Consider the following 71,641-nt stretch of genomic DNA (forward strand, 5'->3'; position numbering starts at 1 on the left):
TGTGCCACATTCCATCTTTTTCTCCTCAGTGGGTATTTTTGTGGGGAACACAAATGACAGAAGCAGAGGTGGGGAAACATAGAAGGATTACAAGCGGAAGATGATGTAATCTGGACCCCCTGCAAAATTCTGTGAATAACGCAGGGTGATTGCCCCATAAAAGCCTTGTCTGAATGCACCCTGGATTGCCAATTATGTTTTTGTACCTCATATATTTCAACAGTGTATTTCCCATATAATATCATTCACAGATTCTTTGGCATCCCTCCCTCCTTCCCTCTCTCTCTCTCTCTGAGTTCATGTTAATGATTCATTCACTTTGTGAATGGCCAAGTTACTTCAGGTTTTGTCCTTGCTGGTAATTTCACTGAGCAAAAGGAACATAGAAAAGAACTATTTGGATAGTAATAAAGTGCTTTCTAGGGAGACCAGTTATGCCTTGCTAAAAAAGAGGGCATGCACCACTGGAAAAGAGGGCAAAAGAGGACACCAATTGTATTAATCTGGAGGCTTGATCTATTCAGGGCCTAGTCAAAGCAGATTTTTTGGATTACCAGTATGAAACTAGACCAACTTGTGAAAGGAATGACAGTTTAGAGAATAGATGCAGAATACAACTACAAAGAAAGCTCATACATCTCTTTAGCCGATGAAGCTGGCACCTTCCCCACAGCTGGCATATGCCGGGGGCCCCAATCAACAGCATATTAGAGATCATTCCTAGGACCCAAGATTCTCCAGGCTGGTTGTGCACTTTCCCGCATGGAGTGAGGCCAAATCAGTTAGGCCTCAGCCCAGTCTTTTATACTCTTTTCTGACATTCTAGTATGTGCCCAAAGCATGCAGACAGCAATGGTTAACATGCGGAGTGGTGCCTGCTTGGTACCACTCTCTGCAAGAGAAGCCTACAGAGAAGCTGCCCAATATTCAATACTAAACAGGTCTGTATACATTTAATAAACAGCATATATGACACTTGTGCCCCTTCATGGATCACTGCCTTGTTGTTTTTGTTGTTGCTGTTATTATTATTATTATTAAATTTATTAATCGCCCATCTGGCTGGTCACCCAGCCACTCTGGGCGATGTACAGCGTACAATAAAACAGTTTAAAACAATAAAATTCTAAAGTAAAAACATTTTCTAAAATACCCTTTCGTTGGGGCGAAGGGGCTTGCGTAACTCAGTGAAGCCATAAGCTATGCCGTGCAGGGCCACCCAAGAAGGACAGGTCATGGTGGAGAGTTCTGACAAAATGTGGTCCACTGGAGAAGGAAATGGCAACCCACTCCAGTATTCTTGCCAAGAAAACCCCATGGAATGTATCACAAGGCTAAAAGAGATGATGCTGGAAGATGAGCCCCTCAGGTCGGAAGGTGTCCAATATACTACTGGGGAAGAGCACAGGGCATTTCCAAGTAGCGCCAGAAAGAGTGAAGAGGCTGGGCCAAAGCCAAAAGGACACTAAGCTGTGGATGTGTCTGGTGGTGAAAAGAAAGTCTGATGCTGTAAAGAACAATATTGTTTAGGAACCTGGAATGTAAGATCAATGAATCAAGGTCAACTGGAGGTGGTCAAACATGAGATGGCAAGATTGAACATCCACATCTTGGGAATCAGCAAACTAAAATGGACAGGCATGGGCGAATTTAATTCAGGTGACCATTATATCTACTACTGTGGGCAAGAATCCCTTAGAAGAAATGGAGTAGCACTCATAGTCAACAAAAGGGTGGGAAAAGCAGTACTGGCGTACAGTCTCAAAAACGATAGAATGATCTCAGTACGAATCCAAGGCAAACCATTCAGCATCACAATAATTCAAGTCTATGCCCCAGCCACTGAGGCAGAAGAAACTGATCGGTTCTATGAAGACCTACAACACCTTCTAGAACTAACACCAAAAAAAGATGTCCTTTTCATCATAGGGGATTGGAATGCTAAAGTAGGAAGTCAAGACATAACCGGGATAACAGGCAAGCATGGCCTTGGCGTACACAATGAAGCAGGGCAAGGCTAACAGAGTTTTGCCAAGAGAACACACTGATCATAGCAAACACTGTTTTCCAACAGCACAAGAGGCGACGCTACACATGGACATCACCAGATGGTCAATATCGAAATCAGATTGATTATGTCCTTTGCAGCCAAAGATGGAGAAGCAATATACAGTCAGTAAAAACAAGACCTGGAGCTGACTGTGGCTCAGATCATGAGCTTCTTATTGAAAAATTTCGGCTGAAATTGAAGAACGTAGGGAAAACCACTAAACCATTCAGGTATGACCTCAATCATATCCCTTATGAATATACAGTGGAGGTGATTAATAGATTTAAGGGATTAGACCTGAGAGACAGAGTGCCTGAGGAACTATGGAGGGAGGTCCATAACATTGTACAGGAGGGATGTACGAAAGTCACTTACCTTGAACGAAATTTGATTCGCGGTGGGGGGGAGGCGCTCCATCCCTCCCCCCGAAATTCTGGCCGGGGGGGAGGCGCTCTGTCCCTCCCCCCCCAAATCCTGGCTGGCCGGGCCACAAATGGCGGCGGCCATAGTCGCCGCCGTTTGCGTCCCTGCAGTCAGCCGTGATAGGCTACGTAAATGTTTACGCGACGCTATTTGCGTTCCCCTTATTTTCGCCGTAGTCTACGTAAATGTTTACGTAGACTAGATGTGCCAAAATAAGGAACTCAAATGGCAGCGCCCATGGGCGCCGCCATTTACATACGAGCGGTTTTTGTTTTTGGTTTTTTTTACTCAGCTGTGATAGGCTATGTAAACATTTACATAGCCTATCACAGTATTTTTTAAAAATCTAGCCGTGATAGGCTACGTAAATCTTTACGTAGCCTATTACTTTTGTTGTTGTTGTTTTTCTTACTGAAAATGGCGACGGCAGCAGCCGGTCTGAAGACCGGCCGCCACCGCCGCTGCCGAACCGCCGCCGAACCGCCGCCGGAGCCACCGCTGCCAGGAGGATTCGCCCAAGGTAAGTCCCGTCCTGGGGGGGGGGGGGGCAGACCATTTTGCCACCAATTTCGGGGGGCCGAATGCGCTGCCATTTGGCCTCCCTGAGATGAGTGGTGAAATTCTCTAACATCCCTATTCAGGAGGCAGCAACTCAATCCATCCCAAAGAAAAAGAAATGCAAGAAAGCAAAGTGGCTGTCTGATGAGGCTTTACAAGTAGCTGAGGAAAGAAGGGAAGCGAAAAGCAAGGGAGAAAGGGGAAGATATATCCAACTGAATGCAGAGTTCCAGAGAATAGCAAGGAGAGACAAGAAGGCCTTCTTAAATGAACAATGCAAAGAAATCGAGGAGAACAATAGAATGGGAAAGACTAGAGATCTCTTCAAGAAAATCGGAGATCTCAAGGGAACGTTTTGTGCAAAGACGGGCATGACAAAGAAGGCAGGGACCTAACAGAAGCAGATGAGATTAAGAAGAGGTGGAAAGAATACACAGAAGAACTTATACAGGAAAGATCTTAATGTCCCTGATAGCCATGATAGTGCGGTCACTGAACTTGAGCCGGACATCCTAGAGAGTGAAGTCAAGTGGGCCTTAGGAAGCATTACTAACAACAAAGCTAGCGGAGATGACAGTATTCCAGCTCAGCTATTTAAGATCCTAAAAGATGATGCTGTTAAAGTGCTGCACTCAATATGCCAAGAAATTTGGAACACTCAACAGTGGCCACAAGACTGGAAGAGGTCAGTTTACATTCCAATTCCAAAGAAGGGCAATGCCAAAGAGTGTTCAACCTACCGCACAATTGCGCTCATCTCACATGCCAGCAAGGTGACGCTCAAAATTCTACAAGCTAGGCTTCAGCAGTATGTGAACTGAGAACTACCGGAAGTACAAGCTGGGTTTCGAACAGGCAGAGGAACTAGAGATCAAATCACCAACATTTGCTGGATCATGAGAAAGCAAGAGAATTTCAGAAGAACGTGTATTTCTTCTACATTGACTATGCTAAAGACTTTGATTGTGTGGATCACAACAAACTGTGGCAAATTCTGAAAGAGATGGGAGTATCAAACCACCTTACCTGTCTCCTGAGAAACCTGTACAAGGGTCAAGAAGCAACAGTAAGAACGGGACATAGAACAACCGATTGGTTCAAAATTGGGAAAGGAGTACGACAAGGCTGTATATTGTCGCCCTGCTAATTTAACTTATATGTAGAGCACATCATGAGAAACGTCGGGTTGGATGAATCACAGATCGGAATTAAGATTGCCAGGAGAATTGTCAACAACCTCCGATATGCAGACGATACCACCCTAATGGCAGAAAGCGAAGAAGATCTAAAGAGCCTCTTGTTGAGCGTGAAAGTGGAGAGTGCAAAAGCTGATTTGAAACTCAATATTAAAAAAACGAAGATCATGGCATCTGACCCCATCACTTCCTGGCATATAGAAGGGGAAGAAATGGAAGCAGTGACAGATTTTATTTTCTTGGGCTCCAAGATCACCGCAGACGGTGACTGTAGCCATGAAATTAAAAGATGTTTGCTCCTTGGGAGGAAAGCTATGGCAAACCTAGACAGCATAGTAAGAAGCAGAGACATCACCTTGCCGACAAAGGTTCATATAACCAAAGCTATGGTTTTCCCAGTAGTAACATATGGCTGTGACAGCTGGACTGTAAGGAAGGCTGAGCGCCGAAGAATCGATGCTTTCGAACTGTGGTGCTGGAGAAGACTCTTACAAGTCACCTGGACTGCAAGGAGGTCAAATCAGTCCATCCTAAAGGAAATCAACCCTGACTGCTCATTGGAAGGACAGACACTGAAGCTCAAATATTTTGGCCACCTAATGAGAAGAGAAAAGTCCCTGGAAAAGACCCTGATGCTGGGAAAGATTGAAGGCAAAAGGAGGAGGGGAAGGCAGAGGGTGAGATGGCCAGATAGCATCACCGGTGCAATGAATATGAACTTGAGCACACTCCGGGAGAGAGCAGAGGACATTGGCGTGCTATGGTCCATGGGGTCACAAAGAGTCGGACACGATTTAACGACTGAACAACAAAACACGACACTTCTGTAAGTTCAACGTCTGACCCAACTCCTCAACATTCTTCTTTTGGTGTCAAACTCACTATGCCAATTTGCATAGAATTTGCATGTTCCAGTTTATATGTTTACATGAACACTAGGGGGAAATTGCTAGGATTTTGGGGAAATTGCTAGGATTTAAATTTCACAGAAGGGAAATCAATTAATTTCCCATCCAAATCACCCCATTAATTCTTAAATTAATTGCCTCCCACCCAGTTCACCCATATCAGTTCCCTTATTCAATTAATTAACCCCCAGAAAATACAGATCGGCTCCAATATGAATTTCCCTTCGATAAGTTATCCCCATTCCGTCCATCCATTCACATCATTACCCCCCACCCACCCAAATGCAAGTTAAATTCATGCTCAAAAGGGTCTACATTGCATTTTCCTAGGAAGTGGCAGTGCTGGGATGCTTACTTTGAGATGAGGGCACCATTCAAGAATTTGCCACAGTTTGTTGTGATCCACACAATCAAAGGCTTTCGCGTAGTCAATGAAGCAGAAATAGACGTTTTTCTGGAATTCTCTTGCTTCCTCCATGATCCAGCGAATGTTGGTGATTTGATCACTATTTCCTCTGCCTCTTCGAAACCCAGCTTGTACTTCCGGTAGTTCTCGGTTCACATACTGCTGAAGCCTAGCTTGTAGGATTTTGAGCATAACCTTGCTGGCATGTGAAATGAGCGCAATTGTACAGTAGTTCGAACACTCTTTGGCATTGCCCTTCTTTGGAATTCGAATGTAAACTGACCTTTTCCAGTCTTGTGGCCATTGTTGAATGTTCCAAATTTGTTGGCATATTGAATGCAGCACTTTAACAGCATCAACTTTTAGGATTTTAAATAGCTGAGCTGGAATACTGTCATCTCTGCTAGCTTTGTTGTTAGTAATGCTTCCTAAGGCCCATTTGACTTCACTCTCTAGGATGTCCGGCTCAAGTTCAGTGACCGCACTATCATGGCTATCAGGGACATTAAGATCTTTCCTGTATAGTTCCTCTGTGTATTCTTTCCACCTCTTCTTAATCTCATCTGCTTCTGTTAGGTCCCTGCCTTCTTTGTTCTTTATCATGCCCGTCTTTGCACAAAACGTTCCCTTGAGATCTCTGATTTTCTTGAAGAGATCTCTAGTCATTCCCATTCTATTGTTTTCTTCGATTTCTTTGCATTGTTCATTTAAGAAGGCCTTCTTGTCTCTCCTTGCTATTCTCTGGAACTCTGCATTCAGTTGGATATATCTTCCCCTTTCTCCCTTGCTTTTTGCTTCCCTTCTTTCCTCAGCTACTTGTAAAGCCTCATCAGACAGCCACTTTGCTTTCTTGCATTTCTTTTTCTTTGGGATGGATTTCGTTGCTGCCTCCTGAACAATGTTACGGACCTCCGTCCATAGTTCCTCAGGCACTCTGTCTATCAGGTCTAATAGCTTAAATCTATTCCTCACGTCCAGTGTATATTCATAAGGGATATGACTGAGGTCATACCTGAATGGTTTAGTGGTTTTCCCTACGTTCTTCAATTTAAGCCAAAATTTTGCAAGGAGCAACTCATGATCTGAGCCACAGTCAGCTCCAGGTCTTGTTTTCACTGACTGTATAGAGCTTCTCCATCTTTGGCTGCAAAGTACATAATCAATCTGATTTTGATATTGACCATCTGGTGATGTCCATGTGTAGCGTCGCCTCTTGTGCTGTTGGAAAAGAGTGTTTGCTATGATCAGTGTGTTCTCTTGGTAAAACTCTATTAGCCTTTGTCCTGCTTCATTTTGTACACCAAGCCCATGCTTGCCTGTTATCCCAGTGATTTCTTGACTTCCTACTTTAGCATTCCAATGCCCTATGATGAAGAGGACATCTTTTTTGGTGTTAGTTCTAGAAGGTGTTGTAGGTCTTCATAGAACCGATCAACCTCAGCTTCTTCGGCATCAGTGGTTGGGGCATAGACTTGAATTACTGTGATGTTGAATGGTTTGCCTTGGATTCGTACTGAGTTCATAGAATCATAGAATAGTAGGGTTGGAAGGGGTGTACAAGGCCATCAAGTCCAACCCCCTGCTCAATGCAGGAATCCAAGTCAGAGCATCCCTGACAGATGGATGTCCAGCCTTGTCTTGAACGCCTCCAGTGTGGGAGAGCCCACCACCTCCCCAGGTAATTGGTTCCATTGTCGTATTGCTCTAACAGTCAGGAAGTTTTTCCTGATGTTCAGTCGGAATCTGGCTTCCTGTAACTTGAGCCCATTATTCCGTGTCCTGCACTCTGGGATGATCAAGAAGAGATCCTGGCTTTCTTCTCTGTGACAACCTTTCAAGTACTTGAAGAGTGCTATCATATCTCCCCTCAGTCTTCTCTTCTCAAGGCTAAACATGCCCAGTTCTTTCAGTCTCTCTTCACAGGGCTTTGTTTCCAGTCCCCTGATCATCTTTGTTGCCCTCCTCTGAACCCTCTCCAGTTTGTCTGCGTCCTTCTTAAAGTGTGGTGCCCAGAACTGGACACAGTACTCCAGATGAGGCCTAACCAGTGCTGAGTAGAGGGGAACTAGTACTTCCTGGGATTTGGAAGCTATGCTTCTATTAATGCAGCCCAAAGGAGCATTTGCCTTTTTTGCAGCCACATCAAATTGTTGGCTCATATTCAGCTTATGATCGACAACAATTCCAAGATCTTTCTCGCTTGTAGTGCTGTTGAGCCACGTATCCCCCATCTTGTAACTGTGCATTTGGTTTCTTTTTCCTAGGTGCAGAACTTGGCATTTATCCCTATTAAATGTCATTCTGTTGTTTTCTGCCCAGCGCTCCAGTCTGTCCAGATCACTTTGAATTTTGTTTCTGTCTTCCAAAGTATTAGCTATCCCGCCCAATTTTGTGTCATCTGCAAATGTGATCAGCATTCCCTGCACCTCCTCCTCCAAGTCATTAATACAAACGTTGAAGAGCACTGGGCCCAGGACTGAGCCCTGCGGTACCCCACTCGTTACCTCTCCCCAGTTTGAGAAGGTCCCATTGATAAGCACTCTTTGAGTCCGATTCTGTAGCCAACTGTGGATCCACCGGATCGTTGTTTCATCTAGCCCACTTTGAGCTAGTTTGCTCATCAGGATATCATGGGGCACTTTGTCGAAAGCTTTGCTGAAGTCGAGGTATATGATGTCTACAGCATTCCCACGGTCCACAAGGGAGGTTACTTGATCAAAAGATGAGATCAGAATTGTCTGGCAGGACTTGTTTTTGACAAATCCATGTTTGCTTCGAGTAATCACGGCATTGTTTTCAAGGTGGTTCCAGATGGATTGCTTTATCATCTGCTCCAGAATTTTCCCTGGGATTGATGTCGGAATGACTGGTCTGTAGTTCCCAGGTTCCTCCTTTTTACCCTTTTTGAAGATAGGGACAACATTAGCCCTCCTCCAGTCATCTGGCACTTCCCCCGTCCTCCATGATTTTTCAAAGAGAATAGACAGTGGTTCTGAGAGTTCTTCTGCCAGTTCCTTTATTACTCTAGGATGCAGTTCATCTGGCCCTGGAGATTTGAACTCATTCAAAGTAATTAGGTGTTCCTTGACCATATGCCTATCGATCTCAAGCTGCAATCCTGCCCCTTCAGCCTGCACTTCGCCTTTGCCAGGGGGGTCATAGACCCTCTTTTGGGAGAAGACTGAAGATCATTCTATCGTTTTTTGAGATTGTACCCCAGTACTGCTTTCCCCACCCTTTTGTTGACTATGAGTGCTACTCCATTTCTTCTAAGGGATTCTTGCCCACAGTAGTAGATAAAATGGTCACCTGAATTAAATTTGCCCACGCCTGTCCATTTTAGTTCGCTGATTCCCAAGATGTCTATATTCAGTCTTGCCATCTCATGTTTGACTACCTCCAGCTTACCTTGATTCATTGATCTTACATTCCAGGTTCCTAAACAATATTGTTGTTTACAGCATCGGACTTTCTTTTCACCACCAGACACATCCATAGCTGAGTGTCCTTTTGGCTTTGGCCCAGCCGCTTCACTCTTTCTGGCGCTACTTGGAAATTCCCTCTGCTCTTCCCCAGTAGTATATTGGACACCTTCCGACCTGAGGGGCTCCTCTTCTGGCGTCATCTCTTTTAGCCTTGTCACACATTCCATGGGGTTTTCTTGGCAAGAATATTGGAGTGGGTTGCCATTTCCTTCTCCGGTGGACCACATTTTGTCAGAACTCTCCGCCATGACCTGTCCGTCTTGGGTGACCCTGCACGGCATAGCTTATGGCTTCACTGAGTTACACAAGCCCTTTCGCCACAACAAGGCAGTTATTTCTAAATTTGCACCTACACATATAAATGTGCATGTGCAAATATTATGCAAAATCGGTGTCTTCTTTTTTGGTGTTGCAATTCTTCTCTTTGGCGATGCATAAGTAGCCACCCTTCCCACTCTATTGTGTACTAAAGGTAAGAGTTAGATCTGTAACTCTGCCTACTTTGGGCTCTGGCCACAACCACTGCTGAAAAGCAGATCCCGACAGATTTCGACCAAGGTAACATAGATCTCAAGAGGGAAAAGCTTCCCCACCCTTGAATTAAAGGGTGGATTTTTTCCCCAAGAGTAAGGCCTTCTTCACCTCCTTTAAGGAATCTGCCAAACTTACAATGAGCAGCAAAAAGAAAAAGAAAAAAATTGTTCCCTCTTCAAGTTTACCCCAGGGATAATCTTTAACAGCAACTGTATGTCTTTGACATTTTTAGGTGTTTGTAAGTCATTTTGTATTTCACTTCATTTTCATATAGCCTGTATAACCTCATCCATTGTATAAACTCATCCATAAACCTGTCCTTTATTTTAAAAGGCAACTATTTGCTTATAAATAGGTAGCATGTGGTTAAACAGGCCCTCTTTAAGGTTTTGACAGGCCCAGGGGATAAGCATCCCTCCATCCTTTGCTTTCAGTCCATGTTTATTGTTGGCCAGTGTTGATGTGGCCCCATCTATGGGGACCAGAGCAATCCTCCCTACTCTACCCTCCGCGAATAGCCTATGGTTAGAAATTGCAGCAGATACATCTGCACTGGGCAAGAGGTAGCCTTTAGACAGGCTGAAATATCTTTTCTATTTTCTCTTTTATTATGACTGATAAAAGATCTATGTTCATGGCCTCTCTTCTGGTTTTCTTTCAGCAAAGGTACAAAAGAGGGTTGCCTTCTGTCTCCACTGTTACTAGCTCTCTAGCCAGAACCACTTGCTTCTTGGAGCAATAAATGTAGTAAACACATATCAATACCATACATAATTACTGTGAGCATGGCAGATTGCTTATTTCAACTCTGAAATCTTTGTGCTAAAAGTAAATGAAAGAATAAAGTGTGCTTGTATTCCAATAATAACGGGTTGGATCTGGGATCCGCTTTCTGTGGACAGAAGGGCTCCTCTGCTCATGGAAGGTGCCTCTACCCGAGTTTTGAGGATCTGCTTGCACCAGAGCTCGCCCCATTCAGCAGGACTCCCCCCCCCCCAGCATATTCAGGGGGCTGGAGGAGGGGACATGGAAGGCTGCTTTTGTTAGCCTGGTTGTATGCACCTAAATCTGGATCTAACTCAGTGTCAAAAACAACTGCAACTTTACCACTGTGAAAAAGAGCACCCTTTTGAGCAATCTCTGGATATCTGAATAAATTGAAGCTGGGGGACACAACTTGTGTCCCCATCCAAGGGTACCCTAGCCCCCCACCAAAATCTTCACACAGATCACCCTTTCCCTGCCACTGCTAACAGAGATGAAAAAGCAATCTGTATCAAGAACACTATGGGTGGGTGTGTTTGTGTGAATACATGCATGTGACCCCCAGTCCCTAAGCCAACATCACATGCAGCCCTCACGGCCAAAAGGCTTGTGCTCCCTGTTTTAAGCCAATGGGAATAACTATATTAAATACAGTTGAATATAAAATTAAAAATAAACTCTCTTGAAAAGTATCAGATAATTGAGGTTTTGTTCTAATCCTAGCAATATGTTTGTTAAAAGAGCATTATGTTAGTCATGAAGAAAGTTTGAGATATCTTGGCAAGTTCTCCAATAATGCTTTCATTTTTTGGCCAAGGTGTGATAATTAAAATGCAAATGATCCTCAAGTTATTATTTATTTATATCACCATCAGTGTATATGGTGCTCAACATAATGTCTTACTCCAGATGCTTCCAGTCTACCCAGCTGGAATAGCTCTGTCTTTGACAAAAGGTCTGAGATTTTGTTTGTTTGAGGGATGGGCAAATCTGTTCCCAGTTTGTATCACCTTTGCATTTTTAACCCATAATTCTGCTCTATTTCACATTAAACTGCAATTAAAAATACATTCCTCTCAAAATACACATTTAAAGATGTATTTAAATGTATATTTTCTCTCAAAATACATATTAAAATGTATATTTTGGTATACTTAAAACTACCCAGAACTTCATTACAACAGCCAGAGAAGTGTGAAATCTGATGAATGGCTAATTTCCAATCCATACATTAACTGAAGGAGCAGATCCTCTCCTGATGTAATTTAGCATAAGAATTTGCTAAGATTGAATTCCTCATGCATCCCAAATTTTATTTTCCCCCCTAAATGCAATAACCCAGAATTAAGCTAGCTACATTCCTCAATAAACATGCAAGTGTTCTTCCCAGTATCATATTGACACAGCTCGCAGTAGTTATACGGGGGTAGTTTAACCCTCAAATAACGCACAGTGGCTGGGTTTGCACAACACAGCAGCCCCCCAATCAGGAGTTGCATATTCAAAATGTTGCCCAGACTGTGCTCATCGTGGCTTATGTTAAAGGACTGGTATGTTATTGAGCAAAGTGCTACATCAGATGCTGGGAATAAAAAAGTGTCGACAATACTGGGATAGATGGACCAATGGACTCAGTATAAGGCAGCTTCCTATGTTCCTAAATAAAATGCAAAATTTTATTTCTGCACAAATTAGCAGAAAGAGAAGAAACAGACAGTGATCACCACTATCTTTCTACTAGTAGATCTGCTATGTAGCTTTTATAGTTCTAATATTGCATTTTTCAAACAGTACTCATTTTAAAAACTTTATTTTGTAAAGTTAACACAGAACTTTAAAAACAAACACAATGAATATGTAACATGCATAAGCCAACAAAAAATATATCCTAGCAGCAAATTTAAAGATGAAACAGTATAAAGGGATAGCAAGATTATCCATACAAAGTGTATCTCTATAAATAAATGGTAATCATTAGCACATTATAATTGTGTTCCTAATTTCACACAAGAAAAAAAGTTTTCATGGAGACACAAAATCAATTTAAGTGCAACAGACTAAATTAAAAAAAAAATCCTTTGGATGTTAGGAATTTTTGAGTAGCTTAAGAACATCCCCTGGCTGGAAGAAATTAGCTTTGCTTTCTGTTGTAAACTGGACTGGTTGGGTCAAATGTTGTTTCAATCCATTATCACAATAAAGGTGAAAATCAGCAGTTCATAAAAATGACATGTTAACATCTAACATTCTGATTATTAATGTTGCTGCAGTAAATGTAAGCTCTCAGTTCCAAACATGATGCATGTCTGTCTCTCTCTCACAGACATACTTTAGCATTAATAAAGCTTAGAAAGATTTCTGTCTCACAAACACGAAGTCTTGTGCTCAATGGAATAGACAATAATGATGACTTTCAAGGTTCTGATCTTTACCAATTAACTGCATCCGTGAAGACCGATCCTATGTTTTTTTTACTTGGGAAGTAAATCTCGGATAATTCAACACATCTTACTTTCAAGTACGCATGTACCTGAAAAGCCAAGTTATGTTTAAGCAAGACCAATCAGTAAAACATTAAATACTACTACTTTGACTAAGTAGCATCTACGTATTTATTTCAGTGCTAACGTTACATGCACAATGAAAATAAAGTGGGTGAAGTTAAATGATCCACTGTATGCTTAACGAAGTCTGGCTTTCAACAACTATTCAATTTTATACAGTCCAAATCGTGATTAATTTTTTAAAAAATATATCAAGTACGGTTCACAGACATTGCTTCTTTTCATGATTTATATCAATACCTAAATCAATGGTATCACCTTGCAGTTTCCTTTCTTCTAGGCAGCACAGCTGCACATGCTCTTAGTCTTTTCACACTTATGGAGTAATGTGCCATATAGTAACATGCTAATCTCTTTTCTGGTGAGATGTGCAAGTCTCAGAAGCATAGGGAGGCCACCACAAGAATCATCACTCTGCACATTAACTAGAAGTGTGAAAAGAAAATGTGCAGTCATACACATGCCTTCTCCTTGTTAGCACATGAGGCTGCCCTGTGAATCCAAGTAGCAAAGGAGTACAAGGAAATAACCCCATGAAATACAGCACATGCATTTCCCATTGCCTTGCACAGAGGGCATCCACTCCATTACTAGACATCATACAGAACAAGCTTATGAATGAGGAAGACAGGAAGTACACATGTACTGATGGGACTGCATTATGGTCACCTATTTAAACTAACACACAAGAGTTAGTAGATAAACAGAAATAACTATAAAAATGAAACAACAGGTTTTTAGGAAACTACTCACTTGCTCTACCCATTTCTATCTACCAAGGCAGATTGCTGAGTAATGTTTCTTTTTAAAAATAAAGTAAGGTATCTGCAAAAAAAGAAGAAAAAAGCCTAGTACTCTTTAGATAGTACTTTAGATAGGAAGCAGGGCATTTCTCTAAAACTAATGTATTATCATGAGCTTTCTTGAAAGTAAGAAAGAGGCACTCATGTAAGCTTAAAACTTCACATTGGCATGTCTGCCTATGAAGCGGATGTGCCACTGCTGCGATCCCAATACAGCGACACGCACCACATTTTCTAAAAAATGTTGCACTGGAGTAGTGCATTTTAATAGTTGAAAACTAATGTGTGGCAAGTCCAGAATATGCTTGCTGTGTGCCAATAGCTATATTTTGCTCTAGAAGTGATTACTAAGGCTGTGATCCTTTGTCCAGCTACAAGTAATTATGCTCAGGGTTAAAAATGTTCAAACAAAGAAAAACAACCCCAAGCTATAGATGAAAAGCTATGAGCAATATTTGAGGTTTTGCAAAATTTGGCAAGAACTGCAGTGTGGCATGAGGAAAAAGAAAGGCAGCTTCAGGAAGGAGGAGGACTCAGATGTTCCTCCTCCAATCACTGGAAACAATGGATTGGATCCAGAATTAAGACCAAGAGGAGACCCACTGAAATCAATGCGACATAGTCATTACTTGTATGGGTCTACTCTAAATATGACTAACTCGGGATCCAAACCCTAGAATAGATGTTGCTTATACATTTCCATACAAAAATGAGAGCTAAAATGCTTTGAAGATGGAAGCTACAGTTTTTAGCAAGCCAAGCAGACTCCATGTCCTGGGCTGCATTCACTAGTGCCAAGCCTTACTGTAATGGAATATTTGAAGGGTATGGCAGCCTAAGTTAAAATCTTGCATTTGCCTTAAACTGCTTATACTGCTCTATCACTTTTACTCCAAAAAAAGAGGAACATGTGTAGGGAAAGGAATAAATCCATGATCTAACTCAGGCCAGACTTCTATAGTGGTTTCACATTCTTTTTCTTCTGACTTGACTGGGCCGTGCATTTTAAGAACAGGCCAGAAGTAGGAAGTACCCTGCTTCCTTTGCAATTCCATTGAGAAAGAGTAAAATATCTGGGGCGTGATTGAGCCTATTTCAACAGGGAAGACTTATACTAATGGTTAATTCTACCATTCAAATCAATGGGACTCAAATCTGCTTAATTTTGGGAGGATCGTGCGTTGCTGCTAGTTAATGCGTTAAGGGCACAATCCTACACACATTTAGCCAGAGAAAAGTCCAACTCCCAAAATTCTGGGAATAGTAGGGCTCTTTTTCCTGTCAAAACATGCATAGGATTGTTCCTTAAGAATATTTTAATTAGAAATATTTAATCAGGAATTATGCATTCCCAAGAATGCTGTTCTCCCTGGAAAGAATTTCAAACAAGAATAGGTAATATATATTGAAGCAAAAGGAAACTCTGTTTCACTCCAGGAAATCATATTACATAGGCCCAAAGTTCAGAAACATTAGATATTCAAATAGAAAAAAAAATCCAGTTACCTGAGACAGCTTTGAAGTTGAACTTAAGGAGAAAAAGAAACGGCAAACTCCCCATAGAAACATTATTTCAAAGCAATGCCATCTGTAGGCAGATGACTATATAACTTTACTTTCAGAGTCCTGCAACTTTCCTCTGATGAACTACAATATTATTAGGGATATGTGAAACCTTTTCCTTGATGGAGTGTCTCAAATATTCTTGCTTTCAGGAACTGTAGGTGTGAATGTGATGCTGACTGGAATGAGCATCCAAATGCAGATGCTACACTTTGCTTACATTGGGATGTGCATCTGCATTCTTGAACTCCCCACGAGCCATGCAAGGGTTTGTGTATCCAGACAGCAATAAAAAGAAAATTATCCAACAGAAAATAAATTACACAGAATCAGGCAGAGAGTGGGTTCAGGATAATTGTCTGCACCAGCAGAACTACAACAACTGTATTGGAAATCAAACCTGCAGGATTATCTTGGCATCCTTAAGTATACTGGAGATAAATTTATGCTGAGGATTCAGGCCCAATAAATAGGACATATATGCATACATATTTAGGATTAAAGCCAGAAATTAGACCCTTGAGTCTGACCATATCTAGTTTGTTCATTTGCAAGTATCAGGTAATGTGGGAGGAGGAGAGGGTATTAGAGGAAGTTTTCTAAACTATTCATTTAGCACTGGGCAATATTTAGCAATTCAGCAATATGGCACCTTCCTGCCATCTCCCCGCCCCCAGGAGTTCAACAACTTTTTAGATCCAAACTCTTATAATACTAGAGTCAGCCACTGTTTGTTGTACTTCATTGCATTCTGCAATAGATTGTCATTTTACAATACAAAAACCATTACATAACATTGCATGTGCATGAATATAAAAATAAACCACATCACTGCTATGCAATTGTAATACTCCACACCTAGAACCAAGTGGCCTCCTTCTCAGTGGTCTTCAGATTTGATAAGCTGATGGGTAAACCCATCAGGCAAGTAAGCTTTCCTTAGCTGGTCTGCCTTGGGTATGGAGTTCCCATTCTTCACATGGCGAGAGAGAAAAGCACGCACAGCTGGATGGTCAGCCTTCTCAAGGGGAATGCTAGCTTCCAGAAACATTTTTACAAAGTCCTGGATGACACCGGGCTTCTCTGTCTGGGCTGCACTGTTGCACTGCAGAGAGGCAGTCAGAGTCCGTGGCTTCTTCCTGACGCTTTGCTCTTCAAACTCCCCCTTGCGCTTGGTGTGAGTTTTGGATTTGAGATGGTCATTGATTGCAGACTTGCGAACATGATTCAGAACCACATTACAAAAACTGCAATACAGTTTTCCCCCATCTTCATACAGTTCGCTGCCAAACTCAGTTACACGATCCTGAGGAGTCACATACAAAGCGGTTTTGGAACGGCTCCGGGAGGGAGGTGGCTTCACGTCAAATCGCTCCATTGCCGTCTTCTTTAAAAAGGAAGCAAGAGAGATGTATTACATTTCCCCCTGTACAGTCTCAAATATATAGTTGAATAAGTTACCTAAGTTTTCAGTGCTGTGTTAATTGCAAAGCAAATTCTTCAATACACCACTAAGAATACATGAATACTAGAATGCTCAACTACAAATTCCGGAACATTCCTACACCAAAAGTTCTGATAATACACAGAAAAATGATTTTCCTAACATGGAACACAACAAAATATGCTAATTAGCTCTGCAGGCAAAAATGGGGCATTCCACACAAGTTGGCATACCACACTATGGCATTTGAAACAACAGCAAAATAAGGTAGGTTGTTTTTAAAGATATTAGAGTGGATACAGAGAGGTTTTTTCTATTGGTTAGAGAGGACCAAAATCAAGCAGAGCCTCCTGGAAGGGGGCGGAGCAGCGGTTTGGGAACCATATGGTAGATTCCTCCTTCTCCCTGCACTTACTGTTCTGGAGGGCCTCCAGAGCAGATTTTGCGGGGAGCAAGGAGTTACGGGGGGAGGGGGAATAATGGCCTTCTTTCTTCCATCTGTAGGTCCATCCAGTTTGTAGAACTTCACTCCAGACAACTGTGAATCCATCCCATTGTTTAGAATAAAGGGAGCCATATGTGATCCGCACATGGCCCCCTAGACACTGATGCATGACCCATGGGCTCTTGTCAAAATCTAGTTTTTAAGGTGGGGGTTAACAGGCTAGGAGAACTAGCACATCAATAATATGCTTAAGTTGCACTGATACTAACTTAAGTGTGCTAAGTTGCAGCCTTGGTTTCTAGACAGTACAAAAAAATTGTATGATGCTAAATGGAAAATACAGAATGATGCGAGAGAGAGAAAGAGGCGAGTTATTAAAAATGAATTTAAAATTCATTTTGATTTCTGCCTTTCATTATCAATTCCAAAGATCTTCCTAAATTGACTGACCCCTACCTATTTCTGATAAATATACTGTAGTGTACAATAATTTGTAACTATCTTGATTATGAATGTTGCATATTTAATTATCCCCTTCATGGATCACTGCCTTGTTGTGGCGAAGGGGCTTGCGTAACATGATTCGCTGGATCATAGAGAAAGCAAGGGAATTCCAGAAAAACGTGTATTTCTGCTTCATTGACTACGCTAAAGCCTTTGATTGTGTGGATCACAACCAACTGTGGCAAATTCTTAAAGAGATGGGAGTACCAGACCACCTTACCTGTCTCCTGAGAAACCTGTACAACGGTCAAGAAGCAACAGTAAGAACCGGACATGGAACAAATGATTGGCTCAAAATTGGGAAAAGAATACGACAAGGCTGTATATTGTCGCCCTGCTTATTTAACTTATATGCAGAGTATATCATGAGAAACACCAGGTTGGATGAATCACAGGTCGGAATTAAGATTGCCGGGAGAATTATCAACAACCTCAGATACACAGACGATACCACCCTAATGGCAGAAAGCGAAGAGGCTCTAAAGAGCCTCTTGTTGAGGGTGAAAGTGGAGAGTGCAAAAGCTGATTTGAAACTCAACATTAAAAAAAATGAAGATCATGGCATCTGGCCCCATCACTTCCTAGCATATAGAAGGGGAAGAAATGGAAGCAGTGACAGATTTTACTTTCTTGGGCTCCAAGATCACCGCAAACGGTGACTGTAGCCATGAAATTAAAAGACACCTGCTCCTTGGGAGGAAAGCTATGGCAAACCTAGACAGCATAGTAAGAAGCAGAGACATCACCTTGCCAACAAAGGTCCATATAATTGAAGCTATGGTTTTCCCAGTAGTAATGTATGGCTGTGGGAGCTGGACTATAAGGAAGGCTGAGCGCCGAAGAATTGATGCTTTCGAACTGTGGTGCTGGAGAAGACTCTTACGAGTGCCCTGGACTGCAAGGAGGTCAAATCAGTCCATCCTAAAGGAAATCAATCCTGAGTGCTCATTGGAAGGACAGATACCGAAGCTGAAGCTCAAATATTTTGGCCACCTAATGCGAAGAGAAAACTCCCTGGAAAAGACGCTGATGCTGGGAAAGATTGAAGGCAAAAGGAGAAGGGGACAGCAGAGGATGAGATGGCTAGATAGCATCACCGAGGCAATGAATATGAACTTGAGCACACTCTGGGAGAGAGAGGAGGACAGGAAGGCTTGGCGTGCTATGGTCCATGGGGTCACGAAGAGTTGGATACGACTTAACAAAAAATATTTAATTATCTGTATCTACAGTTATGAACACTAACTGCAGTCCTTCGAGCAAAATATACTACTTCCATGTGGTTGCCACTGCTATGTCGGGTACCCCACTTCCACACCCCTGGCTCAGGTTTGCTATGGCAAGGCTTCCAGAGAATTTTAACTCTGAACCTTAGCTCCTGTTTCTATTTGCAGTTGAGAATTCAAGGGCATCTCACTGCACTTTTAAACATTTGAACTGACAAAGCATTTTACTTCAACAGCAGTACACTTTCTGACATTTCAGAACACATAGGGCTTTATTGGATGTGATAGCAGACCTGTGCTTTTAAACCGGAACTGCTCCAAGCATGTAGAAAGCAGGATGGGGGTGGTATGTATGTATGTATGTATGTATTTATTTATTTACTGTATTTCTATACTGCCTAACAGTATACAAAGCTCTCTGGGTGGTTCACAAATACCAGGGTTAAAACAAATTTAGAAGTCCACAGAATAAAACCAAAGTTGAAACAGCAGAAGAGGCTTATGGACAGAAGTCCAAACTAATGCTTTCCCTCTCTTTATTTTTCTGGAGTCCATTCACCCAGGAACTTTTCTCTCAGTTCCTCCAGTATCGGGACTGATTGGAGGTGGAGGAGGAACACAGGCAACAGGCTGCAGATAAATAAATCATGAGATGTGTGTGTGTGTGTGTGTTTCTACAGTCTCTGCCCATACATTCCCTCCCTCCCCTCCCCTCCCCTCCCTATCTATGATTGGAACAGATTGGGTTTAAACACATAGCTCATCTGCTGCCATCTCACCTAATTTGACCCTCAAGGAAAGGAAAATGTGGGAATGCTTCACATTGATAAATCTTCTGAGGAAAAGCGTAGTTATTGTGAACAGTGACAAAACATCAAAAGTTCTACTGCAGCATTACATTCAGAAAAGTAATAAGAGGGATGTCTTTGTTTCAGCTGGACCAAAAATCAGCTTTACAGCAACATATATTAGGGAGTAATCCTACAGCTGCTAGACAGCAGCTAGATGGCCATAGGATATGTTGTTTTCTGGAAACCGACCTCGGAGCCCACGCTCTGAGGTCGGTTCCTAGAGAACCGACCTCCCCACGCTTCCACGCTGCTTCTGAGGCAGCGAGGAACAGCCCCGTCCTCCGCGCTCGCAAAAGGGGCATGGAGTGGCTGGAAAGGGATATGGCTGGGGGTTTCTGGGACAGGGAGCGCGTAACTGCCTGTACAACATCCTATGTGTCATACAGCAGCCTCCTTCCTCGCTCCATGCTCCCGTGGCTAGACAGCTGCAATTGGCTGTCTAGCCGAAAAAGCAGGGCAGGAGAAGCACGGAAGGAATGATCCGCTCCATGCTTCTCCTGCCCTGCTTTGGATAGGTGGTTGCCTCTTGAGTTCAGAGGCGGCTGCCGATCTAGATAGGATTGCTCCCTTAGGAGGCGCTTTAGATGGCTCTGAGAACCCAACCTGCTTTCTGTTTGTTTTGGAAAACCAGTACTTCTCCTAGGCAGAAACACACTTCTCCAGCATTGAATAATCACTAGAAGTTTATTGCAAGATACAAATTATGATCTATTATGCAACTGCAGGCTTGGATTTATGTTATCACAGTCAGTATTGATTTAGCAAACAATGCACACCACAAAATGTTCTTCCAACACCAACCCATAAGTAGCGTAAGTTACCTTTGAGTAGTTTCCTAATTGTGACCCTCTCTTAACCCCACAAAAGCAAAAAAGCAAAAATAATAATCCTGATTTGATTTTGAAAGCTTCCAAATCATGATTTAGAAGTAAAATTGTAGTATCAAAAATGCTACAATAAAACGCTAAGCATTTTATTGAGCTAATGAAGCAGTATTGGGAGAATGGATGAAATGATATTGCTCGCTGTAAAGCGTGATAAACAAATTTTTAAAAACCCGAGCTAAAGGGGGCAAAGGAAGTCTATGCTTTTTTGAACGGTAAAGTGTGACCCGCAGTGGCCTATTCTGAGTCCAGCATTAGCAGTTGTACAAATCCTACTTGTTACACATGAGTAGCAAGTGGGATTTTTGGCAGTCATTATATTATAAGGAAAAGAAAGCTAGGTTGAAGATGATTACCCGCTCTGACCTCTGGCCTGTCAACAGCACTACTGAAGTACTCTGCTTCTGAGTACTCTGCCTAGGATTACGAAATCTCTCCAAAATATAATTAGATTTATTTATTTAACATTCTTATAGCCAGCCCTTCCTCCAGAAGCAGCACGGAGCAGATTACAATATGTATAAAACCAATACCAATAAAACAACCATAAAACCATTCTTTCACATTAAAACACAACTAAATTTAACACAATTAAAATTTAATACACAACAATAAAAATCTAATCTAAAAACACCAAAACCAACAAGTCAGGAGCCAAATGTTTGTATAAATAAAAATGTATTTAACTTACCATTAAAAATTGTCACAGCAGGGGGTGGGAAGGATTGCACCTAACCATCTACTTTAATACACTCTTTAAGGCACTAAGGGAGCAATCCTATGGCCACTAGACACTGTCTAGAGGGCCATAGGATATGCTCTTTTCCAGGAACCGACCTCAGAGCCCACACTCCGAGGTCGGTTCCCGGAAAACCGACCTCCCCCCACGTCCGCACTGCCTTGGAGGCAGTGCAGAGAAGCCCAGTCCTCTGCACTCAGAAGAGGAGTGTGGAGCGACTGAAAAGGGGCGAAGCTGGGGGCGTTCCAGGGTGGGGAGAGCAGAGCTGCATGTACATCCTATGTGTCGTACACGCAGCCTCCTCTCCTGGTCAGCCCCCTGTGGCTAGACAGCCGAAAACGGCTGTCTAGCGGAAAATGGCAGGGCAGGAGAGGTGTGGAGGGAACAATCCCCCCCCATGCCTCTCCTGCCTTGCTTAGGATAGGTGGTCACCTCCAAGTTCGGTGGCAGCCGCCTATCTTGATAGGATTGTGCCCTAAAGGTGCTTTAGGACACAATCTTATGCATGTTTAGACAGAAAAAAGCTCTATAACTCCCAGCATTCTTCAGCCAGGCATGGGAAATGGTGGCTGAGGAATGCTGGGAGTTGTAGGACACTTTTTTCTATCTAAACATGCATAGGATTTTATCCTAAAGCACATCTCAAGCTATTGTCATACAGGTAGCAGAAGGGACAAGTTTTCTTTATCTCAGGTTCACAACCTGGGCAGCTTAATTTGTATATAAAAGGAGCCAAACAACACCAAGAAAGGTAAATAGAGATTCAAGAGGTATTTCAGACCTCCTCCCCACACACTCCACTAACAAACTTGTAGCATTTTTAGATCCTTCTCTGTTTTAAACTTTTCAAACATTTCTATACCTGTCTCATATTCATCACTGCACTGTTGTATTAGCCAGATGATCATGGGTACCATCCTTCTTATGCATGATCTACCTTGCCAGATTGGTGAATCATAAAAGGATAATGGAATCTACTTGAAGAACATCTATCCACAACTTGATCCAAGAACTTGCATTTTGAAAACACTCCACTCCATTATTCCTGGTATTTAACTCCCTTGTATCTATAAGAGTACAACCTGTTTATTGGCACCACCTTCATCCCTGTATACATCTATCAGGGAGATGTCAGCAACATGCCTTCTTCAGCAAATCCTAAGTTACTAGGCATTTGTCTTGTCACCTCTAAACCAACATCTGGGGATGCACTCGGACCTCCACCACATTGTCCCAAGTCCAGGTCCTAGTTGGCATTGCCCCAATACAGATTATCTCACTTATGATGCTCCACATTAATGCGGAATTGTGTAGGTACCAATACACACATTCCCTCCTGGAAGAATCATGCGTAATCTGCAGCCACACGATCAGTCATCAATGTAGAGCATTCATTTGATATGTGAAGTCATCAGGATAGAGCAAGGGAAAGGGTGAGGTCCACCGCTCCCGTACCTGAACAGGAGCATCGCTGTTACAACAGTAGATTAACAATTTCCCCATTGAAACTATCAATACATACTTTAAAGAAACTGACACAGAGGGAGGACAGTACTTGGGTCAGAGGGAACACCCTAAACAGCAGACCCCTCTCAAGCTGCACATGAACTCTCTGAACTTTCCTCTCATTTCCAGAAGAGCACAGAAGCAGCGCACAGCAGACCACCACATCAGTTGCTTGTGCATTCTCTTAGCACAGCTACTCAAGATCACATAATACAAATTAACTGTTCCTCAATGCACCTGAACTATGCTTTCATGATCAGTGGCTGCAGAGGATTGTTTCACCTCTTTCACAGTGTGCTTATGGGCAAAGTGGGAATCTGAATCTCTTTTAATACCACACTGGATAATTACACTGGATGAATTAATCCAAAGGGTATGATTTTGGGTAGATAACTCACATCCTTAAAATAATCAGCCAGATGGGCATGGATAGATATGAGAGAATGGTGCCCTCCCCCTCACCCCCCAAAGCAGGAAATGGAATAAGAGCACAATCCTATGCATATTTCGATAGAAAAACGTTCTACAACTCCCAGCATGCTGGCTGGTGAATTCTGGGAGCTGTGGGATGTTTTTTTCTATCTAAATATGCATAGGATTTCATAATATGTTATCTAGTGAGGAACAGTAGTCTAGTCATTTTTGTCCTGCGTGCCCAGAGCATGATACCCGCCCCTCGATCCAAAGCAAAAGTCACAGAATGTCCTTGTCCTCACTCTTTGCCAAGGCATATTCTTTCCTGATTAGGGTCTATATTGGTAAAGTGGATCCTCTTCATACCAGCCTGACAACCATACTTTCTAATTTGGAAGCCCTGTCCTAGTTCCCAGGTATTTGGAGGAGAGTGTAGTTACCCAACAGTGAGGGCAGATCAGTCTGTCTGCGGTCTAAAGCTCACCTGTATATTCTGCAACTGAACCTTGCATCTCAGCTCAAAACTTTTGCACCACAGTAATACGGTAAACGTGGGACAGAATCTTTTTATGCTGCAGTCTGTGGGTACAGATGTGAATTGTGACAGGACAGTGGATTTGGGGTATCTTCCTATAAAAACTGTGAGGTCCTCTGATGATCCATGCCTTGGCTTTATATTTTCTGTGTCATGGAGTGCTACAAGATGCTGGATCTGTGCTTTTTACATTGCGGTCTGTGGGCACAGATATGAGCTGCAACAAGGAAGTGTATTTTTGTAGTCACTGGGTAAAAACCACAAAGAGCTGTGTAGATTCAACTTTTTCCCTATAGGCCAAGCTTTGCTTTTACTCGCCAAGACAGTGAAAGGGTGAATGAAATAAATAATTTTTGTTTTTTACTAAGTACAACACAATTCACACATTTTCCTAAAATTATGAGAATTATAAGCTTTTGAAAACAAAAATGCAAAATCTGGGTGAAATGATGGCTTACCTATGTACCAAGTAGAAAGCCTAGAACCATGGTAGTATTTAGGTCTCCATGTATATATTTATTACATTTCTATACCACCCAACAGCCAAAATAGTTGGCTCTAGTTGGTTCACAAAACAAAACTTGAAACCACAAAATGCAGCAACATAGTAAAACATAAATATAAAATCTTTATGTTTAAAACAGAATAAGGCAATGCTATATGGGAATCAATATAATAAAGGGCAGCTTTGGCAAATCACTTATATTCCACACTAACCTACCTCAGAGTGATGCTGTGAGAATAAAATAGTACCACAAACTCTTGGAAGAATGGGATATTTCCAGTACAACCATCTACATTTTTACTCAGAAGTAAGTCCCACTGAGTTCAGTGTAGCTTATACCCAGGTACGTGTATATCAAGCTGCAGCCATAGAGCCCAAGCCTAGGCATGTTTACTCAAAAGTAAGTTCCACTCTGTTCAATGAGTCTACAATCCTGTGCATTCTTAGCTAGGAGTAAGCTACACTGAACAGGACCCACTTGCATAGGGCTGCACTATTAAACATTAAGGGTGCAATCTTATCAATTGCTCCCTCAGTGAATGGAAGCCCCTGAACATGGAGGCATCTGATCATCCAATGCAAGGTGGAAGGAGCGGCTGAAGTGATCTTTGCCTCTCCATCCTCCCGCCCTGCAGATTTTGCTAGATGGGCTTTTTAGCCCATCTAGAGAGCACGCTTCAGAGGGGGAGGCTGGAAAAGACTCAAGGTAACTCGTATCCTGGCCTCTCTGGTCCCTTCTCCTCTCCCTTGAATGCCCCCCCTTTCCCCGTCTCTGAGATAGTTTCCAACCTTGGAGAGCTGGCACAGGTCTTTCTGCACTATGAGGGGTCCAGGGTCGTATCTCTGACCTACCTTCTGAAGTCAGAGCACTGTCTCCAACCTTGAAGAGGTTTTACGAGCCATCCTATGGTCCTGGACCGTTCTCCCAGGGACCACGGGATTGCTCTCTAAACAATGCTGCAGGTTAGCACCTCATCCGAACGTTCTGCAAGTCATATCTGCCAACAGACTCTTCATACTATACACTTCAAGAAAATGTGCATCTTTCATTTTTTAAGAAAACAAGTTTTAGTAAGCAAATGCCAAACTCGCTCTCCCTCTCCGCCAATAACAATTTCTTGGGAAATTCTTAAGGAGATTTATATTTCTCTGTGACTGGGAAATCCTCATTATTTTCACTGCAAGTTTTCTTCACCAGACATTACATTTACGCTCTATATGCCGCTACACAGGCTGCTCTGAGGAAGATGAGAGGGGGAAGCGGGGCCGTTCCACCAACCCTGCCGCAGACCACCCCATGAAGGCTCCTCCTCCTCAACTGTCACCACCACCAGCCACTAAAGCAGGCTGTGCTGAGGGGTACGAGAAGGGAAAGAGGGCCACTCCACCAGCTCCGCTAAAAGAATTAATCTGTTGCCCCCCTCTTCCCTCCTCGCCCCTCTTTCCTCGCGTGTCCTGTCTTCTTAGATTGTGCGCCTACGGGCAGAGACTCTTGCTCTGCTAAGCCGCTCCGGGAGGTTTTTTCTTTTGGCTGAGGAGCGGGATGAAAACACTTCAGAATAAATAAATGCTAAACACATCTTACCAATGAGCTCCGGAGCGTGTCCCCAACTCGCCTCCCCCCGGGCCCTCCTTTAACTCTGCCTCCCGGGTCTCGGGCGCTCTTTCTCCCGCTCCACCAGACTCCCCTCCGCGTCCCCTCCCCTGCCTTCATCTAACGCCGCCTCCCCATCTTAGCCCCTCTCCCCTCAGCCTCCTTCCACACCACCTAGTGTCATTCTTCCGCCCCTCTCCTTTCCGTCGCCACCCAAGGGTGGGGAGGCAGAGGAGGGCAGGCAGCGGTAGAGGCGCTCCCGACGAAACCTCGCCCCTCGCCCCATCCTTACGGCTCCGGACGACGCAGCGCTCTGTCCCCGCGACGGCCAGGACGCAGCTCCGACCCAACTCCGCGCTCAGCCTCCAGCCGCCGCGAAGGCGCGGAGCAGACTCGGCGGAGCCGCCTGCCAGACAGACGGACCGGGGGGCGGCGGGGGGTGGCTGAACGGAGTTGTTTCCGCCCTCCGGCTAGTCAAGGAGGGCGGGACGTCGGCCCTAGCAACACCACCGCCAATCAAGGCGTTGGTAAGAGCGAGAAGGCCTGTGCGAGAGGACGAAAAGCGAACGCCGTTGTCTGTGGCTGACAGTGAGGAGAGTGACAAGGGTTTCCACCAGTCGCTGAAGGGAAGGGACGGAAGTCGTCTGGATGCCGCGGCCCACTCGCAAGGAGAGGGCGGAGATGTTTACTTTGAAGGATGAAATGTGGGCCCAATCGCTGAGGGGAGAGGTGGGGCTTAGTGATTTTGATCGATCCGACTTCTCACCAATGAAAAAGTGGCTCTGAAAGTTCAGCGACGAATGGGGACACGCATTCTCCAATCGGAGGCCAAAGAACCGGAGCTGTGCTGAAATGAAGGCGCTGGGAGGGTCAGAGGTTGGGGGACAGGCGGTCGACGGGCATTCGAGCTCGCCAGTAGCAACGCGTCGTGGGGGTGGTGCCGGAAGTGAGGGACGCGGCCGGAGGGGCGGGCCATCCGGCCGATCAGGGCGGGGGAGAGAGCTGGAGCTCGGTACGCGCAGGGCGGCCGGAGCAGCATGGCGGAAGACGAGAGCGATCAGGAGTCGGAGAGGCTCGGCGAGGAACTCGAGGCCATTGCGGGGCCGCGCCTTCCCGCCGGCTTGTCTCCCGCCCTGAGCAGCCAGTATTACTGCTACCGCTTCTGCCAGGTGAGCGGCTGGCCCCGCCCCCTTTAGGCTGACATCTGGGGGGTGGGGGGAGAAGGCAGGAGGGAGGCGGCCGAGAGGAGACCTGCGAGGGGATCTTCCGGGGGCGGAACGCCGGCGGCTCCCCCGCTGCTGCGGAGCGGGGACGGACCAACTGCCGGGGGGGGAGCCGAGGGACGAGCCCACGGGAGTGGTGGCGGGGGGGGGGTCTTGCCTTCACGTCCACGAATCCTTCCCCACCCCCGCCGCCCTGAAGAGCGGGCAAGAGCGCTGGAGGGAAGCTCGCCCGTCCTCCCTTGCCCGGGGGCGGAGGGAGGGAGCTGCGCTCTCTGACGGCAGTTTTCCCCTGGTGAATCTCTCCCGGGTTTGCCGCCGTCGTCTTATTCGGGGAGGGCTGCAAACCGTGGAGCTGAGCCTGACCATGACCTTAATTTTCCTCTCGGCTGACTGCGCCTCACGTCGCTGCCGGGTCGGGGGGCTGTTGTTGCGCTGGGAGAGGGAGAAGGGGGCTCTTTGCCCGCCGGCTCTCCCCCGCCCCCAGCTCGGTGGTCGCGCAGTTGCCCCGCTGGAGCAGGGTGGGTGGGTGTCTGCCCGCCCGGCTGTGAGGGCAGGGCTTGGTGTTCCTGTCAGGGAAGGAGCAGGGAACTGTCTGCGGATGCTGAGGCCACTGGCAAAGCTGTCGCGGCCTTTCCCCTTTGTTTTAACCCTTGTCGCCTCGTCCTTTTGGGTTGCCGTGACAGAAAAATGAGGTCCAAAGAGGCCCGTGACAACGAATTAGCGTTCGTTACATGAACACGGTGTCGTTGCTGCTGGTTAAGCTCCCAGTTTGGGAACTTGTGGCGGACAGCTCTTCGTGAAGGCTTGGTTTTCAGCGAGTTCGGAGGGGACACCTCGGTGTTGTTCATTCACAGGGAATGGGTGCTTGGTTCTAACTATCTGGCATGTTACTGGGCTGGTGTTGGTGTCTTATGGCTCTTAAGTCCCGACCGATGCATGTTTGGAAGCAAGTCCCACTGTATTCAGTGAAACTTACTTCCAGGTAAATGTGTCTTTGTATTTCAGAACAGTGAAGTATGTCTTTAAAACGCTTACCCTGAGCAAAGAATGAAGTGTATGCTAATTGGAAACAATCAGGTTGCTTTATTTCTGAGTAGTTTGATTAATTATTTGTTTAAATTTGATACGTTTGCTATCGTAACATTTACCAAGCTCATAATTTGTGTGAACATATTCCCAGTTCTTTGTGCACTTTTGCTTCTAATGCTTAATCATTAAGGAGGCGATATAAATGCTGATCTACTTTATAATAAGGCTTGTAGTAGGGATTACTGAGATAAGGGATGTAAAGTAATCTGAAGATGCAGTATGACTGCTAAATGTTGCTGTATAATTTGCGTATTTGTATCTTGCTTCATTTGTAACTAGATGACAATATGAAGTCAATATTTTGCATAAAACTGGGGATCTGAGTTTTCAAAAAAGATGCTGTGCTCCTTCAGTTGTGCTTTGCTATCCTTGTGCATCCTTTAAATTATTTAGGCTGCAATCCTGTGCCCAGCTAAGATACAGTAAACACAACTGGACTTACTTCTGAGTAGACATGTTTAGGACTGTGCTACACTGCTTAGTCATTCGTACAAAGTTAACCAGAATTAACCTGAACTTCACATTGACTGTCCATTTAATATTGTTAGCATGTTAAATGTCTGATTTGTAGATTGATGTAAACTGTAATCTTGTAACTTGTCATATGTTTTGATAGTGGTATAGTAACATGGTTGGGTAGAAACTCTCCACTGAGGTCATATGTTGAGTGCTTCTCGCCAGTTTTCCCAATAACGTACAGATACAAATCTGCAAAAGGCTATGCCTGGAGCAAGACCTTTAATAGAAATTGACTTGAGAAAATCTAGTTTAAAATATAGTAACACTTGAAATGTAATATAAAGAGAGCCTCTTTCCTTGCTTAATATTAAATCACACTTAAATAGGACTGAGAAAAGATTGGGTCACTGTAGCAGTCTTTCTTTCTCTCTCCTTCCCCACCTTTTCAACCCCCAGAATTCTACATACTATGAAATGTCACATATTCCACTCTGAGGCTGCAATCCTATAAACAGTTACCTGAGAGTAAGTCCTATTAAACTCATTGAGGCTTGGTTGTGACTAAATATGTATAGGATTGCACTTCATGAGGCTGCAATGAATAGGAAAAAATTGAATCTGAATGCTAAAAGTTGAAATTGTAAGCAAACTTCATTGATAACATTTAGACGTTCTTCCAAGTCCCTGTGTTTAGGATTTGGGTAGAAATCGGTTTATGGTGCAAACCTAGACAGAAAAAAGTAATACAACTCCCAGCATTCCCCAGCCAGCCATGCTGGCTGGGGAATCCTGGGAGTTGTAGGACTTTCTTCTGTCTAAACAGGCCTAGAATTGCACCTTTAGCCGCCTTTTCTAATCTTTCTTTACCTAATCCATCTTTACTGCATATTCCCTATTTTCTGTTTAGTCTAGCAGCGGCGTGCCCCTTTCTAATCGCAGTGGTCTTTCACTGTTTTTTCTCATCCAGGACCTGTTTTCTTTAGAAAATGGAAAATAATAGTTTTTCTTTTCTACTGATCTTTTATGAGGAAGCATCTGTATGGAAGAACTTCCTAACTGTTTTGCCCAGACGCTGTTGCAAGTTTACTTAGTTTCTGTGCACTCATTGTTTATAATCCTATGAATTTGTTTGTAGCCGGTTTTGAGTGGTTTAAAATTGAAATATAGAGATACTGAATTGAAAGATGTGTCACTATTTTTTTCATTTTGTAAACCGGGTAAAGTGATGGGTATAAAAGGGTACACTTGCTATATTGCAATAGCACATATGTAGGTGTATGCTTGATACAGAAAGGGGTGTGGTTAGGAACATGTTTGAGTGAAGACTGAATGTCATATACATGTATTGACATGCAGTGGCTTGCGGTCAAGTTAAAAAATATCCTTAACATAGTGGTGCCTTAAATTGGAGGGGGGAGATGGTGTTGGTGTAGTAAAGCAATATTGAAATAGAAGGTCATGTTCTGTGCATGGCTGTAATTCCTTTTTTTCCCTGTGACTTGTGATTTTAGTTGTGTCTTGCTTACAGTTTAAGCAACTCACGTTCCAAGCTTTGATGCTGATTTTGGAATTGGATGTTGTGTGATAAACCTACAATGTTTGTAGGCAAAGGATATTCAGTCCCTGCAGGATTGACGTTAGAAACTGGTTTTGCAGTCTCGGGACACTTCAGTTATATGATCATACATCTGATTATATCTGTAAACGTTTCTCCCATTTAATTATATATAGTGTAACTGGTTGACATTTTCTACTACCACCAACAGATCTTTGTTCTCAGGTATAGTTATCAGTTCACAATAACCTCATATTCATCACACTTTCTCTACAAAATATAAATAGATGCAATTTCTCATATACAGAAGAGCAAGTTTTAATTGATACATATGCAACATGTGTATCTAGTGTTTCCTAGGCTGAATTACTAGGAACCTGGAAAAACTCCAAGTTTCTTCAGTGTATTACATTATAAGTGTCACAGGATAGTCTTCAGTGCCTTGTGGCTTGGTAAACCCATGGTCCATAAGGACTCTTTTAAGGTGTAGTGTTAGAGAAGCCAAGATGATGATGTAATTTTGTAGCACATGGAGAATAAGCTGGTTTGGGGGGTCTGAAGCTGTCCTTGAGTAATGGGATGTGCTAAAATAAAACTGCCAGTTATTTAGAGTTGCATGTATTTAAGGTCAGCTGAATCATACCTGATAGTTTACTATCTATCACCTCAGAATTGCTCCTCTTCGATCTCACTTCCTAAGACTGATATTGTTGGGATGGGAAGTGTGTAATTCAACCATTTCTGCTGATCGCGACTCCTGCAGGCAGTATGACCATGTCAAAAATGTCTATGAATTACTGAGGAATTGCTGTTTCTGGAAAAAACATATCTCATGTCTGTCTGCTATTTATGTTAAGACTATAAATAAGTTTCACTAACTAGTTTGGACAAAGCTAATGCTGTCCAGAAAAGAGTCTCCAGGAGAAAATGGAAACAAGATATAAATCAGCCTCTGTCCACCATGTGAAGCTCAAGCCATAGCAGTCTTAATTTGATTGAAAAGAAGAGTTCTTCATATAGCCAAAAATAACTGAATTTGGGCTTCCTTGCTACTATTATACTAGCGCTAACCCTACTCGCTGGTAATTGCTATGTAGTTTCTAGGCAAAGGCCACATAACTCCACAGGTTTCTTCTTGCCCAGCACTTGCTCGAATGGATGACAGCACCCTCCAACCCCTGGAGTAGATACTTCTTCAAGAAGGGAATGAGTACGCATCAGTGCTTGAACGATGGTGCACATGGAAAGGTGGGAGGGGCGGTTTGAAGAAGTACATGGGGCGCACACTCTTCCTGATATCAGGCAGCTGAAATCTAATTTACTGGTTATAGTCACCTGTCCACTGCAGTTTCCAACGGAGAGGCTCTCCTGAAACATTAAAAGCTGCCTTATACCAACTCAGACCATTGGTCATTGTAGCTCAGTATTGTTTACACTGCCTGGCAGAGGCTCTCCAGGACAGGCATCTTTCTCAACCCTACCTTGAACATGCCAGAGATTGAACCTGGGACCTTTTGCATGCAAAGTAGATGCTCTGTTACTAAGGTGTGACCCTTCCTCTTGAGTGTCACCTGAATACAGCGCTTAACATCTTGACTTTGGCAAGGCTGGCATGTGGAGTCCCAGGGTCTTTGACCCATCCCACAGCAGCTTGCCTTGGAAAACAGTTTTTTGAATGACAGATTGTTCCCTAGGCAAGGCAAGTGCACACAGTCACCCATGGGGCACACAGTGGACTGTTCATCCTACAGTGTAGACCCACCTGCATATCAGAAATATTGTTTGAAGGTCAGAGAAAAGGTGGTGTGTGTGTGTGTATACACATACACGTGTGCACACAGATGGGGATAAAGTAAGGGACCCGAAAGAAGTAGGCAAGAAATAAGTCATGTATGTCCTGGATTCAATTGCTTTGTCCCCGTTGTAATCTCTGGCCAAATACAGATTCTGCCCCTTTGAAGAAATGCTGCTCTCAAGATGTTGCTTATCCCTGTGCAACAGCTGATGATGGGTTACAACTGCAAAGCACATCCAATGAAGTCATTTAAATACTATTTTAAATGTTACCTGAAAGAGTTTGTTCAGCTTCCACAGTTCACACTTGATAGTGAATCAATCTCCCACACACATTAGACCTTGGAGTGTAGCTTTGAACAGAAGGGGGCAGGGATTGCTTTGTGAAATCAAGGCACACATGGCCATTTCATGTAGGTGACTTCTGGCTGTCCATCTCCATCTGTCCCATCCCCCAAACCATCCTCTTTATGGGGAATGACTGGAATAAGTGCTTGTTACTAAATGCCTGCTGGCATCTTTGTTCCCTTTCTCTGGCAAGGCCACAGATCAACTTGCTTAAAACAAGGGGCCCAAAATAAGTATTCCTTTCCTAAAACTTGTAGGAATTAGTATTATCCATGCTAACAGGTAAATTGAGATTTTTAAGCAAAATTTTCAAAAGACATTTTGTTAATAAAGTAGCTGATCAGTGTGGAAATCCTTTCACATTTTAAACACACCAAGTACTGGAGCTCACGTACTTTCATTATTTATTATTTAATTTATAAATAAGAGCTTTGGCTATTGGGTGGCATAGAAATGTATAGATACTGTATTTTTATCCTGCTTTTCAGAGTATTGTCTCCCAAAACAGCTCACATAAATCAAAAAGAGAGACAGGCTCTACCGTCAGGCTTACAAGCTAAAAAGACAAGACAAGGAAAGGGGAGTGGAGGGAAAGGAAGAGGAGGGAAGTCAGTTTTTCACAGCTAATACAAGGTGATGAGCAATAAGAGACTACTCAAATGCACTTCAGGCAAGGTTGATCTTCCCTTTGTGATGGTCTTGCTTGAAATGATAGCTATTTGGCTGGTTGATGGGGCCAGAATGTTCTTTCCATTTACTTCTGCAGTCCCAGGGCTTCAAGCAGTTGAGCAGAGCATTCTTTCTGGCAGGGAGGAGGAAGTGAGCTCCCTGTAACAGCTTCTTCTCTGGCAGATGGATGGGCCAGGTTGATCTCGCTTCTCACTCTCTCTCCTCTTCCTTTTGCTCCCCACACCTTCCTTCTATACTGACTGCCCTTAATTTCCCCTTTTTTTGATATACATTTCTTGAAAGTTGTGGATAAGGCGGGTGAGATGGGGTGGTGCGTTTATATTGTATACGTCTAAGAAAAAATGTAGTAAAAATATTTTTTATAATCAAAGAATTCCAACTTACCACTGCTGGGTATTGAAATTTCATAAACGTCCAAAAGCCAATTTTTGTTGGCTCCAGAACACCAGTAGCATTTATATGTGACGTTAGGGATGGGGGAGAATTTCTCCCCGAAACTTCGGGGGGCTGAGTGCCAACGCATTCGGTCCTCCAAAGGTTGTTCGGGGAGAAATTCTCCGCCCCCCCCCCCCCCGGATGGGACTTACCTTTCACGAATGTCCCTCCCGGCGGCGGGTCCCGGCGGCAGTTCGGCAGGTCTTTGTCAGGGGCGGGGGCGGCAGCCGGTCTTTTGACTGGCTGCCGCCGCCGCCGCTACAAGAAAAGTAAAAAAAAAAAAACACGCCCCTGTGATAGGCTACGTAACGATTAACGTAGCCTATCACGGCTAGATTTGCAAAGTCAGCCGTGATAGGCTACGTTAATCGTCACGTAGCCTATCACGGGTGACTTTAAAAAAAAAAGCGCGTACGGCTAATGGCGGCCCCCATAGGGAGCCGCCATTCGCGTTCCTTATTTGGTCCCTGTAGTCTATGTAAAGATTTACGTAGACTACGGCGAAAATAAGGACAACGCAAATAGCGTTGCCCTTATTTTCTCTGTAGTCTACGTAAATCTTTACGTAGACTACAGGGATCAAATAAGGAACGCGAGTGGCGGCTCCCTATGGGGGCCGCCATTTGCGTACGTGCTTTTTTTTTTCCAAAGTCACCCGTGATAGGGTACGTGACGATTAACGTAGCCAGCTGACTTTGCAGATCTAGCCGTGATAGGCTACGTTAATCGTTACGTAGCCTATCACGGGGCTTTTTGTTTTTTGTTTTTACTTTTGAAGTTCGCGGCCGGGGAGATGGGGCGCTTCTCCCCAGCCTGAATTTCGGCCGGCGAGGTGGGAAGCCTCCCCCCCGGCCTGAATTTCGGGGGGAGCAGCGAAGCGCCTCCCCCCCACCGCGAAGCAAGCTGCGAGACCAGGTAAGTGACTTTCGTGCATCCCTAGTGACGGTGTTGGTGGTCTTCAAACTAAGGACTAAGCTAGATCTAGCCCTCATCTGCCAGTGTGCCTGTTTTGCCTTGGATGGCTGTAAGCTGTGCTGGTGATTTTATTGTCCCTGGCAGTGGACTCCTTACCTACTTAACACTGTTACTAAGAAGATTCTCATGGCTGTACAACTTGTTGAGATTCCTCTATTCCTGCTCATGCGCTACTTTTGACCAAATTTAATTTGTACTCTTTTTTTTCCCCCTACCCCCCAACAGGTTGTTGAAGACTATGCTGGAAGATGGCAGGTTCCTCTGCCACAGCTTCAGGTGCTTCAGACAGCGCTGTGTTGTTTCACGTCGGCATGTGTATCATTCCCAGCTGAATGTGAGCATGTACAGTATGTGTTGAGTAGCCTAGCCTTGTAAGTAAATCTCTGCTTCTCCTGTTAACTAAGATTTCTGTGCTTGCTTTCTGGGTAACTCATGACCACTTCAGAAATTCATCTTCAAGGACAGTTCTACACTTTTCTGAATTTTTTAAAGCAATAAGGGCACAATCCTATGGGGGTGCGCCCTGGGTACTCTCAAGCCTCCAAATTTGGGGGCTTACAAGTATCCTATGCAGAGTGGGAGGCACCTTGTGCCTCCCGCGCTGTATTTAAGCTAGACAGACGATTTTACCCATCTAGCGGAGGCTTTGGGGAGGGGGAGGGAAGGAGGCTGGGGTGGCGATAGGAAAAGGCATAAGCCAGCTGCCCTGGTCTCCTCCCCTCCCTGCCCCCAGGAAGGCCCCCTTTCCCCCATCTCTGCAGTCCGTTTGCCGAATGTGGAGAGATAGCCAGCACAGTTCTCTCCATGCCAGCTACAAGGCAGGGAGGAGGGGAGCACAGTTTCCTGTCTCCAACTTCGTATCCAGGAAACTAAAGAATCCTATGTCCCCCAGACGCTATTTAGGAGGCATGGGATTGCTCCCTAAGAAACTTCTATAATTGCTTTTCAAACACGTGAAAAGCTTATTTGATATAACAACCATTCCACAGGTAGCAGTTTGTAACTATATGCTCCTGAGTGTTCGCATGTAATATTTGGATGGGCATATGACATTTCTTAGCATCTTCCAGCTGTTAATGTAGTTTTGTGATGGATTCAAACAAGTCATGAAGCATGGCTGAACATTTTCTAGAAAAACTAGTTTTAGATGGGACAGGGATAAGTACTATTTTTTGAGGGAGAAAACTAAATTGTTAATATATTTTTAATTAATAAACATGTTCAAGCACTTAAAGCTGTGTTCTAGGACAACAAAAGCATCTTCACATTGAAATACCCTTTACTTTTAATGCCTTGTCTATCCCAAGTCTGCCTCCAGCGCAGAAAATAGTTGTGTTCAGTTTGATTTGTGAGCTACAAGTTCCACTACAGACACTGTTTTGAAATATTGGAAGCTCAGTTTTGTGCGTCGTGGATACCTATCAGCCAGTATTAATGATCAGTGCAGAATATGTGCTTGGGGTTGGAGTGATTAGAGGCAGGCTCACCTTTGCTGGTGAAGGCTTGTAGGGGAAGCTTGTTTAGTTGTTGACTGGGATCACCAGACTCAGGCAGGGCAAACTAAAAGCTTCTTGTCTGCACTTGGTCAAATCTTGATGTAGCTTCCCTAGGTCTTGTCCATTATCCAGCTTTCCCCGTTATTGAAATAATCAGGCTTCAACATTTATTTTATTTATAAAATGTATTACCTCCTTTCCATTACAAAATGAGTGTGGTGAGGGTGGCGCCACCCTCTGGCAAGCCAGCTTTCCTCCAAACTTTGAAGCTACAGAGGCGGGGAGGAGATTGTCCTGGCAGTGGTGCAGTGATACCTGACACCTCCCCAGGTACACAATTGGGGGAAAAACTGAGGGTTCTTGGGCAGTTACACAGCCAAGATGCCTAAAGAGCCTTCACTACATAGAGCCAAACTGGCAACCCCTAGTCTTTCCTTCTCTGGAGTGGGGGGAGTTGGATACCCCGGCTGGAAGGCACTCTGTGCACCTTCAAGGAGTGGCACCCCCAGGAAAGGCTGTGGGTGGGGGTTTACCCATAGAGGAAGGGGTTTGGGTGCTGGCAACTACAATGTTTGGCTTATCCACTGAGAAATTGTAGATTCCTGGAGATAAAAACAAGTTTAGAACTTCATGCTCACAGTATAATGGCTTTCTTGGTATACAAATATGCTCAAGACTCTGAGATTACTCTTAGACTTTGGCTGGCTATTTTTGCCTGGAAATCAGTGGATATTAAAATTTGTACTTTGGGTTGAGATGCTATTGGCAGCATGATTTGTAAAACTGTTCAAGAAGTTATTTGCATTCCTGGGAGGAAGGCCACAAAGAATAGTGAAATGTTTATTATTTATTTATTTATGTATTGCATTTATATCCCGCCTTTTTTCCTCTTGCAAGGAACCCAAGGCGGCTTACATTATCCTCCTCTCCGTTTTATCCTCACAACAACAACCCTGTGAGGTAGGTTGGGCTGAGAGTCTGTGACTGGCCCAAAGTCACCCAGTGAGCTTCCATGGCCAAGTGGGGACTAGAACCAGGATCTCCCAGCTCCCAGTCCGTCACTCTCACCACTACACTACACTGGCTCTCAGTGTTATCTCTTTGGAACCTTTGCAGATTCTAAGGGTCCCTTCCATCCCATTCGTGTGTGGTTTGGGTCATAGTGCTAGATTAGGTATGTAGAACCTCAGGTTTAGTGGTTTCCTGATTTTTTGTGCAGTTTACTGGTTTCCTGGCTTTTGTACAGTTTTCACCCAATTTTAAAAGGTTCAAATGTCTCTCCTAAGGCTTAGTTAGAGACAGTAAGAGCTTTACGCTCAAGTCTGCTGGTATTTGAGCTCTGCCCCTCTTGCTGTCAGCCCCGCTTAGCACTTGAATGTGGCCCCTGAAAGCTTCTCCAAAATGGAATTTGGCCCTCAGGACAAAATAGGTTATACACCCCTGGGCTAGATTATTGTGAGATTTGGAGTTCAGTGACATTGGCTTCTCTCTCTCTCTTTTATCTGACCCAAGTCTTGCAGACCTGGGGCTTATCCATTGTGTGTTTATAATGAGAAGCTGACTGCAGGTGAACTGACCCTATGTTGAATCTTGACAAGACTGAATTAATGCTGACTGACAGCCCCTGTTCTCTGCAAGGGACGGAGGTGGGGGGGGGTAGATGGGGGCACTGACTATTGATGATATAGCAGCTTTACAGTAGGTATTATAGCATTACTTCATCACTTAGGGTTCAGCTTTAGGATTCTCCTGGATTAACCACTGCACTTGAAATTTTAAGTTGCAATAATGGCTAGGAATGCATTGCAGTAACTCCATCTAGTGAGACCTTTGTATTTTGTAATTTTGAGGTTAGTCAGTAATGCGCAATGCTTGAAGTCAGGAAACCAGCCGGTGCAGAATATAGCAGCCCACATCTTTATTGGGTGCTTCAGTGAGAACATATGCCAGTGCTCTAGTATCTGCGCTGGCTTCTGGTTGTGATCTGGTACAATTAAAAGTGTTTGTTTGATACAAAGCCCACAGGTGCCTGGGCCACATTAATGCTTCACGTACAAATCTGCTCTTAAAACCTATGAAATAATATGCTGTAATGATTTGCTTGGGTTTTGATTCCTAGTTGCCTTTTTTTAGGAGTTTTTTTGAATTGCTGCTGTTCTTTGGGAAGGATGAGTTCTATGAAGATCCTTTAAAAGACATTCTGGGTTCAATCCAGGTAATTTGTTATACATATGTTTGGGAAGTAGCAATTGTCATTTGGCACTTGTGTGATAACGAAAAAGTAGCCTCCTGCTTACAAAGAGCTTAAAATATAAGCATGAATATACTGATGTATGCTAGGATTTATATATAAATAGTATAATTAGTTTTTAATACTTAAGATCCTCAAGGACCGGGATGGCAGTTTTTTTTTCAATCTGTGATTTTGCAGCTACGTCTCTGGTTCCTTCTACTGTCACTGCCCCCTCCCCCTCCCCCCCCCACACACTTCATGCAGAGTGAAAGCAGCCGTCCAGTGCTAAATTAGAAGGTGCTGATACTGCTGATTTAGTTAGGAAGTAAGTGTCAGGGTGGACACTGAGCCCATAGAATCCCAGAGTAGTTCTGATTCTGAGGAAGAGCAGTCGCTCCTGGGAGAGGAGCGCGCTCCTCTCCCAGGAGCGACTGCTCTTCCTCAGAATCAGAACTACTCTGGGATTCTATGGGCTCAGTGTCCACCCTGACAGTAAGCCTGAGAGTCTCATACTTTGTTTGCCTCTGTTGGACTTCCTCTCCGCAGCCATCTTCCCTGCTGATAAATTTTCAGAACATTTTCCTATGCTTTGTTTTTTTCTTAAGTTCATTAGTAGCGATAAATGCATGTCAATAGCGAATACAATATTAGGCAAGCTTGACAGTTTCAAAGTTGTAATTGATGTTTTTCAGGTAATAATCCCTAGCAAGTATGTGGGATAATACATACATTGGATTGAAGTACATGTATATCTCAGTGTGAAATGGAACTAATAAGTAGTAATGGTGAAACTGAAGGTGCCCCAACAACCTTAGTGGAAGAGAGTTGAACTCTGTTGAAACAGATGAGTGGTTGCCAGCATATCATGCAGTTCTTTGGGTTGCTGAAATTAATTAGTGTGTCAACAGTTTTCAGTACCTTTGTCTTTTCTTAAACTTAAACGATATTAAGAGAAGTACATGCTATTGTCTTTGAATTTTTACAAGTATTCCCCCCCCCCCCCAAAAAAAAAATTTCTACGTAATTTTTGTCCTCAAAAATTTCAGGTCAAATATTTGTGGTGTCTTGGGACAAAAAATTACATGGGGCACATTTTTAGCATTGTTTACTAAATACAAGTAAAATAAACATGCTAAATTACACCTCTCTAGGGCAGGGGTGGGCAACTTGTGGTCCTGCAGATGATTTGGCTTATGGCTCCCATCAGCTCTAGCCAGCATAGCTGGTGGTGAGGTATGATGGGAGTTGTAGGGCAAAACATCTGGAGGGCCGCAGGTTGCCCAGCCCTGCTCTAGGGCATCAGTACATTTTCCAATGCAAACTGACAATTTTCCTATGCAAATTAATGTAATTTGCATTGGCAGTTTTCCGGAAAAATTTCCAGTTCAAAAATTTTTGAAAAATGCACATTACTGCTAAGAACACTGCTGTCCTTGCCACTTCTGCTGCCACCACCACCATCCTGTGAGAGGCTGTTGCAGAATTCTCTGTGGTTTCTTACTGTGCTGCTGTGGAATGATGCTTGAGAGAAGCAGTGAAGGAGTACTGAGAAGTCCAACATGAGAGCAGAGCTGGCCAGCACTTTGACTGCCCTCCCATCGGGCTACTATCTCCTTTAGTTGAAGTATAGTGGGATCAATAGACCTTCAGTTGCCCATCATTACAGTGAGTGTCTTGAGTGCCATTTTTTGGCAGAAAGGTAGGCTAGAAATAAAATAAATATAAATTACTAGGGTATATTTTTTTCAGCATGATTCTCTCATGCTTTTTCATTCAAACCTTATGCTTGATGTATTCATTCACTGGGGGCTGCGCCATCCACTTTATTTTAATTTATAAAAATACAAACAAAACAATGAGAAAATAAACAAGTTAGCACATAAAATAGACAAGAATTAAATGTTTAAATGTATATTCGCTAAAGTATAAAAGTGTACAATTCTCCTGAAGTGTAGAGTTTTTAATTTTTGAAAATACTAACATAAAGCTCAATCCTCTTTAAGTGGTTTAATACTCACTTTGTTTTTAGGAATGTCAGAACCTCTTGAGCAGATATGGAAATGTTAACTTGGAGTTGGTGACTCGTATTATCAGAGATGGAGGACCTTGGGAGGATCATGTATTACAAGCTGTTCTTAAAGCGAAGCCCGTTTCTCAGGAGTTAGGTACTAATCCTTCACTATAAATATTGCAGATAGTACCACAGTGAATTGTCCTGTTGTGATACCCGTACATGATTTCTTATAGCCTCTCTTGGAGGTTATCTGCTACTGGTTTTAGACTGGAGATAGCAATGTGGAATTAGCATTTATAGTTTTATTTATGTAGGAATGTTGTGCCCCACCTTTCAGTATCATTACTCCCAGGCAGCTATCATGTAAAAGCAGAATAAAAATCACAAACAATAAGAACAGCAAAATAAACCAATTCAATCAGAATTTCAAAAACCGTGGATGGAAATAAAAGGTCAATGTATCATGTTTTTCTGATATAAATACAATACTCTTGGTCTAGTGGTTGCTTATGCATGTGAAGATTTCTCTTTGTATGTATTATTTCTGACGTGAGCAAAAGTTTAAAAAAACAGGTCCATATGCATTCCCCATTATGTTTATGATCTTTCGCCAAGTGAAGTCTTTGCTTGCATGGGGGTTTGGAATGCAAACACACTGAATAATAAATATCACAGTAACTTTACCTAAAGGGCTTACAGGTTTTTTTCCGATAGTCTGGGGTTAAGGTTATGTAAGGGTCTTGTGGCAGTGGAGGTGAATGTTATTTCCTGTTGCTGTAGAAATCTGTATACTGGCATCTGAAAAAGTTGGTATAAAATCCTCTGTCTCGAAACTGACCACATTTATTATCTATACAAAAATAAGCTTTCTGTAGATTTTCTTAGTGTAGTTTCTTTTAACTTTAACAGGAACTCTTCCCATGCCGCTTTATAAAACTGAACTTGCGTTTAACCTACTTCATAATTTTATGTTTTGGTGATCTAATCATTTGTCTTTTTGTTTTACCAGTAAACAAATATTTAAGCTCTGAAAATCCACTGTTCTTTGAATTACGTGCCAGATACCTTATTGCCTGTGAACGCATCCCAGAGGCAATGGCTCTTATCAAATCTTGTATGAATCATCCTGATATTAGCAAAGACCTTTACTTCCATCAAGCATTTTTCATGTGTCTTTATATGTCACCACTGGAAGATCAGCTATTCCAAGAGGTACTGTTTGTCAGTATATTTTTGTCTTGTTCAGCAATGCAGCTTTATCCTCTGTGTTGATACAGGAGAGTACATATGTTTTTATTCATATTACAGCAAAATAGACAAATGGCCAAACCCACATCTTTTAAAGAACGCTTGCACTAAATATCACAGTTGTGTACAGGATAATTTCTGAAGATCAAAGGGAGCTATTTTTTCCCTATTTGCTAGCATAGCTTTAACGCTGTTCCAGGATTGGTACTTAAAAATTTAGGGTAGGGTACTTACAGAAAGTGGAGAGATGAAATTGGTGGGACCAAATTCCAAGCAACTTTTAGTCACAACCAATTTTTTTCTCTTAAGGGAAACTTTAAAAAGAGATCATGATGATGTATTAAATGTATTAGATGGCTCTCTCTAAAACTGACTCAAGGCATCTAACAGCAAAAATTAAAATATACAAAAATTAAAACCATTTAAAACAGATCAACACAATTTAAAATGCCAAGACCTAGTAAAACAATGGAGGGAGCAATCCTATGGCCGCCTGTCAGCAGCTAGATGGCCATAGGATACCTGGTTTTCTGGGAGCTGACCTCGGAGCTCGTGTTCCGAGGTCGGTTCCTGGAGAACCAACCCTCACAAGAGGAATGCGGAGCGGCCAAAACGGGGCATTCCAGGGTGGGGAGGGCGGAAATGCCGGTACGACACATCCTATGTGTCGTCCGGCTGCCTCCTTCCCCGCTCTGCCCTCCTGCAGCTAGACAGCTAAAATCGGCTGTCCAGCCGCAAATGCAGGGCAGGAGAAGTGCGGAGGGAACGATCCCCTCCGTGCTTCTCCCGCCCTGCATTGGATAGGCGGTCACTTCTGAGTTCGAAGGCGGCTGCCTATCTGCATAGGATTGCACCCTAAATGAATAAGCTCCATCATATGCTGTTAAATGACTGGGAACAAAGTCTCCGCCTAGCACCAAAAAGATGACAATGTTGGTACCAGGTAGACCTCACAATCTGTGTGTGTATGTGTGTGTGTGTGAGAGAGAGAGAGAGAGAGAGAGAGCGCACATGCCAGAGACTTGCAACGTATATGTGGATAAATGTTCATAATTTTTTAAATCCTAAAACAGTTCCGAAGCTATCCAGGCTGAGATGGTGCTGTCTTAATAGGTTGTTGTGAGATTTGCACTTGTCTGCTGCAACAGTGCTAGTCCTGGTGCTTGAACTTAGTTTCTTCTTTTGAAGTGCTATTAAAAACCTCCAAAAATAGTTTGACCAGAAACCTGGCTGAGACAGAAAAATATGAAGTACACACCACAGACAGTGATGGTTGTACAAAACTGCTTCCAACTCTCTAAAAAACTGTTGTCTGTACATGCATGAATTACCTTAATTTTCTGGAAATGTACATTACATGTCATGCCATGAACTTTTGCATTCAGTTATTAAATTGTTTGGGTAGCAATTTTTAGTGAATAGGTAGCTCTTCTGTAGGACTGGATAAAAAGACACACATTTAGAGTAAGTTTCAGTTTAATGCCTTGAGTCTTGTCCATGTTGATGGCTTCTGTCACTTATGAGTTGTAGTATTATGTTTTTTTAATCCCTCATACATTGTTATTGAGTGTATTTGGGGTGTATTTTGTTGAAATCAAGTTTCAGGTTGCCAATCAAGCTGTATAGAAACTTCCTTGTTATACTTGCTACTGTAAATATATAACACTCCCAGTCCTTCCCTGCCCCCTCCCCCCCCAAATTTGGCCTTTACATTTAACAACATTAGCCCTAATAGCAGCTGAGAATTCCAATTACTGTTAAGTGGTTAGCTTTCCTGTTACTAGACTTGCCTAAATTTATCTCATTTTGATTGTATAGCACTTGCTGAGGACTGATTGCAAGAATGGCATTGAAATCATCTGCAACGTTGCAAAAGAAGGGAAGACTGCCTTAGCTTTGTACCTTTGTGAATCGTTTCTTATTCCACAACTCAAAAAAGGAGAGATGTATTGCATCTGGTAAATGCTTTCTTTCTAGTAATATTACTTTCTAGTAATACCTACAAATTGCAGATTCATATTGCTACAGTGGACTGGTAGAAGTATATTTTTTTCTGTAATCATTGTCAGCCTTTCCATTTTCTCACCAATGACTGATGTATTTCACTTCTCTTTTCTGGTTACCTGTGTATTGAAGATGGACCTACAGTGTAGGCCTATACTGCAGTTTCACTGACTTCAAAATCCACAGCTTCGAAGTATTAATAGAAGTCAGGTTTGGGAAATATTCTGCTTTTCTGCAAATAATTAAAAACAGCAGGTTCCTTTTTCTTCTGGTACCAGGAAATATTTGCTTTCAAGTATTTAGTTGGCATCTACAATCAACTTCATTCTGGAAGCAGGAACTGAAACAATTTATTTAGGAGATCCAACTTTAAAAACATATTTTCCAGGTAGTGGGTAGTTCACATTCAATTATATTTGAATGTGTTAAAACTTATTCTAAATTCCTGAATTAATACATCTTTAGTCTAGGAAAGCTGTACACATCAGTATTCAGAGCAGGTTTCCTCAACATGGTGCCCGTCAGATTTTTGAACTTTATTAATTTTATTTATTTATTACATTTCTATTCCGCCCCATAGCCGAAGCTCTCTGGGTGGCTTACAAAAGTTAAAATATTAAAATACAATATACAGTGTTTAAAAACCATTTACATAAAAGCATATGGACAGTATATACAAACATAAGTAAAAACAACTTTGGACTAAAATGTTTTTTAAAAAACCAAAAATAAAACAACACAGCTTAAAAACAGTATACAAAAGTCAGCAAAAGGAACAAGAGTTCTAAAAAGAGAAGGTCTGCTGGAATAATAGAGTCTTTAATGTCTGCTTAAAAACCTTCAAAGAGGTCAGCAGGTGCAATTCAACTGGCAGGTCATTCCACAACTGAGGGGCAGCAAAGGAAAAGGTCCCCTTGTGTGTGGCTGCCAATTTCACATTAGGCAGCCACAGCAGATAGCCCTCAGAGGACCTTAGGTGGCAGACTGGGATGTAGGGGAGAAGGCGTTCCCTAAGGTACCTTGGACCTAGACCAAGGAAGGCTTTAAAGGTAAGAACCAGCACTTTATATTTTGCTCGGAAACAAATTGTTAGGCAGTGAAAAGATTTTAAAACTGGTGTAATATGGTCTCCACGGGATGTCCCAGAGACCAACCTGGCTGCCATATTTTGTACCAGTTGAAGTTCCCAAACTAAATATACAGGCAGCCCCAGGTACCGTGCATTACAGAAATCAAGCCTAGAGGTTACCTGCACGTGCATCACTGTTACCAGGTCCATGTGTTCCAGGAATGGGTGTAGCTGGTGTATCAGCTGAAATTGATAACAGGTACTTCTCACTGTTGCCTCCACCTGGGGTGTACCTGGGGAACTTCACTCCCATCAGCTCAAGCCAGCATGGCCAATGGTCAGGAATGCTAGAAGTTGTAGTCCAAAATATTTAGAGGGCCCCAGGATGGAGAAGGCTGATTTAGAGTTTGGTTATAAAAGGGGAAAGATGTTTCACTGGCTTTTAAATTGAAAGGAAGGCAGCCTGTTTTTTCAGCATTCTAGGTTAGTTTTTCAGTTTTTTTTATAACGGTATATTACATAGGCAAAACTGCTATAATTATGCCGCTTTCAGAAAAATCTTGGAAGAATAGGAAGTTGATAGTTTACCAAATTTGCAGGAGCATTAGAAATCTTGTTCACCCCCAGCCATTTTTTCATCTCAGAACCAGAAAGGAAGCAGGGATAGGAGGTTACTCCTCTTTGACCCAATAATGATGATAGACTGAAAAGCTATTTGAACCATACACCTCTTTGACCCAGTAAAAGCAGACTGAAGGGCCATTTGAGCCAATCTTTCAGCCTGTAAGTAGGACATTCCTCCAACCCAGTACTGAAAGTTTGAGTGGTGCTCTGGTGACTGGAGATTGAGCTGGCCTGTGGTAATATCTGAAAGAAATGGGTCATGGAATGCACATCTCCCTGTTCTGGTAGAGCAAGTAATGAATATGGAGATAAATTCTGGTCTTTGCTTTCTCATAGACCAGTGTTGTCAAGCTGTAGAAGGAAACAGATCATGAGAGTATCGTTCACAGGGAACTAAGTTGTGGTTTTATTTTGGGGGGCTTTCAGTATCTCCCACAAAATATATAGACTTATTTATTAAGACTATGTAAACATTTTCAGAGTATCTACCTCAAGAATCTGGCCATCAAGCAGTGAGTGCTTTCAGACACCTAAATTGACTCCATTAAGACCTACCTCTAGTAAGAATCCCAGTTGTTTCAAATAATATGCTTCCTTTATTGTAACATACTTTAGAAATTGCATTGTATTTAGTTGATGACACCTAATCACATGCATACGTTCTACAAATGCATATGTACTTACAAAAAAATTAAAGCTTGATTACTTATTCTTAAATGTTAATTTGCCATGGTCTTCAGGGATAGAATGGGTTTAAGTGCAAATAATTATTGAAATTTAGTAGAATCTGTTTTCAAGAGAATATGGAACACCAAACACCCCTCCCTTCCATATTGTACTATGGGGACAATTCCAAGAAAGCATGCTTAAGATTGCAGCCCCAGTCATGTAAAAATCCTTGGGAGGTGTTTTCACTTTCTTCTCAGAAGTGAAGTAGAGTTTTTTCTATCTAGATTCTGCTGGCAGTTGTGTGGAGTTCTTTGACCTAGAAATGCTGTTTTTATTTCTTCCAAATCTCTCTACAGAATAGTACAGCATAGTACAAGCAGAGTCACAATATCTGCGTTATTCGGGTTTGTTTTATAACCCTGCATTACGTATTATATATTCTAGTAGCATTATTCATTCGATCATGTATGCTTACAAAGTACTCTGTTTAAATTGTATACTAACAAGCCACCTTATCTCTATATAGGGAGTTGATCTTTATTTGGAGTAAACTACAGCTTAAATCTAATCCATCAAAGCAAGTATTTGTAGATCAATGCTACCACCTTCTAAGGATAGCTACAAACATAAGGGTTATTTTCCCTTTCATGAAAGTTATTAAAGATGAAGTAAGTAATGGTATTTTATTTCTTTACGCATGTTTTTAAATACCCAAGAACCTTACTTCTGCAATTAATACTTTATTGTATAAGGAGTACAGATGCATAATTGAACATTTAATTTAAATTTCAGGAAACAATATATAGACATTATTTATCCAAATCACCTTTAGCTGTGCGCATCTGACACTGTTTGAACCAGTGCAAACATAATGCTTAACCATGGTTAGTGCTAACCACTGTTTGTTGACTTAATCCTTATTAAGTCCAAAACATACTGTTAAATCATGTTTTAGTTTGCAAAGCTATGCCCTGCTCCCAGAGAGGCTTGCCAGCTTGCACGTAGAGAGGCTAGGAAACTGTCTTGACCATGGTTAAGCATTGGGGCTGTTCACATGACATATCAGTCCACCATGGGTTAACTCACAGAGAAGTGGGTGTTTTTTTTGCCATTTTGAATATGCAACCCCCACTTGGGGGTTGTGTTGTGCAAACCCAGCAAGCGTGCATTATGCGAATGATAAACAACCCTCACATAACCCACGCTCTCTGGGCTTGCACAACATGACAACCCCCAAGCAGGGTTTGCATATTTAATTTGGTGCCTGTGGGTGCTGAAACTCGTTGTGGGCTAAATAACCTATGACAAACTACAGTATCTGCAGGTGCTAGGTTGGCTATGCAACCCCCACTCATGGGTTGTCATGTCATTAAATAACCCACGATAAACTGCGGCATGTTGTCCGAACCCAGTCATTATGGCTACACTGAGCAAACCATGGTTAATGCAAGCTGGTTTATAAATCTACTTCAAATCATTGTTTCATATCCTGTTTAGTAGTCAATTCTTAACTGTGGTTCTGGTATTCAGATGTTTTCCTTAACTTTAATTAAGCCTTAACCATGGTTTGTTGTACTTACGTCTGCATAGGGCCATAAGGGAAAATCAGGTTTTAGAAGCATCTTTGAAGCTGCTTTTACTGCATCCAGTGATTCTATCTGAACGCTGCCTCTGCGATTAAAAGAGCTCCTTCCGTCCATGGAAGGCCTTTATCCAGTAAAGCAGCTTGTGGCCCTCCATTTGTTTTGGCCTACAACACCTCTCAGCCCTAGCCAGCATTGCCTCAGTAAAGAGACTCATCAGAAAAGAGATCCTGTTGATGGAAGGAGGGGAGGTGACTTTGTTGATTCTCCCCTCCCCCTTCAGCCCTCAGCACTACTTCCCACACTGATCTGGAGGGTCTCTTAACCCTCTTGGATCAGAGGACATAAGGGGCTGAAGAGGGCATCAGCAAAAGTCACCTCCCCCTTTCACCAGCAGGAGTGAAGTCTAGATCTACGCTAACATGTTTACTTTTTTGTATGTATATACATTGCATTAATTAGTGATGAATACATATTTTAAACAACTTTTTCCTGCAGTGTTTGTCAGATTGCAGTAAAGCATTACTTGAAAAAATAGAAGCTTATTCCCTGTTTGAATGCACCATAATGTGAGGATCCCCTCAGTAAGGTGCATAAACTATATTTGCATCTGAAGATGGAGCATTCCGCTGTGGAGGAGACTTCTCTGCCTTCTCCCCCCCCCCCAATTCATTACTATGGAAGTACAAAGAGAAAGTTTGACTTTTCCAAAACATACAGAGCCCCTCTTTTTAGATGGACAAAGATGAAATTACAGGAACAGCCAACTTGGCACTTTCATATTCATCTTTATCATCATTGTATATATAGGAAGAGGGGTTATACAAAGTCAGCCCATTGATCTGTCATGCTCAGTATTGTCTGCAATGCCTGGCAGCCATCTCTCCACGGTTTCGAACAGGAGTTTTTTCAAGCCCTACCTGGAGATGCCAGGGATTGAACCTGGGAATTTTTAAATGTAAAGGATGTGTTTGGAATTGACCTATAACCCTTCTCCAGGTGTCTAGTGACTGATTAAGGAAGAGTTGCAGGAGGATCTCAGTAAATTGAATTGTCTTTAAGTTTTGGATTTAAAAATGTATTGGCAGGATATACCGTGTCACTACTTTCTTTCCCATAGGTTGGCAAGGAAGGTCTGCAGATTTGTGTTGAGATATGTGGAAGTGCTCTCCAGCTGGATCTCCGTGATGATCCAAAAATGAAGTGTCTGATTTACAAAACCATTGCTCATTTTTTGCCAAATGACTTGGAGATTGTCAGAACATGTGCTCTTTCTACCTTTTTTCTTGAGCGCACCTTGGAGTCCTATCACACTGTTGAACATTTATATAAATGTGCAGATGAGGAATACAATGAACAAACCAGTTCTGTTCAGAATCGTGTTCGTTTTGAGTTGCTTCCGATTTTGAAAAAGGGGTTATTTTTTGATCCTGAGTTCTGGAATTTCTTGATGATCAAGCAGAACTGTTTAGCTCTGCTAAGAGACAAAGCATCAGTTGACTTGCGTGAAAGTACACTAGAGCATTCTTCTGCAAATACTCCGAAGACACGTCGAGCATTGCGTGGTGATCAAGCCTGTGTATCTGATGTAAACAATGGAGAACTAGACCATGAAGATCCTTCTGGAGCACAGTTGAAATGTCATGGTAATTCCAAAAAGAACCATGTAGTTCTTGGTTCATCTAAAGTTGATCACAGTGTCCCAAGACATCGTTGTGTGTTGTGTAACAGGGAATTCCTTGGTGGTCACATTGTGAGGCATGCACAGGCTCATCAGAAAAAGGGTAGTTTTTCATGTGTAATGTGTCGCAGAAAATTCAGGCAAAAAGGAATAATGCTTAAGCACTTAAAGAATCACATCAAGAAGATGACAAGGCATCACCTTGCTGCTGCTTGTCATGATCAGGAAACCCCTGATGTAAATGAAATAAATTGTTCTGGTGCAGATGTCTCTCTTGAAAATGGGAACGTGGAGACCTCTAAAGAAAACGAAGTAGAGGTAGTCATTCCAAGTACTGATGAGGAGATGCAGACTTCTGAACTCACATTGGATGTGACTGAAAATCACGTTAGTTACCAAGATAACGTTATTGAAAATGGTAGTTGTGGCAACTGTTCCAATAACACGCCCGAACCAGACATTACAGAAAGATTGCCAGAAAGTGATAGCAGCTTGAATAAAGAGGTACTTCATAAAGTAAATGGTGTGTTATGCCCTCAAAATGACTTGGACATTATGGACCAAGCAGGCAACTTCAAGTGTCCTGCTAATGGCTGTATTCGAGTCTTTAAAAAGATACGGTTTCTGAATAAACATGCGAGGAAAGCTCATCCCACTGATCTGAAGGTGCAAGAGCACATAATGAAGTGGAACAAAGGAAAATGTCGGTTTTGTCAGAGAAAATTTTTAGATTCTCAACATTTTATTGATCATCTAAAGCAACATGTTTATCCAAATGTATATTTTTGTTTACATTTTAACTGTAACCAGAAATTTAAGCTATCCACTGAGCTTGCAGAACATATAAAAAGTCACAGTGAGTTTAAAGCTCAGTGTAACTTTACGGAGTGCTGCAAGCTTTTTGACGACCTTTCAGTGCTGTATGACCATGAGGCTCAACATTATTCAAACAAAATGGATTCTCCTGAAGAAGTCAGTGAAAATAATTCTTCAGATACTGTTTTGGAATCCCAGTGTAGCATCCAAGAAAAAGGAAGTAGTAGCAGTGAAAAGGAGACTGCAATAGATTTGCCAATTCCAACTTGGAAAGCGAGGAAAGATTCTACAGAACCAAAGACTTACATCCAGAGTGAGAAAAAAACAAATAGTCTAATTCAGAATGGGAATGAAAATGCATGTGAAGGTGCTGATACGGTTGTGAACTTGATAGACCAAAAGATACCTGCGGTAGAGCCAAATTCAGAGAACTGTAAAGTTAGTGACCAACTAGTCAATGGGCATGGTGAACTGGAACAGACTTCTTCAGCTTTACTAGATGCTGATTTGGAAAGAGTGACTGACAGTACAAGGACAGAAAATGGATCCATTCTACCTGTTTTACAGAACTGTACTGATATATCACCAAACAGTCATGCTACAATCTCTCAGTCACCTTCCAAACCAAATCAGATCACAGAAAATACGTCATATGGCTTAATTTTAACCAAGCCTTATGTTAGACCATTGCCTCCAAGTTACCTTGATGAACGATACATTAGCATGCCAAAACGAAGAAAAACTTTGACTGACAAAGTAGATACCCATTCAGAGCAAGATAAAACCTGTAGCAAATCAGAGAGATTAAGATGCAGCAAATGCTTGACCACCTACTGTAATTCAGAAGCACTTCAGCTTCACCTTACACAAAAGAAGTGTCGGACACTCTTTGGATTCGATTCAGATGATGAAAGTAAGTCTTGTAATATTACTAGGTTCGTGCACATATTTTAAAGATATTAGACAAGAGATCATCCAAATAGTCTACTGTCAGACAAAGGTTGTCTGTCAGACAAATACAGCAAATACATTCAAGGGCAAAAGTATCCAAAAGGGCAGGGTAGACCAATGCAATAAAGATCTAATATGTGGAATGGTACTGAATTGTTGCTTGTCAGTTTGCTTCAGGAATGACACTTGAGGCTTGGCACAGAACTAAGTGTACACTTTAATATAGCTTTGAACTATTATTGCCACCATGGACTGTGAAATGTTGGAGAAATTATTGTGTGACCAGGCAGATTTAGAAGCCACTCTCCAGTGGTTCCATTCCTCCAGAGAAGAATGGCTAACTGACAGTCTTCAATTTGAGATATTCCATACAGCAGGAGTGGGCAACTTGTGGGTCAAAGCATCTGGAGGTCCACAACTCTCATCAGCCCTATCCAGTGTAGCCAGTGGTAAGGGCTGATGGGAATTGTAGGCCAAATCATCTGGAGCGTCACAAGCTGCCCATCCTTGCCATGCAGGGTGATTTGCAGAGGCCTATATTTTTTAATTGTTTGCACTTCATTCTGGATTTTCTGTCTATAATTGATTAAAACTGAACTATCATATGACTGAAGTAATGGTGGCTGGCTGGCCGGCCAGCTGGCCTTATGACCTAGAAAGATTGCACTCATTTGCTGAGTTCTGCCAACTTAGAAACCCAAGCGTGCAATCTTGGAAGTTGCTTTTCAGTCTTGTACTGTGCCTGAATAATCAAGCATCTGTGAAGGCTAAGACCACTTCCTACAAATATCATGTAAGGTTAGAACACTTCAGATTTAGTTCTAATAAGTATTATTCATGCCTTTAACTGTGAGTCTTCAGTATTGTGCACAGGGGTATCCTGCTGTACCCATTTGAAGCAATAGTTGGTACAGAATGCGTTGCCCCTTCTCCTGGCAAGTTCATGACTGCAAATATATTGTATCAGGGCTTCAGCATTGGCTGCCTTGAGGACACAGGCTACCTCAGTTCAAAATGATGGTTTTATCTGTACAAAATTCAACAGATTGGGGCTACATTCCTTCTTTTCTATGTCTCATCATTTTCTATAGACAGCTAAAAATCACTCGGGAAGGGTGTCCTTCATGTATGAAGCCTGAGGATAAGTTACCTATATACTTTTTTTAAACAAAGATTTCTCACCAAGAGGGCATGGCATTGTAAGACTACTTCCATGTTTACTTTATTCTTATGCACCCATACATATTAAATGAGAAGAACAGGTACACATATACATGTATGTGTAAGTGCATACTTAAACAAGCAAGTGTGGAAGAACTAAAATGAACATGTAAACTCCCATTTGTATGTTTCAGAAACAGTGCAAGCATTATATGGTGGGAATGAATAGGGAGTTTGGCTGAATTACTTTTATTATTTTTTCTAAACGTTTCTATGTTCTCTGAACTGCCATTTATCTCAGTCCACTTTAATCTTGTTCAGGAAAGAAACCAATTATTGAAAATAGCTTTCTGATTTGGACTGTGATATAGCCAAGCAAGTTAGTTGGCATGCTTTTTTAAGACTGTGGTTCAGATTTGTTAAATAACAACTGCAGTGTAGAAAAGGTTTCTAGAATACTAACCAACATAATCTCTTTTTACAGGTGCCTGATCAAATGTTGCAAGAAGACTTCTCAGTTTGAGGAATGTTGTGATGGAACACTACAATATTCTGCATCAGTTTGCTTTTCTCTTGTTGGCCTTAATTATAAAGAAGTCTGAAATTGCTAAAGAAAATCTGACCTGGCTCAGAGTTGAAGCACACGTGGGTCAGAACTACATGACAGTAGGAGCTGTGCAGAATTTGAATCCAGAAAAACTGTGTTAAAGCCCCCAAAGTACCAGTTATCTAGAAGCCACAAGGTCCCACATGAAGTCCCAGCGTGAGTAAGTTCAAAGTGCAGCAACGTCCCGCGTGACTCTCATGCTGAGTGGTAACTATTGCGCTAGAGAGAAATGCAAGTGGTAGATACCTCTTTCTGGTTGTTCATTTTCAAAGGAAGCCTGTCTACATTATAACAGCTAGTTTGAGTCATTATATTAAATGTCACTGTGCATAAAAATTTGGTCAATTAAAAGTTGATCTGTTTGTAGAAGTTGATTATTCTTAGCATTGGTGTACCTTGTACTTTGGAAACAGAACAGATGAATGTAACAAAAGATTACAACTGGACAGTGTGTCTCCTTGGTAAAGGTTTTAAGGCATGCAATAAGGGTGGAAGCATGTCAATCTGATATTTCTGAACACAAGTAATTAAACTACATTCAAATGCACCAAAATTCATTTTTTTCAGTATTTGACTCATGGAGGACATCTAGAAACAATGCAGGCACAATGTGAACTAACAAATTAATGCAGCTACAGTATTTGGTATTCAGCATGCAGTTTGAGGCTCTCCAGTAAATGCGCATGATGTGAAGGCAGCTGCACTTGTGATGGAGTATAAAACTTCTTTTTAATTATAATAATTCTTGGGCAGTTGATAGTGGTGATACTTTTTTTAAAGGCCAGTTTCCTCTATAACGTGTTAAAGGAAAGAGGGTCCCACAAGATGCAAAGTTGACTGTTGGATACCAAGAATAAAAAGTACCTGGCAAAAAAAAAAATTCCCATATTGTATCAATATAGGAAGATAATAGTGGATTTTCATTATGAAACGATTGCTTTTTGTTCTAAAAGATTCTTATGAAATCTGTTGCTTCACAAAATTCAGTGATAAAGATAAATTCTAGAACACTAATTTCTCTAGCCAACTGAATGCCTGTAAGAACGACTTGCACTGTGCCTTGACAGGTGAAGCTTTAACCCCCTCCTGACATAGTATATATAAAGACAGCATGGAAATCCGTAAAGGCCCAAGTGAATTTTCTCTTGAGAAGAAATCGGTGTACAATTTTTTCATTGCCATGAATAGTAAACATGTTAAGAACCTTTTTTTTTGCAGGTCAGAGGTTTGGATACATTCATTAGGTTGGAGTTGTATATTTTAAAAATTGAATGGTGGTATTATGTGAGCTGTTAACACAAGTTTTGACATAATGCAATCCTATACATGTCTACTCAGAAGTAAATCACATTGTGTTCAGCGTGGCTTACTCCCAGGTAATAGGCATAGGGTTGCAGCCTTAAACTTGTTTGGTCTTTCTCATTCTTTTGAAACCAGGTAGTTACTTTTCTTTCTTCTCATTTGTAGAGAGCAAGGTAGTGTGAGTGTTTTCCATTTATAAAAGCAAACTCCATCACCAGCTGTACTTAAAGAAATAGCTATAGAACTTTGATCACAGATGTGTTTGCAATACATTCAAACAATATTTTAAACCACTCAATGTCTTAGACACCAAAGGACACTTCTAATAATCCTGCACATTTGAGGTCATGGTCAAAGTATTAGAATTCAGCACCAGAATAACCCAAATTATAACAAGAAAAGCAGATTTCTTTGACTTGTATAAATCATGCAAATTTGAATAATTTATCTATCTTTGCATGGAGAGAACTCTCAAACACAAAATTGCACAAACATGGTACTTGGTTTCCTTTTTTACCACTGGGGTCATTACAGATCCAAAATAACATTTTCTGTATATTTGTACCCCTGTAATTCAAGCAAGCATTCTTAATAAAAAAATCATATTTTATATTTGGGAGTCATTGCAAAATCTTAATCTATAACTGATTTAATTGGAATCTACTTGGTACCATTATCAGACGAGGAAAGAGCTTTTTCCCAGCCTAGAAGTAATGAAAGTAGATGTTCTGATAAATGGCACATGTGCTTTTTCAGTGCTTTAAGATATCTGTTCATTAAATTCAACTGGGTTTCTGTCTTAATTAAACTCTGTTCTCAATTTTCAGTAGTATTCATATTCAGTAGTATTCATATATACCTTGATACTCTATGAGTTTTGGCCACTTTTAGTTATGTTTCATTGCGTGATCTACATTTGGGTGGAAGAATATTAATCCTTTGTTTGAAAACCTGGAAGTCTGCTTCAGTGGAATCGCATTTGTATACGAGTATTGGTGAGATAAAAACACAAAAACAACATTATTAGTGGGTGGTATCCAACTAGCATGCTCCCCTGATGGAAACATATGTATCAGCAAAATAGATTCCCACTGCAGCATCCCATGATCCTCCAAATCTGCTTGTGAAGGTTGTGGGATCCGCCAAAGCAGATGTGTGTGTGTGGGGGGATGCACAGGAAGCTGCAGCGGGGAGGAGAGGAAGGTAAAGTTCTGTTGTACAAATAGAAGTTTACTTGTGCAACTTTGGATATGCTTTTCTGGTACTTATGCACTATATAATCAAGCTGTTTTAAAACACAACTGGGTTCTACCGTGCATTTTATTCTGGTTTGTGTGGATACTGTAGCTGTGATCATCATTTTAATCTGCTCTGAGCTGGGTTTTCTGGGTGTGACCATCAGCGCTGCCCACCTTTTCAGTTTGAAATTGTGTGCATACACTTCTGACTCCTGTGTATCACCATCTGTTGGGCATCTAAAATCTGGGCTGCAGTTATAAGGCCTTCCTCAGGAATAAGTTGTGTTTAAAGCTGAATTATTTTCCAAAGTGTGTAAGACTAGTCATAAATTAGCAGTAGGTAACATTTTGTAAAAATAAAAAAAGGAAAAGGTTATCTTGCTATAAAATTATCACTATTTCCCATTTGGTTTGGTTGGCCTGTTGACTCAAACAGATTTAAGAGAAAGCTTTTAAATGAATATAATCTTAAGTTATATTATCTGATCTGATGTGCTATGCTATCACACGAGTGCTTATGATAAATTATATTAATGACTTCACTGTTGGGACATAACAAAATATGATACTGTTTGCATTACAAAAAGGATGGAACTGTTTTGCTGGCACACAGGTACAAATGTCTGGGTTTTCAGACGCCCTAACATGGGTTTGCAATTCTTGATTTCAAAACATTCTCAATCTATTGATTTTAAATATTAAAGTTAATGTTACATTTCCCAGAAATTGAATAGACTAGCAAGCCAGTTACTAAGGCCATGGGCCAGTCCTAATGCCATGATGCTGCAGCTCTCACTCTACAGGAAAACTGGCTGGCTCTGTCCCTCCTTATTGGTATCTTGAGGTTTTGTTGGCTGTTATGATAGGATGCTGGGACTGGAGACGAGTCATATGGGTGACTTCTAGTTGACTATCTGTTTGCCCCTACTAATGTATGGGCTGTCCCAGGAAATAATTGGAGTCATCCTTCTCGCTAACATGGAACTGGCTTTGGGACTGTGAAGGCTGAAGCCACCAGGAGCATAGGGGTGTTTTTTTCCTTCCCCCCACCGTCCCACCTTGGTGGTCGAGTTTGGACTTCCCGGGTTCAAATTTTTGGCCCAAGGATTGCTGTAGGAATAGCTATTTGCACACTCACATACCAGTTTTTGAGATATGAATGCTGTCACAACCAGGCATTTGTTCACATTTTTTAAGTGTGTGTGTGTGCTTAAAGCTATATACATGGCTTGAGTCTAAATTTTTCAGTCTCTGAGCTAGGATAACAAAGTTTTAAAATTTCACTGAGTTCTTATGTGGGGGATGTGTGACCCTCCAGATATTAGTCAACTGCAACTTCCATTAGCCCTAGCCAGCATAGCCAGTGGTAAGGGCTGATGGGAGTTACAGTCCAACAACATCTGGAGGTCCACACATTCCCTATCCCGGCTTTATGGGATGATTTCCCACCTTCTGCCCCTCTGCAGTGCTGTGTTTCTCAAGCAGCGCCCCCCCCCCCCCGACAGCATTGTGTCATACCTGTCACTGTGCAGTGCTTCGTTTACCCAGTTGGAAATATGCTGAGACAGGTGTTGGTCTTTTTTCTCTCTGTTCTTTGCCCTAAGACCACAATAGTGCTGCTACTGAACTCATGGCTCTTCTAGTCTTAAGGAGTAAAGCCTAGAAGACAGCACAGTTTCCATAGTGCGGCACCATGTTTTGCCAGCTGGGAAACTGGTGGTGGCAACATGAGCAATTTCCACCCATCCCAGATGGGTAGACACATAGCATATTGCATGACTGACTTAATCTTTTCTATTTGAATGCCTAATGTCTAAATATGGCATGATATGGAAAAACTGCACTGTTTCAAGCATCTGTTCAATCTGATCCCAGCTACATATCCAATTATCAAAGTTTTTTTTTAGTTTTAAGATAACCCTTAGTGCCTAAAATGGATCCTGCACTACCCCACCTGCTAGTGTTTTGAGTCATAGTCTTTGTAGGATTTGAAAGACTTTTAAAAAGGATGTTCACAAACTTACGTTATTATATACAATTGGTTCACAGTAAAGGTCATGAAAAAATCAAGTATTGCTCTGTGGGTAAACTGCCTCTACAATTAGTTTTGTAGAACAAGTTGGCTATCTGTGGGAAAGGTCACTGGTACTTTGGTTTAGCCATATTCACTAAACATCTAGAAATTGTATAGTTTGGATCATGTTTAACAAGAAGAGTTCACCCAAACTCCTTGTTTAATACCAAGGGGTAGGATGAAATTCTTAAAGGGGTGTTTTTTTTAATTTATTTTGTACTGTACAACACTTTGATTAAATGCAGTGTGTGCATTTTGGGACTCTTAAGTTTAATTTGTAAAAGCTATTACAGGTTCAGCAAGTAAGGAAATTTGTGCTTCCTTCTTGAATGTTAAATTATTTTATTTTGCATTTTATATGAGTAGAAATTAAAACTGAGCCATCAAACTGCAATAAATCAACAGTAGTATTTCATTTTAAACTTTTTGTATTGTAAATAGAATTGTTCAATAAAATATTGTCTGTTACTAAATATGATTTTATGGTGTCTGGGATTCTACCTAGGAAATACTTGACTACATTAGTTACCTTATTGCTAGACAATAGTTGCATCACATTGTATTTTATATAGCATCCATACAAAACAAACATTGCTTAAAGTACAGTAAAGGTGTTCTAACATACCAGGTGACGATGAAAAATGGTGACAATAATGAAGGGGCTGTAGAGGAATCCTAGCTTCCCCGCTTTTATTTCTCATTCTTTTCTATATTCTGAGTTTCTCTTTCTCAAATCTTGGTGCTACAGCCATCCATCTTGCTATAGCCATCCATCTTGCCATCCATCTTCTCTTGCTAGCAGAATCCTTATGCTTTTATTAATGGTTCCATCCCCTCATACTTTCTTCATCAGCTTAGAAAAGGTGTGTTTGTTAGTAATTTAGTTTCTTTTATTCCTTTGACATCTGATTGACATTCTCGAATCTTAGATTTGATCTTTCTGACTTAGAATATTATAGGAAAATATCAAAATATCTAGATATCAAAATATCTATTTAGATATCAAAATATCTAGTGGTAATAATTGGCACTTTCATGAAAAGAGCATGTGGGTGATACCCCCTATCACCCACATGCTCTTTTCATGAAAGTGCCAATTATTACCACTAGATATTTTGATACCTGCTAATAGTGCTTTCACATTTGGCACCTCCAGGAATTTGCAAATGACTTGCCAGCCTTAATAAGACTGAACAAGAGAGTCTTATTTAAAAGATGAGCTTGATACTGAATATAATTTATTTTGAGAGGGTGCATGTACAGAAGTCCTGTGCTTTTATTGTGCGCACACATACTCCCTTCTGTAATGTAGCCCCCAGAAGTATCTACAAATGGTCATCCATACATGCTAACTTCATTTTTTCTTCCTAGAAATTCTGATTACATTTAAATGGCCAGTTGTATATTTCATTCAAATTATGTGCAACCCATATATGTTCTGTTTTATCTTTGCAGCATGATATATTGCATATGGCTTTTATGGTATTTGTGCACTGCCTTGGTATCTGCAAGAATGAAGGGTGGGTTAAAAATGTTTTAATTAAACATTCTAATCCTGAAGTCCACTGACTGGAAAACTGTCAGACCCTGATAGTCATTTTTCTTCCTTAGGCATCTCAAGCTGGCTTCAGGACTGGCTTAATCTGGGGGTTATATGATGTGGCATAATATGTGTAAATTCAAAATTGGCAACTTCTTGTGCTACTTTGAAAATTGTGAAGCCAATGCAATAATGCTCATGGGGTTTTTTCCACCCTATTTCTCTCCCTGGATATAGTAAGTTTCATTTTTTAATAAAATTTCCTCCAGGCTTAGAATAGGTCAAAAAGGAAGGGAACAGGGGCAATAAAATGCCAGTTTCTGGAGAACACTCATGTCCTGCTTGTCGACATTCTATAGCCATCTAGTTGGGCACAGTGGTTACAGAATCTTGGCCTAGATAGTCCTTTGATTCGATTCCGCAGGGCCTGTCTCATGTTCTTAATTCTGCTGGTCAATAACTAAGCACACCTGGTAGAACAGCAGAGGCTTATGTCACGAGGATGATGAATAGATTGTAAGCTTTTTGTTAGCTAGAGTCCAGTTCAGCGGATCTGTGAAGTGTTATTTAAACATAACGCCCTCCCAGCAGAGGATAGGTATAGAGGGAGGGGCAAATGGCAATGAAATGTAGTCACACTTATATTAGATGAAGTTAACTCTAATCTCCAAAAGTTTATTCCGTAAGAAACCTATCCAGCAGGTGCCATAAGACTTGTTTTTGCTGCAACAGACTAACAGCTAAACATCGGGACTCAATCTGAGGTGCATAGTGCCGGGGAGGGGGACGCGGATGAGTAAGAATCCTATATACCAGCAGTTCTCAAACTTCCTTCCCCACTCGCCGAATTATAGGAAATTGCTGGGGGTCTCGGCGGGCCGCTTAAAACTTTTTTGTTGTTCAAAGGATATGTGTTGGTAGGCTTGCCTTTCTAATGGAATGGATGCGCCTGTTTTTGTGAGCAAAGCGTTATAAAGTCGGCTGTAATGTTTGTCAGCTTTTTAAAGCCTCGGATCAGGTTTACCATGTATCCTGCTTGTTCTGGCAGTACGGTGAGTGTCAGCCCTTTCGCGGACCACCTGAATGGAAATGCGGAACCAGTTTGAGAACATCTGCCGCTATATACTAATAGGGGGCTGGGCTCGTTTTCCAGGCGCCAATCCTCATGTAGCAAAAACAGCACTATCCACTCACCAGAGGGAGGTATCGGCAAACTTGAGGAAAACCAACATTTGCGGAAATACAAAAAGTGTTAGGAACATTCCCTCCCCCTCTGAGGGGGAACCCTCAAAATAGCCCAGTGAGGATTGAGCATGCTCAGTGGCCGTAGTTTTTGGGAGGAACATGGAGTATCCTGGAATAGGGCATGGTTGGCTGGCTAGAATCCTCAAAAAAGCGCTCCCTACTGAAACATTATTCCATTTGTGGACATGTAATTTACTGGGACGAGAGAAGAGTCTTTACTCAAGGCGTTTAAGAACACTGCGAGATCCAGGAAGTGCAGCATTCTTGGAACTAACAAAACGTGGTTGAGGTTTCCCGAGCAATTCCCCTTCAATGCCAGTCGCCGGCCCTGAGAAAAGCTTCACAGACTGAAGTAGCCAAGGAGAGCGAACCGACACCATTAGGCCAGAACAGTGTTCCTGGAAGCCGACGGAACGTTATAACGGCGTCCCCGTTCCAAGCCGAACCGCTTTGGGCCGCACCCCCACCGTAGCGAATTAGCGAGTAGGAAAAGTCAGCGGGGCGGGGGAGTGGGCGGCTGTTCAGAGTAACACGCCACAGGCGGAAGTGGCGCTGTCTCGCCAATTGGCGCTCGGTTGCCAAGGTTTCGGGCCTCCTCCTCGTGCGTGGGCGCGGAGCGCGAGGGGTTTGGGTGTGCCGCCCGCCCGCTGCCCCCGCCCATCGTCATCATGGCTTCGGCTGGGGTGGGGATGACCGAGCGCGAGCGGGCCGGCTGCCGGGAGCTGCTGGAGCTGCTCCAGACCGACGACCTGCTGGCGCTCACGGACACAGTGACCAACCGCCTCGTGCAGCCCGACAACCGCCAAGGTAAGTCGAGGGCTGGGCTGCCGGGACCCGCAGCCCCTCATCTCCCGGCCGGAAGGGGGAAGGAGCCCCTTCTCGCCTATTGCAGGGGCGCGGCAGGCACTGGCTCGGCCCACCAGAGCAGCTGCCCGGCCCACCGCCCCGCGTGTCGAGCGCCAAACGCCAGAGTGGATCGGACCCCCCGCGCCCCCCCCCCCCGGGTTCACCCGGAAGAAGGCAGGGGCGCGCCAGCGAGTCAGTAGGGCTGTGCGTCTTCGAGTATATGAAGCTAGAGGGGCACTTATTTAATTAATTTATTATTTAAGGGCGCAATCCTATGCTTGTTTAGACAAAAAAAGAAGAAGCCCTATAACTCCCAGCATGCCCCAGCCAGGGCATCCTGGGAGTTGTAGGGCTTTTTCTGTATAAACATAAGATTCTGCTCTTATATAGCATATATTTTTGGATCAGCCCTACACTCATTGAACGCTCAAGGTAATTTACAAATGGTTGTAATCTAAACTTGTCACTGAGGGATGCTCGTGATCTTTTGAAGGATGTGTTTGTCCAAGACTATTTGCCAATTAAATATTTGCCAATTGGCATATTAAATTCATGTTTGTTTGCGTATGATCACAGAATAAGGCAATGCCTTATTTTACCAAGATATGTTTTCTTATATCTTGTAGTTCTGGTCATTAATATTTAGTTTAATATTATCGGAAATGGGCCCAGGTCATAAACTAGCCATTATGACAAAATCTCTTTGTGTTGTTTCTTATTGTTACTTGACTGATGATTTCATACAGCTACATGGGGTAGCTGTATGAAATAATGTATGCTATAATGTAATGTTTGTGACGTGCTTATTGGAGGTAAATAGAAGTTGAAGTTCTTGGGTGATATGTAAGGTGAGTGGTGTTCACAGCCTTTGTGCAGCTCCACATATCGCAGAATCTTGGGGAACACATATCCACACAGCTCCACATATCGCAGAATCTTGGAGAACTTCCTACATCTGTAGTTAAGGCCCTTCTGCCCCCTACCCTTAAGAAGGGGACATTGGCTCTGAACACGAATTGAAGTGCACCTGCCTTTCGCTCAGTTTCTTCGGATTGCCTGGTCTGCAGCAGCTCTGACCCTCCAGTCTTTGTTCTCAAGCAAAAGGAAGCCTAAGTATGCTCAGCTGATCTGATCTAATTCACATCTTGTTACCCTTGCTTCCCCTGCCTTTACCTAACTTTATATTATATGATCTTTGGGACGTGGGCTTCTCTTTTACAAATGGTATTACATAATGCACCATGTGCACTCACAATACTGTAACAATCAGCTGCAGTTGACTGTATGTACATAATTTAGGGTGCAATCCTATTGGGATAGTCGGTCAGCTCTGAACTCGGGGGCAGGCTGCTGTCCAATGCAGGGTGAGCAGAGCACGAAGGGGATCTTCTCTGCACTGCAGCCACCCTGCATTTGTGGCTAGACAACTGATTTTGTCTGTGTAGCTGGGGACTTCGGAGCATGATCGGGGGAGGCCACACGGCTTATAGGAAGTTTACCTGCATTGGACAGGGGGGTGGACCCGATGGTCTTATAGGCTCCTTCCAACCCTACTATTCTATTATTCTAAGCATCATAACTACACTTCCTTTTCTCCTGCTCTGCACTGTGTTAACGAGTGCGGAGATGGGGAAGAACCGTGCCACCTACAAGGTGGTGAGGGAGGGTGCAGGGAGCATGGTTCCCAGAAACTGAAGAATCCTCTGGTCATCTACATACTGTCTAGTGGCCATAGGGCTCCTCTCCCCAAGTACCATGATGGTTTTTTTACCTGGCAATTGTTTTCCCTTTATTGTGATAGTATTCAGACTGCCTCAGAATACCACTTAAGTTTTTTCCATAGAAGGACAACAGTCATCTGCCAGAAACCATTTGAAGTCTCTGTAATACTTACTCAGTGACGATCATCCCATGAAACAGATTTTGAATGCTAAATGTTTTTAAACTGAGTTGAGAAAACATATGGTATTACAGCAATATTTAAGGCAAAGGACTGAACCTATACAAAGGATCATACCAATACCAATGAAGGTACTTGATTAAGTCTAGCACTATATTGAGTCTATTAACCAGAATGCCCAAAATCTGACTGTACTAAATATTGTACAGTTTGAGGAAGGAAAGGGTGTGTGTTTTTAAAGAAAATCTGCTATGAATTTCTGTATTCACTGTATTCTAGTACAGTGAACAACTTGCCTCCTCCCCTTCCTCTAGCTTCTGTCATCTTCTCCAAGGGAGGAGCTACTATGTGAGAGAAATAAAAGAAGAACACTGACACGCTTTCCTGAGCATCAGAAACTCTTTGCTGAGTTACAACTTGCGTGGTATCATTTAAAGTCTAGCCTTTGGAAGATGCTCTGATTCATTGGATTTTTGAAGTTAAGAAGCCCAACTTTAAAGCAGTCAGATGATGTTGGAGTCTATTTAAATAGTTGGAGGGTACTTGGCTAATCCTGGCAAGACCTTATTGCATATCCTGGTCCTTATAGTTGAAGGTCTTTAGGCAAAGAACTCTAAATTATGATAGCAATTCTCTCTCTCGCTTGAAACTCTGGTTTCCTGTGGGGGCCTCTTATTGGCAGCAAATGACACACCACGTGGGGTTTTTTGCCTGCGATCATAGAATGTGATTATTTGGGCCCGTGATTCCTAGTGGGAAAAGATGCTCTGCATGTCAGAAGCAAACACCACAGCCCTATTGGGCTTCTCCTGTATTGAGAGAGCCCTTGGCTGCCTGCTCCCCCTTCCCTTAAGGTAAAGTTTCTGCAGTGACAAAACCTGGCATTTTCACAAAGCATAATGATCACTCAAAAATGCCCTTTGAGATTTTTCACGTGCTTTACATACATACTCAAAATGCCAATTTTCTTTTGCGGTATGAGAATTGGGTTCAAGCAAAATTTCTATTTCTGACTTTACTTTATTTCCAGAAGCCGTACGTGCCATCCTACTGTACAGTCAAAGTGCTGAAGAGCTGTTGAAGAGAAAGAAGGTATTTCGAGAGATAATCTTCAAGTACTTGGCAACAAAAGGAGTTATAATGCCGCCTTCTTCTGAAAAGCACCAGCTTGTTGGTCGTGCAAAGCAGTACTGGTGTGAACAGCTGAAAACTTTTCCGTCAGGGCAAAAACATACTAAGCCCAATATACAGGTATGGTTTATCATTTTACATGTCTTAGAAATCCAAAACATTATTTTTGGCAATTGGTTGGTTGTTCAAACTTTAATGTACTGTTCAAATTGTTCTACTTTGGAGTAGTTGGGGACATCTTCAATTAGAAGTGTATAATGTTACAGCATTTTTGTGTAGCAGAACCATAGCACAGAGATGTTGGTTTCTAAATAAGAAAGAGGCTTTTGAAAGAGCTGACATGCTTGGAGATCTATGGAGCTATATTTCTGCTTTAAGGCACAATCCTATGTAGGTTTACACAGAAAAAAGTCCTACAACTCACAGCATTCTCCAGCCAGCATGACCAATTGGGGAAGGCTAGGAGTTGTTTCTGGCTAAACAGGCATAGGATTGCACCCTTAGAGTTTCAACTATTCGAAGAATAATCTAGACATTCTTTCAACTACTGATAAATTAAGCTGATTCTGACTGAGATCAGAATCAGCTTAATTTTTCCTTGTTTCTTCACAAGGAAATAGCAATATCTTAGCGTAATATAGTAATACCTTGCATGTGTCCCCCCAGACTACTTTCAAATGCCATCAGTAAATATTTTTAGTAGCAGTCCTACTGGCTACAATTATTTGGAAGATACCTCTCATTCTCCTACTATCAGAGAATCAGGTTCTTGTGAGATGGATACTGAGAAACTGGAAGTGAGGTCATATAGTAGGGTTGCAATATTTTTTTAGTGTTTAGATCACCCTGTGTTAGAAACCTTTAAAAAATGATAGGAAATGAAATTAGTTTGACTTTTTTTTACATGCAGTTTACTTCTGTGCTTGCAGGGGGGAAGAGCGAGTAGTATCTTTACACTTTTTTATTTTTTAGGGTATACCCCTAGGTTCCTTTTAGTCGCTGCCTTAGCACAGTAGGTTGTAGCATCTACCTCTTATGTTTCTGTTCTGAAACAAATCCACTTACTCAGGTTTTAGCCTGAGCTTGGATTGCAGCACCTCACAAATCTAATGATATTTCTTCTATTTTCTCATGTGGTGATCTATAGTAAGGCAATAAAGGTAAACCGGATTGGTAACTGTCTAAGTGAGAAGGGCAACTTTGCTTTGAAAATTCTTTGTTGAATAGATAAACATATAATACAATCCACACTTATATTGCACAGCTTGATTGCAGCCTAGACTGGGTTATGACAGACAAGGTAAACAAATGTTGCTTGTTTTCACAGAATAAAAATATACAGAGCTTTCATCTATCTATTTAAGTGGGTCCAAGTAAAGTGAATATTATATGGGTTTTTACAGAACCCATTCATTCGGTGTGCACAGTTGTAAACACCGTTTCAGGGCACAGATTACACTTGACTTGCTGTTGAGTTCCATGAATTTTTTTAGGATCTTTTTTCATCTGTGCTGAACTTAATTATGGAAAGCATCCGACACATCTTGTTACTGCTTAAAATTAAAAGTCCCTGCTTTGTTTTGCAGAAACCTGAAGAGGGGGAAAAACAAAGAGGAGACAAACAAGATGATGACAAAGAGTGTCATAGTCTGGGAGAGGAATTTTGTCAGTGGTTCTTTGGAATTCTAAACTCTCAGAACCCATTGATTGGACAGCCACAAGAAGAATGGGGACCACAACACTTTTGGGATGATGTAATACTAAAGTTTTGTTACAGCACTTCAGAACAAAACATAGAAGAGTACTTGGGTGCAGCAATGGTGAGCCTTCGCTTACTGTCGTTGGTGAAAGACGAATACCTCTTCCTGAACCCCAACTTGAATGCTGGTGGTCTGCGGTGCACAGTTTCACGTCATGGGTTAGTTGTGGTAGCAGTAGCTGGCACAGTTCATAGAAATACTTGTTGTTTGGGAGTTTTTGAACAAATCTTTGGACTCATCCGTTGCCCTTTTAGGGAGAATACATGGAAAATCAAGTTCGTGAATCTAAAGATTGTTGGTCAGAATGCCATGGAACCTGGAACCCATATAGAAAGACCTTGCATAAAATATGAGCAAGAAGAACTCCAGCAATTCTATGTGTCCAAGGAGCTTACCTTGGTTGAGCCTCAAAAATTTTGAGCATTCTGTTTGCAAAATGAAGGAGGAAAGTGTGTGGGCCTTGGAGAATACAGCACATGAGCGTACTTGAGCATTCAAAGACGTTGTTTTCTTCTGTTTCTTAAGTCAGGCTTTCTGGTTCGATAATAAGCCAAAGTATTAAACTAGAGATTTGTAGCTGGTGGTGGTTGGGCTAATTCTGGCACATTACTTACTAATCCAGAAATAAGAAGAGAAGGGAGGAAAGGTGAGGAGATGCTCAGGTTTTCTCTCTTGCCATTCTTTCTCCTCCCCCCTCCAGTGTGAGATATTGGGGAAGTAGGTGGAAAGAAGCAAACACAAATCAGAAGGATGCAGAGCTGGGGAAAACACATCATCATCTTGCTTACCTGTGGCATCTTCACCTTCTCCTTCAGGTGGGAGGGGGCTGAGTGGAGCTGTATCTATAGGGATGCAAGACCACCTATTGCAACAGATTATGTATCGCTAGGTCATTGGTTTTTGGATGGGCTTTTCTCATAAAGTAGCTTTTCCACTGTAAAGATGAAGCAAGCACTTGTACACTATTATTAGTTGGGAAATTATGTTTCTCTTGCTTGTTCTTAATTTGCACTTGTCACTTACTTTATGTTTAAAGAAGCTACGGTAAAATTAAAGCTACTGTTGATTGCAATTCAGTTAATATTTACTAATTATGTTTAAAGAGTTAATTTTAAATTTTAGTTTATCAGCATTCCACAAAGCCTAAAACTCAGGGTTGTACAAAACTAATTATTTGTAATTTGTAGATAATATCTTCTGTTAGTGACTTCATTAAACTGAATATAACTTCAAAAAGGGGCTTTACCGTACAAAGCATATTTAACTCTCTAAAATTGTAACTGAAATTATACATTTAAATGGGCTTTTCATTGATAAGCTGTGAAACAGACATTGGGCCCGTTCAAACATAATGGCAGCCACCACCATTTTGTATATATAACCTCTTATTGGAGGTTGTTCCATGTTGTCCAAACCCAGACACTATAGGTGAATTGTGGGTTAAACAACCCACAGTTAACCTTACAACTAATTGTAGGTTAACTGTGGGTTGTTTAACCCACAATTATTCTATAGTGCCCAGATTTTGATGACATGGAGCAACCTCCGATTGCCCTGACAGGAGGTTACGTTTGTGAAATGGTGGCGGCATGTGCTGTGGCAAATTGTGAGTTAATTAATTAACCCTTACTTCCTGGGATTAACGTGGACAAATGAACATTTGGACATTCAGTTTGGCAATAAATCTTTAAGGGTGCATTCCTATATATGTTTAGACAGAAAATGTCCTGCAACTCCCAGGATTCCCCAGCCAGTTGTAGGACTTTTTTGTTGTTGAACGTGTGTAGGGTTACTCGCTAAAGCTTGGATTCTCCTTAAATTTACTGTTTTCTAAATGAATGGTTGTACTTGACAATCCTAAAGTTCTTGAAATTTTCTGGGATGTTTTGCCTTTTCAAGAAAGGAGGAAAAACTCATTTCCAGACAAAAGCAAAAAATATCAACAGCAATCCTTAAAACTGAACATGTAAAGCATATGTATAGTTGGCAAAATTAAAGCAAAATGCTTGCTAAACAAGATGGACTTCATGAAAACGTTTGATAAGGTCAATAAATCTAGTTGGGCTTTGCTGTTTTTACAGTTCATTAATGCTTGCATTCCATCGTTTGCTCGTTGACAGAATCAGATATATTTTTAACCAGAATTTTGTTCTATGTGTGCTAATTTGCACTTGCACATTAATTATTGTGCACTAATGCTGATTCACATTAGTTAGTGTTAATTAGTTAATATTAGTTAATTCACACAAATCTCCCCAAAAGTGGAAAATGCACAAATCCCCATTTTCACAGTTTCGCCTATGAAGAAAATGTGCATTTTTGGTCTGTTTTTTAAATTTTTCATATTTTCATAACTGAATTTACATATGATTCCGGGAAGTAAAAGGACGGTCCTCAAGTCCGCAGAATCTGCAACTCAGGAAAAAACAGTACACTGAAGAATCCATGGGATGGATTCATAGAAATCCACACTCATTTGAATCTGTTGCAGATTTCTTTGACATCCCTAACTTGGTGCCATCTACAGGTAAGGGCTTTACGTTTTTGAAGCACAATGCTTGTACATAGCTTACTACAATTACATACATATTTTGATTTTCCTTATATTTGTTTCAGATATGATTATCTCTTTTGCAACTGAAGCTGCAATCCTATATTAATTAATTAATTAAATTTATTAATCGCCCATCTGGCTGGTCACCCAGCCACTCTGGGCGATGTACAAAGTATATAATAAAACAATTTAAAACAATAAAATTCAGCAGTGAAAACATTTCCTAAAATACCCTAACCCACCCCAGATGCCTGCCTGAACAACCACATTTTTAATGCATGTACGGATGTCAGAGAATTCCGCCACGGATCTCGGTGAGGACGAATGCCAGTGCATTCGGCCCCCCAAAATCGGTGGCGGAACGGCCTGCCGCCCCCCCCCCCCCCCCCCGGGACGAGACTTACCTGGGGCGGATCTTCCAGGCGGCGGCAGGTTCGGCGGCAGTGGCTGTGGCGGCCAGTCTTCCGACTGGCTGCCGCCACCACCGTTTCCAGTTTTTTAAAAAAAGACGTGATAGGCTACGTAAATGTTTACGTAGCCTATCATGTCTGACTTAAATCAAAACAAAACGGCGTGTGTACGCAAATGGCAGAGGCCATGGCCGCCGCCATTTGTGTTCCTTATTTTGGCATGTCTTAGTCTACGTCAAGATTTACGTAGACTAAGACGGCGAAAATAAGGGGAACGCAAATAGCGTAGCGTGGATTTGCGGCGGCGAGGATTCCGGGGGGAGGGACGGAACGCCTCCCCCCCACCATCAACATAATCCGCGGAAAGGTAAGTGACTTTTGTACATCCCTAAATGCATGGATCCATGAAGATTTCCCCTTCATGGATCACTGCCTTGTTGTGGTGAAGGGGCTTGCGTAACTCAGTGAAGCCATAAGCTATGCCGTGCAGGGCCACCCAAGATGGACAGGTCATGGCAGAGAGTTCTGACAAAATGTGGTCCACTGGAGAAGGAAATGGCAACCCACTCCAGTATTCTTGCCAAGAAAACCCCATGGAACGTATCACAAGGCTAAAAGAGATGATGCCGGAAGATGAGCCCCTCAGGTCGGAAGGTGTCCAATATACTACTGGGGAAGAACAGAGGGTATTTCCAAGTAGCGCCAGAAAGAGTGAAGCGGCTGGGCCAAAGCCGAAAGGACACTCAGCTGTGGATGTGTCTGGTGGTGAAAAGAAAATCCGATGCTGTAAAGAACAATACTGTTTAGGAACCTGGAATGTCAGATCAATGAATCAAGGTAAGCTGGAGGTGGTCAAACATGAGATGGCAAGATTGAACATCGACATCTTGGGAATCAGCGAACTAAAATGGACAGGAATGGGCGAATTTAATTCAGGTGACCATCATATCTACTATTGTGGGCAAGAATCCCTGAGAAGAAATGGAGTAGCACTCATAGTCAACAAAAGGGTGGGAAAAGCAGTACTGGGGTACAATCTTAAAAATGATAGAATGATCTCAGTACGAATCCAAGGCAAACCATTCAACACAGTAATTCAAGTCTATGCCCCAACCACTGATGCCGAAGAAGCTGAGGTTGATCGGTTCTATGAAGACCTCCAACACCTTCTAGAACTAACACCAAAAAAAGATGTCCTCTTCATCATAGGGGACTGGAATGCTAAAGTAGGAAGTCAAGAAATCACTGGGGTAACAGGCAGGCATGGTCTTGGTGTACAAAATGAAGCAGGACAAAAGCTAATAAGAGTTTTGCCAAGAGAACACGCTGATCATAGCAAACACTTTTCCAACAGCACAAGAGACGACTCTACACATGGACATCACCAGATGGTCAATATCGAAATCAGATTGATTATGTCCTTTGCAGCCAAAGATGGAGAAGCTCCATACAGTCAGTAAAAACAAGACCTGGAGCTGACTGTGGCTCAGATCATGAGCTTCTTGTTGCAAAATTTCGGCTGAAATTGAAGAACGTAGGGAAAACCACTAAACCATTCAGGTATGACCTAAATCATATCCCTGATGAATATACGGTGGAGGTGAGGAATAGATTTCAGGGATTAGACCTGATAGTCAGAGTGCCTGAGGAACTATGGACGGAAGTCCGTAACATTGTTCAGGAGGCAGCAACGAAATCCATCCCAAAGAAAAAGAAATGCAAGAAAGCCAAGTGGCTGTCTGATGAGGCTTTACAAGTAGCTGAGGAAAGAAGGGAAGCAAAAAGCAAGGGAGAAAGGGGAAGATATATCCAACTGAATGCAGAGTTCCAGAGAATAGCAAGGAGAGACAAGAAGGCCTTCTTAAAAGAACAATGCAAGGAAATCGAGGAAAACAACAGAATGGGAAAGACTAGAAATCTTTTCAAGAAAATTGGAGATCTCAAGGGAACGTTTTGTGCAAAGACGGGCATGATAAAGGACAAAGAAGGCAGGGACCTCACAGAAGTAGATGAGATTAAGAAGAGGTGGAAAGAATACACAGAAGAACTATACAGGAAAGATCTTAATGTCCTTGATAGCCATGATAGTGCGGTCACTGAACTTGAGCCGGACATCCTCGAGAGTGAAGTCAAATGGGCCTTGGGAAGCATTAGTAACAACAAAGCTAGCGGAGATGACAGTATTCTAGCTGAGCTATTTAAAATCCTAAAAGATGATGCTGTTAAAGTGCTGCATTCAATATGCCAACAAATTTGGAACACTCAGCAATGGCCGCAAGACTGGAAAAGGTCAGTTTACATTCCAATTCCAAAGAAGGGCAACGCCAAAGAGTGTTCAAACTACCGCACAATTGCGCTCATTTCACATGCCAGCAAGGTGATGCTCAAAATCCTACAAGCTAGGCTTCAGCAGTATGTGAACCGAGAACTACCGGAAGTACAAGCTGGGTTTCGAAGAGGCAGAGGAACTAGAGATCAAATCGCCAACATTCGCTGCATCATGGAGAAAGCAAGAGAATTCCAGAAAAACGTCTATTTCTGCTTCATTGACTATGGGAAAGCCTTTGATTGTGTGGATCACAACAAACTGTGGCAAATTCTTAAGGTGATGGGAGTACCAGACCACCTTACCTGTCTCCTGAGAAACCTGTACGAGGGTCAAGAAGCAACAGTAAGAACCAGACATGGAACAACCGAGTGGTTCAAAATTGGGAAAGGAGTACGACAAGGCTGCATATTGTCACCCTGCTTATTTAACTTATATGCAGAGTACATCATGAGAAACGCCGGGTTGGATGAATCAGAGGTCGGAATTAAGATTGCCTGGAGAATTATCAACAACCTCCGATATGCAGACGATACCACCCTAATGGCAGAAAGTGAAGAGGATCTCAAGAGCCTCTTGTTGAGGGTGAAAGAGGAGAGTGCAAAAGCTGGTTTGAAACTCAACATTAAAAAAACTAAGATCATGGCATCTGGCCCTATCACTTACTGGCATATAGAAGGGGAAGAAAT

The 71,641-nt window shown here is 42.2% G+C and overlaps 3 protein-coding genes across 5 annotated transcripts; 2 read left to right on the forward strand and 1 right to left on the reverse strand.

The window, feature by feature from the left end:
- Positions 1-12,119: 12,119 nt before the first annotated feature.
- On the reverse strand, positions 12,120-26,452 carry CGGBP1 (CGG triplet repeat binding protein 1). Its single transcript, XM_084843385.1, has 2 exons — positions 26,195-26,452; positions 12,120-16,642 (listed from the first exon to the last, which is right to left on the reverse strand). Exon 2 carries the CDS (start codon positions 16,631-16,633, stop codon positions 16,136-16,138), a length of 498 nt encoding a protein of 165 aa, XP_084699511.1. The 5' UTR covers positions 16,634-16,642; positions 26,195-26,452; the 3' UTR covers positions 12,120-16,135.
- Positions 26,453-26,866: 414 nt separating this feature from the next.
- On the forward strand, positions 26,867-57,713 carry ZNF654 (zinc finger protein 654). 2 transcript variants are annotated; one of them, XM_084843387.1, is made up of 9 exons: positions 26,867-27,071; positions 34,696-34,841; positions 38,100-38,181; positions 40,229-40,364; positions 41,223-41,425; positions 43,280-43,419; positions 46,354-46,495; positions 48,531-50,820; positions 52,504-57,713. In XM_084843387.1, exons 1-9 carry the CDS (start codon positions 26,940-26,942, stop codon positions 52,509-52,511), a joined length of 3,279 nt encoding a protein of 1,092 aa, XP_084699513.1. In that variant the 5' UTR covers positions 26,867-26,939; the 3' UTR covers positions 52,512-57,713. The 2 variants fall into 2 exon arrangements, with proteins under 2 accessions (XP_084699513.1, XP_084699512.1); XM_084843386.1 differs by lacking the exon at positions 52,504-57,713 and having other exon boundaries at positions 48,531-50,950.
- A 2,967-nt stretch (positions 57,714-60,680) lies between these two features.
- Positions 60,681-68,401, forward strand: C3H3orf38 (chromosome 3 C3orf38 homolog). 2 transcript variants are annotated; one of them, XR_014789071.1, is made up of 4 exons: positions 60,681-60,832; positions 63,802-64,022; positions 65,489-67,090; positions 67,140-67,750. XR_014789071.1 is itself a non-coding variant. In XM_084843388.1 (3 exons), exons 1-3 carry the CDS (start codon positions 60,694-60,696, stop codon positions 66,080-66,082), a joined length of 954 nt encoding a protein of 317 aa, XP_084699514.1. In that variant the 5' UTR covers positions 60,681-60,693; the 3' UTR covers positions 66,083-68,401. The 2 variants fall into 2 exon arrangements, 1 of the variants encoding a protein (XP_084699514.1); XM_084843388.1 differs by having other exon boundaries at positions 65,489-68,401.
- Positions 68,402-71,641: the final 3,240 nt, after the last annotated feature.

Source organism: Heloderma suspectum, chromosome 3, assembly GCF_057233095.1.
Source record: "Heloderma suspectum isolate Gila_16-S chromosome 3, 16-S_ref, whole genome shotgun sequence".
NCBI classification, from domain to species: Eukaryota; Metazoa; Chordata; class Lepidosauria; order Squamata; family Helodermatidae; genus Heloderma; species Heloderma suspectum.

Bases quoted from the DNA above. Each gene is read 5' to 3' on its own strand.
- C3H3orf38 (XM_084843388.1), top strand. From the start codon at position 60,694: ATGGCTTCGGCTGGGGTGGGGATGACCGAGCGCGAGCGGGCCGGCTGC. The intron at 60,833-63,801 runs GTAAGTCGAGGG...CTTTATTTCCAG, and splicing joins GCAGCCCGACAACCGCCAAG to AAGCCGTACGTGCCATCCTA. The intron at 64,023-65,488 runs GTATGGTTTATC...TTTGTTTTGCAG, and splicing joins ATACTAAGCCCAATATACAG to AAACCTGAAGAGGGGGAAAA.
- CGGBP1 (XM_084843385.1), bottom strand. From the start codon at position 16,633: ATGGAGCGATTTGACGTGAAGCCACCTCCCTCCCGGAGCCGTTCCAAA.
- ZNF654 (XM_084843386.1), top strand. From the start codon at position 26,940: ATGGCGGAAGACGAGAGCGATCAGGAGTCGGAGAGGCTCGGCGAGGAA. The intron at 27,072-34,695 runs GTGAGCGGCTGG...ACCCCCCAACAG, and splicing joins ACTGCTACCGCTTCTGCCAG to GTTGTTGAAGACTATGCTGG. The intron at 46,496-48,530 runs GTAAGTAATGGT...TCTTTCCCATAG, and splicing joins TGAAAGTTATTAAAGATGAA to GTTGGCAAGGAAGGTCTGCA.